This window comes from Gopherus evgoodei, unplaced genomic scaffold, assembly GCF_007399415.2.
Source record: "Gopherus evgoodei ecotype Sinaloan lineage unplaced genomic scaffold, rGopEvg1_v1.p scaffold_57_arrow_ctg1, whole genome shotgun sequence".
NCBI classification, from domain to species: domain Eukaryota; kingdom Metazoa; phylum Chordata; order Testudines; family Testudinidae; genus Gopherus; species Gopherus evgoodei.
The window spans coordinates 98,451-163,839 of NW_022060078.1; the positions used below are offsets into that span (position 1 = coordinate 98,451).

At 67.4% G+C, this 65,389-nt stretch overlaps 4 protein-coding genes across 6 annotated transcripts in view; 3 read left to right on the forward strand and 1 right to left on the reverse strand.

Annotated features, from left to right (window-relative positions):
- Positions 1–2,341, reverse strand: part of LOC115643305 (RNA-binding protein 10-like) — a 10,489-nt gene extending 8,148 nt beyond the window's left edge. Inside the window, exons 1-4 of the mRNA XM_030547184.1 lie at positions 2,071–2,341; positions 725–833; positions 285–468; positions 1–173 (exon numbers count right to left, since the gene is read on the reverse strand). The exon at positions 1–173 is cut by the window's left edge and continues 13 nt beyond it. Of these exons, the coding sequence (XP_030403044.1) occupies positions 1–173; positions 285–468; positions 725–741 (374 nt within the window). The 5' untranslated portion in view covers positions 742–833; positions 2,071–2,341. The remainder of the gene's footprint in view (positions 174–284; positions 469–724; positions 834–2,070) is intronic.
- Positions 2,342–7,199: 4,858 nt separating this feature from the next.
- Positions 7,200–16,686, forward strand: NDUFB11 (NADH:ubiquinone oxidoreductase subunit B11). The gene is made up of 3 exons (XM_030547186.1): positions 7,200–7,385; positions 14,490–14,620; positions 16,505–16,686. Exons 1-3 carry the CDS (start codon positions 7,200–7,202, stop codon positions 16,632–16,634), a joined length of 447 nt encoding a protein of 148 aa, XP_030403046.1. The 3' UTR covers positions 16,635–16,686.
- Positions 16,687–19,470: 2,784 nt separating this feature from the next.
- Positions 19,471–35,409, forward strand: LOC115643343 (caM kinase-like vesicle-associated protein). 2 transcript variants are annotated; one of them, XM_030547260.1, is made up of 12 exons: positions 19,471–19,595; positions 28,853–28,948; positions 29,565–29,696; positions 30,297–30,371; positions 30,720–30,858; positions 31,432–31,552; positions 33,333–33,408; positions 33,565–33,688; positions 33,748–33,760; positions 34,037–34,115; positions 34,600–34,687; positions 34,925–35,409. In XM_030547260.1, the coding sequence occupies exons 2-12, from the start codon at positions 28,854–28,856 to the stop codon at positions 35,093–35,095; spliced, it is 1,113 nt and encodes a 370-aa protein (XP_030403120.1). In that variant the 5' UTR covers positions 19,471–19,595; position 28,853; the 3' UTR covers positions 35,096–35,409. The 2 variants fall into 2 exon arrangements, with proteins under 2 accessions (XP_030403120.1, XP_030403119.1); XM_030547259.1 differs by lacking the exon at positions 33,748–33,760 and having other exon boundaries at positions 19,473–19,595; positions 33,565–33,701; positions 34,925–35,406.
- Positions 35,410–46,922: 11,513 nt separating this feature from the next.
- On the forward strand, positions 46,923–64,555 carry UBA1 (ubiquitin like modifier activating enzyme 1). Of its 2 annotated transcripts, XM_030547230.1 has the most exons (25): positions 46,923–47,039; positions 47,425–47,483; positions 47,653–47,821; positions 47,984–48,118; positions 49,182–49,288; positions 49,610–49,700; positions 49,887–50,019; positions 52,135–52,232; positions 52,771–52,917; positions 53,251–53,427; positions 53,805–53,912; positions 55,542–55,622; positions 55,942–56,097; positions 56,206–56,371; positions 56,586–56,782; positions 57,674–57,738; positions 57,844–58,039; positions 58,121–58,195; positions 59,155–59,344; positions 59,510–59,598; positions 59,918–60,010; positions 60,109–60,300; positions 60,669–60,770; positions 64,045–64,145; positions 64,348–64,555. In XM_030547230.1, the coding sequence occupies exons 1-25, from the start codon at positions 46,923–46,925 to the stop codon at positions 64,481–64,483; spliced, it is 3,180 nt and encodes a 1,059-aa protein (XP_030403090.1). In that variant the 3' UTR covers positions 64,484–64,555. The 2 variants fall into 2 exon arrangements, with proteins under 2 accessions (XP_030403090.1, XP_030403091.1); XM_030547231.1 differs by lacking the exons at positions 64,045–64,145; positions 64,348–64,555 and adding an exon at positions 61,364–61,655.
- The last annotated feature ends 834 nt before the right edge of the window (positions 64,556–65,389 follow it).

Consider the following 65,389-nt stretch of genomic DNA (forward strand, 5'->3'; position numbering starts at 1 on the left):
GCAGACTGGGGCAGCATCCTCAGCATGATGATGCTGCTGGCCTTCTGCTCCTCCTCTGGCTCGGGCCGGTAATCCTGGTCGCGGTAGTCCCCGTCGCCGGGGTAGCCCAGGGGCTCGGTGGGGCTGTCCCGCTTGCGTTGAGTCTCCGATCCCGAGGAGGCCTCGTAGGAATCCTGGCGGGAGAGGACGGGGTCAGGGCAGCCCGGCACTAGTGTTCCGTCCCCACCCCTGGCAGAGGGCCCACCCAGCCCCACAAGTCTACAGCCCCCGGGGCCATAGCCCACCTCAGCGCTCTGCTCCTCGGATGAGTCGTACTCATTAGCGGTCTCATGGCTGCTGAAGTCGCGGGGGTACGAGCGGTAATCCATGTCCCGGTAGTCGTGGTCTCGCTGGGTCCGCCCATCCACGCCGTCGTCCTGGGACCGGTCAGCAGCACCATATCGGCCCGTCCGGTCCCCACGGCCACCTCTAGGGGGAACGAGGAGTGTAGGTTCAGCCCCACGGGCTGCCAGGGCAGAGCACTGCCTGCTGAGCCCCCACCCTGCTCCGTGCCCTCTAGCGCCCAGCCCTGCCTGCTAGGGGAGAGCCCCCCGACCTGCAGCACAGCCCCCACCCCACCCAACAGCACCCCTTGCCCTGCCTGCTAGGAGAGAGCACTCCCCTCAGCAGCCCCAGCCCTCCCAGTACAGGGCTGCATGGGCCCACTGGCGTGGGGAGATGGTACCTCCGTTCGTACTCCATTTCCTCCTGCAGCGGGCCAGTGCTTCGGAACAGGCTGGGCTCTTCGGTGGGCACTCACCACACAGCACTGCCACCGGCCGTGTCCACGAGCCCTGCGGGCAGAGAGAGCAGACGGGGCCTCAGCATGGCCGTTCACGGAGCAGGGGGAACGAGACCTTGAAATCAACCGAGCAGTGCCAGACAGAGAGCACCAGGGGCTCAGCGAGGATCCTGACACAGCCCCTGCTAGCCCAGCCCTGGGGTTCCTCCCAGCCCTGCCAGTGCCCCTCACTCCCGACCTGCAGCCCCCTCCTAGCTTAGCCCTGGGCTCCCCCCAGCCCTGCCAGTGCCCCTCACTCCCGACCTGCAGCCATGTCAACCCTGGTCTCCCTTATATACATCATGGGAAGGAAGAGACTCTAGGGTTTTTTTGTGGGGGAGGGCACACTGGGAGCCCAGATTCCTGGGTTTTCTCTGCAGCTCTGGGAGGGGAGCAGGGTCTAGTGGGTCAGAGATGGAGGGAGTGGGGCTTGGGGCCAGGAATTAAGGCTCCAGTCCCAGCTCTGTCACCCACTTTCCCTTTGGTTCTCAGCACGTCCCTACTGGCGGAGGCAGGAGCTCTAGGTTTCCATGCTCTAGTGACCCCCCCGGGAGCCGGCCTCGCTGCAGCGAGAGCAGCCCAACCGCCGCTGGCTCGGCGCACACCGCACTGACTCCCGAGGGGGCTAAGGCGTGTGGGACACGCCTGGTTCTCCGAGCTGGGCCCGTGGGAGAACCTGTCTGGCCACGCTGGGGGAACCGTGAGACGGTGCTGAAGGCCCAGAGGTCCAGCCCAGGGAGAGAAGTTTGGGGCCATGGTACCATTTTACCCCAGTTACAGACAGTTTGGAGCTTGGGGCCCCATCCCCACTGTCCCCTCTTTCTCCCACTCTCATCAGCCCTGCTAGCGGTGTCGACCTGCGTCCGCTACTGCACAACGGCCGGGTTAGCAGCTGGCGAGAGGTGCTCAAGTTTTTGTCCAGACCCCCCCGGGGACCAGCCAGCCCCAGTTCAAAGCCCCGGCGCACCGGAGCGAGGGACGGGACTGGAATTCGCAGCCTCTGCCTCACTGTGACCGCGGAGGGGCCCTGTGAGCTGTCCTCTCCGAAGCATCGTGACTCTGTACCCAAACCACGTCTCTCACAGAGGTCACCGGGGACCAAGTGAAGGGCTGCTCCAAACCTCTCCTCTCCAGGCGCTTCTCTGACCCAACACCCTGCAGCATTATTGATCCCTCCAGGTTCCCTGCCCAGAGGTGTCGCCCAGCCACAGCAAACCGCTCCCCCAGAGGAGACAGAGAACAATTCTCACAGCACAGACGTTCACCCAGCGCTGACAAATAGGGATCCTCATTGGAGGAACTTCCTGGTCTGCCTTTCTCCGCTGTATCCGAGCCCTTCGGTACCCAGAGTTTCCTTAGACCCCTCTCAATCTTTCTGAGATGCTAACGATCCCATTTGCACTTTTGGCCATGGCACTGCTGTGGGAACTTCGGCTCAGCTGCCTGTCCACTCCGAGGCCCAGACCCTTCAGGGATCCCTTCCCACGGGTAGGGCCTGCAGATCAGGCTCCTGGAAGTATTCCTAGAGGCCTCTGGCTGGATTAATGCAGGAACGGTCCTTGAACACCCCCCCACCATCACCACCACCAGATTTAGCAGCTCAGAATGCATCCCTCAGTCTGGCTCCATCCAGGGGACTGGTCCAAAACCAATCAGGCAATTGACCAGTCACATCCCAGGCAAGTATTTCAAAGCACTAATTTCTCACAGTAGTAGTGCCAGGAAGAAAACAGAATAAGGCTTTCTGATTTCTGCGAGGCTTCAGCTTACAGAGTTCCCTGATCAGAGAGGTAGCCGTGTTAGTCTGGATCTGTAAAAGCAGCAAAGAATCCTGTGGCACCTTATAGACTAACAGATGTTTTGGAATATGAGCTTTCGTGGGTAAACACCCACTTCGTCAGATGCATGTAGTGGAAATTTCTCTCATTATCTCTAGCTTGCCTGCATATATATACCTGACCCTGAAATTTCCACTACATGCATCTGAGGAAGTGGGTATTCACCCACGAAAGCTCATGCTCCAAAACGTCTGTTAGTCTATAAGGTGCCACAGGATTCTTTGCTGCTTTTAGAGTTCCCTGAGTTATTTTAACTTTAAACAGCATGACACACCAAAATGAAGCGCTAAAAAAAACCAACAGCGGTACCACAATGCAATCAAAGAGGTAGGACACCAGTTACATCCCGGGTTTCTCGCTGGACAATCGAACCAGATCAGATCGTGTTCTAACAGGTGGCCAGCTGACCGACTTCCCAAACAATGCATGCAATCCCCAGAGTAACACACACAATTCTCCCCTTAACAGCAGGTAACATAAGGGTAGCAGCCAGCCAGTCCCACTGCCCTGGGGCTGGATCGGAGCTGGTGCCCCCTAGAGGGGAAAGGCCCCAGGTCCCATTTCCGATCCCAACCCCACCCCGAGCCAGCCAGCTTTGCAAGCATGCTGCCCCATACAACATAGGCTGCCATTTATTTAGTTCATCCCAGCAAATAACAGTAGCAAGCTCTGAACAGCAGGCTACAGATCCTCCCTTCACTGGGGGGGGGGTTGCTACCCAAGCTCCACCTTAACCCCAGAGCATCCCCCCACGCAGACTGATTCCTCCAGGCCCCTGGGTTGCTTTGCCCCAAGCTCCCTGCAACGCATGCAGGGGCTGGTCTCTCCATGTGCTAATCACCATTACTGATTATTTCTATTGCAGGAGCCCTGAGACGATGCCCACATCCCTCTGCAACTAGCCGGAAGGCCAGGCATCACTGCCACGCCATGGCCAGTGCACACAGCCCCTCTGCTCAGCACCCTCCCTCCCACCCCCTGGGGTACCCGGCTCTCTGCACCCCACTAGCCAATACAACAGTGCAACTGGAGGCCTCTGTCGCAAGAGACAAAGCCCGCCTGTCTATCCAAGATCAACTCTCTTCCACCGAGGCTGTGAAGCGGTCACAACTGACACCGAGAGGGCAGGAGCCTACAGAACTGGCTCCGAACCCCGCCAAGCACTTCGCGGTTTGATTCCCCGCACAGATTTCTGCAAGCTCGCCGCACCTCCTCCCAAATGAGCCACGCTTTCCAGGGCTGACCGCAGGCTGCGAGGGATGAAGCCGGATGGAAATGGGGAATCTCTCTCCCTCTCAGCTCCAAGCCTGCAACACCGACCCCCTTTGCCACCGAGATCACGCTGACAGGATACTCCCGTAAAGGAGCCTCTCAGTTGTGCTCTGGGTGAGGCTGCCTGCGAGCACCTCTGGACTCCAGGTCCCTAGTCTCTCTGGGGCTCAGCTCCACCTTTGCCAAACAAGCTGTTGAACCTCGCAGCAGCCAGGAGAGGATAAAGCCAAAGCCGTGGGCGCTTCCCAGATCTGAGCCAGCATGGGGCAGAGGACAACGGAAACCCCACCAAACCAGGTGTTACAAAGCAGGAATTTTCTGCAATCGTTTCCCAATGCTTATGCGTGCCTCAGTTTCTCTCTGTACTTTGCACTCTACCCAGTGGGGGTGGAAGGGTTAACAGGTTGCTCTTGGATCAAAGCTAGAGACACATGTCATGTAAGAACCTGAGGTGAAATGAAAAGATCTTGACTCGCCAAAACGGACCCCTGGGGGCGCCAGCCCACTGTCTAAAAGCTGAGGTGTAGCACCCATCCCGGGGCTCCTGACACCAGGCCCTTCTGCCGATAGATAGATGAAGCAAACAGGCCGGAGTCACGCAGGGAAACAAACGCTGAGCCTGTGAAACTCACTGCCACAAGGTGACACTGAGGCAGGGTAAAAATCAAGGGTGGGGCAATTCTAACAACAAGGCTTCAAAACCACAAAGCAAGGCCCCTGCACAAGCCGGCCTCTCACAAACGGAGGCTCGGAGGAGACACGGCATCCCATCACAATTCCTTGCCCCTTTCCTCAGCAAAATCTGGTCCTGGCCCCTGGCCAAAACAGGATATAGGGGAGCTGGCGGGGAGGGAACATGGTGTAGGGAGCATCCTCTCCTAGGCACCGGTCTCTGCTCCCCGTCCAGGCCTGGCTGCACCCAGGCTCTGCGCTGACCTGCCACATAACCTCAACCAAGCCAACTCCCCACCTCAGGGCCTCCACAGCCCAGCATGGTGGGGGACCCCCGATCCCAGCCAGGGTCTTCCCAGCGCCTGGCACAATGGGGGGAGGGAGCCCCCAACCACAGTCTAGATAGACTCCACCCTCTGCTGGCCCTATACTGACTAGACCAGGGTATGTTTATCCAGAGTCCAGCTGTCTGGCCACCCCCACACCAGGGTGCTCCCACACCGCCTCCTCCCTCACCTCACCGGCCTCACCCACCAGCCACCTTCCCCCACTTCGAGACTCCCCCCAACCCCTTCGCTCCTTCCCCCACAACCTCCAGCCCAGGACACCTCCCCATTCCCAGACTCTCCCCTCAACCCCACGCTCCCCCACAACCTCCAGCCCAGGACCGCCCCCCGTTCCCAGACTCCCCCCTCAACCCCCTCGCTCCACCCCCAACCTCCAGCCCAGGACCCCCCCGTTCCCAGACTCTCCCCTCAACCCCACGCTCCCCCACAACCTCCAGCCCAGGACCGCCCCCCGTTCCCAGACTCTCCCCTCAACCCCACGCTCCCCCACAACCTCCAGCCCAGGACCACCCCCCCCCCCGTTCCCAGACTCTCCCCTCAACCCCCTCGCTCCCCCCCAACCTCCAGCCCAGGACCCCCCTCCGTTCACAGACTCTCCCCTCAACCCCCTCACTCCCCCCCCAACCTCCAGCCCAGGACCCCCCCCCGTTCCCAGACTCTCCCCTCAACCCCCTCGCTCCCCCCCCAACCTCCAGCCCAGGACCACCCCACCATTCCCTGACTCTCCCCTCAACCCCCTCGCTCCCCCCCCAACCTCCAGCCCAGGACCCCCCCCCCGTTCCCAGACTCTCCCCTCAACCCCACGCTCCCCCCAACCTCCAGCCCAGGACCCCCCCCCAGTTCCCTGACTCTCCCCTCAACCCCCTCGCTCCCCCCCAACCTCCAGCCCAGGACCCCCCCCCCAGTTCCCAGACTCTCCCCTCAACCCCCTCGCTCCCCCCCAACCTCCAGCCCAGGACCCCCCTCCGTTCACAGACTCTCCCCTCAACCCCCTCACTCCCCCCCCAACCGCCAGCCCAGGACCCCTCCCCGCCCCAACTCGGGCCCCCCCACGCCAGGCTCCCCCGCCACAGCCTCCCCCTCCCCCCGGCTCCTCCCCCCTCTGCCAGCTCACCAGGCCCCGCCTCCACCCCAAGCTCCTCCCCCTCCCCGGGCCCCCAGGCCGCGCGCCCCCACCCGGCCCCCTCCAGGCGGCGCTGACCTGGGTCGCGGGAGGCCGCCGGGCCGGGCCGGGCCGGGCCGGACACCCCGCTCGCTCCTCGCGCGCGCGCACCCGCCGCCCGCCCGACACGCAAGATGGCGGCGGCGCCAGCGGCCGAGTCCTGCCGACTCCCGGCGGCCGAGAACGTGGCCACGCCCCCCGCGCGCCGGCTCCCCCCCCACACACAGACGCCGCGCGCCCATTGGCCAGGGTGCCCTGATCTCATTGGACTGGAAACCTGCCGCTCCGCGCGCGCCGGAGGGGGTGGGGCCGCGTCAAGTCGCTCCCACACGCGCGCTCGGCACCATCCGGAGCCTCTTGAGGACCCGCCTCCACTGGAAGGGGATTGGTTGGACAGGGAGCCGGTTCGCTTTTGCTGGCAGGGGAATGGTGAAGCGTGAACACGCCCCTCCGCTGATCGTTGATGATTGGTGGAAGCGTCACAGGGCCCGCCTCTTCTCGCAAGGGATTGGTGCAGCCTCCCACGGGTCCTGCCTCTCAATAGATCATTGAGTTTGTGTCGTCAGTGTAAGCAATAGTCAGATGACGTCACCGAATCCAGTTGTGATGTCATCGTCTGGGGGCGCCCCTTCTTCGGGGGGCCAGCGCTGCCCCCAGCTCCAGGACACGTCATCCACACGCGACAGGCTCCACTCCGCGCCCATGCGTGGGGCCGCACACTGAGCAGGGGCCCTGGGAAAACATGAGGGGGCGGGACGAGTATTGCCCAGGGGAAATATGGTAGCGCTGAGAGAGCTCTGTATAGGGGTGAATATGGTACAGTCCAGAGGTGCTGAGGCGGGGCCCTGCGGGGCAACATATGGTTCGGTCCAGAAGTGGGGCAACATGGTACAGTCCAGGAGGGGCGGGGGGAGGGCTATGGTACAGTCCGCGAAGACCGGTATTTAACCCCGCCCAGTTCAGCCCTGCTCCCTTTGTGGCGCGAGATCCCGCTTTGGACGCCCACTTCCTCCTTCCCCGCGGCGGCGCAGGGCGGGGTTTCCGGTTCCGCGCGCCGCTGTTGCCCGGGTGCCCCCCCCCGGGGTATGATGGCGGCGCTGGGGCGGTGCGCGCGGCGCTTGCTGCTGCTGCGGGGCTTCCCGGCGCGCGGGGCTCGCGCGGGCTCGGGCCCGGGGGGCGGGGCCGCGGCTGCCGTTGTGACCCCGCCCCCCGCCGCGGCGGCCCCGCGCCAGCAGCACGAGGAGGAGGAGGACATGGTGGCGGCGCTGCGCAAGGTCAGGGGGCGGGGCCGTGCGCTGGGGGGGCGGGGGAGCTGCCGGGGGGCGGGGGCGGGGCCGTGCGCTGGGGGAGCTGGCGGGGGGCGGGGCCGTGCCCTGGGGGGTGGGGGAGCTGGCGGGGGGCGGGGGCGGGGCCGTGCGCTGGGGGAGCTGCCGGGGGGCGGGGGCGGGGCCGGGCGCTGGGGGAGCTGCCGGGGGGCGGGGGCGGGGCCGTGCGCTGGGGGAGCTGCCGGGGGGCGGGGGCGGGGCCGTGCGCTGGGGGAGCTGGCGGGGGGCGGGGCCGTGCCCTGGGGGGTGGGGGAGCTGGCGGGGGGCGGGGGCGGGGCCGTGCGCTGGGGGGTGGGGGAGCTGCCGGGGGGCGGGGGCGGGGCCGTGCGCTGGGGGAGCTGCCGGGGGGCGGGGCCGTGCCCTGGGGGGGTGGGGGAGCTGCCGGGGGGCGGGGCCGTGCCCTGGGGGGTGGGGGAGCTGCCGGGGGGCGGGGCCGTGCCCTGGGGGGTGGGGGAGCTGCCGGGGGGCGGGGGCGGGGCCATGCCCTGGGGGGTGGGGGAGCAGCCGGGGGGCGGGGGTGGGGCCATGCCCTGGGGGGGTGGGGGAGCTGCGGGGGGCGGGGGCGGGGCCGTGCCCGGTGGGGGGTTGGGCAGGGTGATGAGGAGGGAGGAGGGATTGGGGGAGCTGAGGGGGCAGGGGCAGGGCCGTGCACTGGGGGGTGGGGGGTTGTGCAGGGAGGTGCAGAGGGAGGTGGGATGGGGGAGCTGAGGGGGCAGGGCCGTGCACTGGAAGGTGGGGGGTTGTGCAGGGAGGTGCAGAGGGAGGTGGGGTGGGGGAGCTGGTGGGGGCGGGGCCATGCACTGGGAGGTGGGGGTCTGGGGTGGAGGGCATGGGGAGCTTGGGGGAGGGAGTGCTGAGGGGTACCTAGGGGGAGAGGTGCAGGGTTGTGGGGCGGGGAGGTGGGGTTGGGAAGTGACAGAGCGGGGGGTGCAGAGGGGCCTGGGGGCCAGGGGCAGGGGGAACTGAGGGTGCCGAGTGCATGGGGTGGGAGTGGATTTGCTGTGGGCAGGTGGGATGCGGGGAGGAATAGGCAGGTGGGGAGAGCATTGGAGGGGCTGGGGAAGTGTGGGGCAGGTGGGATCTTGAGGGGGGGCATAGTTTGGGTTCCAGCCTGGGAGACCCCATGATTCAATTCTGGTTAGCAGCATCCTCCTAGCATGACCTTGGGCCTGTTCCTGGGCCTGTCTGTGCCTCGGTTTCCTGTCTGTACGGTTGTAGGGGCAAGGACTGTGAGGTGCGAGGATACTGTGCGGGGAACCAGATAAATACCGTGCATCTGAGGAGCCAGTAGAGGCTGATGGGGGGGGGGGGCAGGCTGGGGAAGGAGCTGTGGGGTGGACCGGGGGTACAGGTGGGAAGGAACAGGACTAGGTGGGTTGGGGGGGAGCTGGTCACCTGTGGGTGCCATGGGGCTGACAGTGGGGGATTTAATATTGGGGTTATGGGGTGAAGTCAGCATATCCAGGGAGCCCAAAAGGTGCATCATTCCCTTAGTCACTTCCCTGAGCATCAGCCGTGCTGGGTGGTCCCGGGCTGAGGCCCCACGCGCTCGGGGCATCAGACCCAGGGCAATAGGTGCCCCATACTGCTGCAGCCTGGGGCTCGAGGCCTCGAGCAGGGGAGGCCGGGATTCAGGACTCCTGGGTTCTCTCCCCAGCTCTGACTCTTCAGAGGGGCTTAGACAAGGTCACGTGGGTGACGCTGCCTCTGAAAGGGGACACACGTGGATCTGCCTGGCACCTGCCGTGCAGTACTGTGACCCCTAGTGCCCGGCCCTGACTGCCAAGGGAGAGCGCCCCCTGCCCAGCCCCCCACAGCATAGCACCCCCCAGCACCTGGCCCTGACTGCCAGGGGAGAGCACCCCCTACCCAGCTCCCTGCAGCACCATGTCCCCCAGTGCCTGGCCCCCACTGCCAGGGGAGCATGCCCCCTTCCCAGCCCCTCGCAGCACAGCACCCCCCAGTCCCATACTGGGGCCAGCACTCAGTCATAGCCTCGTGAGAGTCCCCAGGAGCTTGGTCTGTGTGAGCAGCCCCTGGCTCCCAGCCATGCCTGGCTCAGACAGCTGCGCCTGCTGCCTGGCCCCTCGGGCCTGGCCTCGCATTCTCCTGCCAGCCCCCGTTCCCGCCCAGGAGTTCGGTGTCTCTGCACCTACCCCTGGGGCTGCTGTTCCTAGCCTGGCCGCAGGGGGAGCTCGGTGCCTGGGCTTTGATTCTGGGAGGGGAGTGGGGTGTAGTGGTTAGAAGAGTGGGGGCTGGGAGCCAGGACGCCTGGGTTCTCACTGCAGCTCTTGAGAACAAAGAGATCCTGAGTCCTCGTTCTCTCCTTTGGCCTCTAGCCCCTTTCTCCCTGGCCCATGGACGGGCTGGGCTCAGCCCCCTCCCCCCGACCCAGTTCCTCTGTTTAGATTCCCACCGCCAACCCATAATCCCTGTGTGGCTGGCACTATTTGGGTCACAGGCAGTGCCTGGTTGGGGGTGGGGGGTCAGCTACCAACCAGCCCTGTCCAGGGGAGCTGCACCCAAGGGCCTTCGTCTGCTGGCATCAGGGCAAGGGAGAGAATCTCCCCCTCTTCCTTGCCATTCACCTGGGATCTGCCGGCCCTGTCCCAGGGCTCCTGTCTCTGCCTGGGAGCCAGGACTCCTGGGTTGTCTCCCCAGCTCTGGGAGGAAAAAGGGGTTTAGTGAGTTGGAGCAGGAGGGTGGGGAGCTGCTGAGGCCTGTGCCTCTCCCCTTGTCGGCGCAGGCTGGTGCATGGGCAGGGGCCGATCTTCAGCTTCCACAGGGGTTGGGGGGGCTTCAGCTCCACAGGTCGTGCCCCCAATCCTTTCCCTAAAATGGCAGGTCCATGCCATCTGCCGCCCTGGAGCTTGGGGGATTTGTCCCGGTCCCAGCGTGTTAAACTCTAGGCAGAGAGGCTGCCTGCCTCTGCACACGGCCTCCCCTGCAGGGGCATGTCTGGGGTGGGGGCTGAAGACAATCCCCTACCTCCCCAGCAGGGGGTGCAGCGTGATGCTTGGCGGGCTGTCCCCTGTGTGATGGTCTGCGTGGCTGTTCCCCAGCTGCCCCACCCCAGAGGTGGCTGCCTCCCAGCACCAGCGAACAAGTGCACTGGAGGAGAGAGGAAGGCAGCCGTGGTGACTCTTTTGCTGGGTGGCTGCTGCAGCTGTGAATCAGGCTGTCCTCAATCCCAGGCTGTCTTTGCACCTCCAAGCTCCCACTCCTGGGGGGGGGGGCAGGCTCCCTCCCACCCTGGCTGGGTTATTTTATCTCTGCCGGGCGCCTCCCAATCCAGCTGGCACCTTCCAAGCCTTACAGGGAGATCAGACCCCTGAGACAATGGTATTGACCTTATGGCTTCCCTGGGCCAGGGGAGAACCCAGGAGTCCTGGCTCCTAGCTCTAACCACTAGCCCCCACTCTCCTCCCAGCATCATGGCCCTGTCCTGCTGGAGCTGTGGGTTTGTGCCTCTGCTTCTTTTCCCCAGTTTGGGTGTTAATCCACTTGCCAGTGGCGGGGAATCCAGCTGCTGCCTGCAGAGAAGGGGGAGGGGACAGTGGGGAGGGCTGGCAGGAGCAGTGGGGGGGCCTAGGGTGACCCCGCTGGCTCAGCACTGGGCCGGCCCCCTAGGAGGAACAACACGGCTGCACCAGCATGGAGGGGGGCCAGCAAGGCAGTGAGGACTGTTAGCTAGGGGCTGAGCGCCGGGACAGAGGGACTGGTTGGCTTAGTTCCTGCTCAGCGCTGACATGCAGCCAGCTCTGGGGCAGGTCAGCTGGGAAATAACCACACATAACACAGCCCCGGGAGAGAGGAAATGGATCCCCCTCTGGGGTGGGGCAGGGCAGCCAGGCCCCATGGCACAGGGTGGCTTGATCTCTCTCCCTGCAGTGTGGCTGGAATCTCGGTTACAGCCCTGGGGGTGCAGCCCTGCTTCCTTGCCATAGAGCCGAGAGGGATGGGGGGGGGGTTGGCAGGCCGCCCCCTCCCCAGCAAGGGGTGGGGCGGTGTCATGGGGGATGGCTGACAACAATGGGGATAATTAGCTCCTGCTCCCGGTATGTCAAGAATGCCTCCCCCGCGTGCCCAGTGCTGCCTGCCACCCTTCGCCCCACCCCCGACACACAACCCCCCCACCAGGTTTGGGGGGGGCAGCCCTCTGCAGAGGTAGAGCTGGCCTGTGGTGAGGGGCTCACTGGGGTGGCGCTCTCCCCTGGCACTCACAGCTGGGGGGCTGCGGCGCTGCAGGGAGTGGGGCAGGGGGCGCTCTCCCCTGGCACTCACAGCTGGGGGGCTGCGGCGCTGCAGGGAGTGGGGCAAGGGGCGCTCTCCCCTGGCACTCACAGCTGGGGGGCTGCGGCGCTGCAGGGAGTGGGGCAAGGGGCGCTCTCCCCTGGCACTCACAGCTGGGGGGCTGCGGCGCTGCAGGGAGTGGGGCAAGGGGCGCTCTCCCCTGGCACTCACAGCTGGGCACTGGGGGGCTGTGGCACTGCAGGGAGTGGGGCAGGGGGCGCTCTCCCTTGGCGCTCTGAGCTGGGCGCTGGGGGGCTGTGGTGCCGCAGGGAGTGGGGCAGGGTGTGCTCTCCCCTGGCACTCACAGCTGGGCGCTGGGGGGCTGTGGCACTGCGGGGAGTGGGGCAGGGTGTGCTCTCCCCTGGCACTCACAGCTGGGTGCTGGGGGGCGGTGGTGCTGTAGGGAGTGGGGCAGGGGGGCGCTCTCCCCGGCACTCACAGCTGGGCGCTGGGGGGCGGTGGTGCTGCAGAGAGTGGGGCAGGGGGCGCTCTCCCCTGGCGCTCTCAGCTGGGGGGCGGTGGTGCTGTAGGGAGTGGGGCAGGGGGCGCTCTCCCCGGCACTCACAGCTGGGGGGCTGCTGCGCTGCGGGGAGTGGGGCAGGGGACGCTCTCCCCTGGCGCTCTGAGCCAGGCGCTGGGGGGCTGCAGCGCTGCAGGGAGTGGGGCAGGAGGCTCTCTCAGCTGGGTGCTGCAGCGCTGCAGGGAGTGGGGCAGGGAGCGCTCTCCCCTGGCACTCACAGCAGGGCGCTGGGGGGCTGTGGCACTGCAGTGAGTAGGGCAGGGGGCGCTCTCCCCTGGCACTCGTGGCTGGGCGCTGGGGGGCTGTGGCACTGCGAGCAGTGGGGCAGGGGCCGCTCTCAGCTGGGCGCTGGGGGGCTGTGGCACTGCGGTGAGTGGGGCAGGGTGTGCTCTCCCCTTTCACTCACAGCTGGGCGCTGGGGGGTTGTGGTGCTGCGGGGAGTGGGGCAGGGGGCTCTCTCCCCTGGCACTCGTGGCTGGGTGCTGGGGGGCTGTGGCGCTGCAGGGAGTAGGTCGGGGGGGCGCTCTCCCCGGCACTCACAGCTGAGGGGCTGCGGCGCTGCTGGGAGTGGGGCAGGCGGCGCTCTCCCCTGGCACTCTCAGCTGGGCACTGGGGAGCTGCAGTGCTGTAGGGAGTAGGTCGGGGGGGCTCTCTCCCCTGGCACTCATAGCTGAGGGGCTGTGGCGCTGCAGGGAGTGGGGCAGGGGGCGCTCTCAGCTGGGCACTGGGAGGCTGTGGCACTGCGGGGAGTGGGGCAGGGGGCTCTCTCCCCTGGCACTCGTGGCTGGGCGCTGGGGGGCTGTGGCACTGCAGGGAGTGGGGCAGGGTGTGCTCTCCCCTGGCACTCACAGCTGAGGGGCTGTGGCGCTGCGGGCAGTGGGGCAGGGGGCGCTCTCAGCTGGGCGCTGGGGGGCTGTGGCACTGCGGGGAGTGGGGCAGGGTGTGCTCTCCCCTGGCACTCACAGCTGGGTGCTGGGGGGCTGTAGCGCTGCAGGGAGTGGGGCAGGGTGGGCTCTCAGCTGGGGGGCTGTGGCGCTGCAGGGAGTGGGGCAGGGGGCGCTCTCAGCTGGGCGCTGGGGGGCTGTGGCACTGCGGGGAGTGGGGCAGGGTGTGCTCTCCCCTGGCACTCACAGCTGGGCGCTGGGGGGCTGTGGCGCTGCAGGGAGTGGGGCAGGGGGTGCTCTCCCCTGGCACTCACAGCTGGGCGCTGGGGGGCTGTGGTGCTGCAGGGAGTGGGGCAGGGGGCGCTCTCCCCTGGCTGTCAGGGCCGGGCAGCACCAAGCTGTGGGGAGCAGAGTTCCCATAGCCAGCTGCTCCATTTCCGATCGTCAGTGATTATGCACCGTTATATGTGGCTGTTCCCTGGCTGCCCCGCCCCAGAAGTGGCTGCATCTCAGTGCTGGGTGAGCCATCCCCGTGCGGCTGTTCCCCAGCTGCCCCCCCAGCCCAGTATTCCCTCCCCCTGCTCTTCCCTGGAGCTCTCTCTGCCCATCACTGTCTCTGCTCAGCAGCTGGCTGGCGGGAGGGGGGTGGCAGCTGGCGGGGTGTGAACGGGGAGGGGGCGCAGCGACCCACTTCCTGCCTGACTCATTCCAGCTAGCGAGTGGGCGAGGGAACACGAGGCAAAGCTCTGGCCCTGCAGCACTCCTGTCCCGGGGCTGAGGAGAGAACCCAGGAGTCCTGGCTCCCAGCCCCCCCACACCCACTAGGCCCCATTCCCCTCTCGGGGCTGGGGAGAGAACCCAGGAGTCCTGGCTCCCTAGACTCCCCGCCCCAGCCCTGCTAATGGTTCCAGGCAGGGCTGCCTGGGACATGTGGGGGCTGCTGGCTAAGGGGGTGGGGGCAGGTGCAGGTGGGTACCAGATCATGAGAATTGCCAATGTGGATAGATTGGCGGGGGGGGGAAGCTGTGGCACGAGCAGGGTACTGGAGCTGGGGGGGCAGGGAGTGCAGCCCCAGGCTGGGGTGGGGGCTGTGGGTCACAGACAGAGGCAGCTGAGTGACAGATTGGAGGTCTGGGGGTGGCACAGCTGCTATGGGAGTGTCACAGGCAGACAGTTGAGCGCCAGATTGGAAGGCGGCTGGTCACGGGGAGGCTACATTGGGGGGAAATCGGCGGGGTGGGGGTGTCAGGTCAGGGGGCAGCTGGGGGAGGGCAGGGCGATTCCCCTCGAGAGTTGCGAGCGCTCTGGGTAGTGTGGGGGGGCGGCGTGGGCAGCTGACCCCTCTCTGCCCCCCAGAACCCTGACTACCATGGCTTCGACGCAGACCCCGTGATGGACGTGTGGAACATGCGTCTGGCCTTCTTCTTTGGGATCTCCCTCTGCATCGTGGTGGGGGCCACCTTCCTGCACTACCTGCCGGAACACGGGTGAGTGGGGGGGCACGCGCCCCGCCGTGGGGCAGGACCCCGGGGCCGCACAGCATCGCCCCGAGAGCCGGGGGGCGTCAGACCCAGGCAGCCCATGGGAGAGGGGTCTAGTGGTTAGAGCAGGGGGATCTGGAAGCCAGGACTCCTGGGTTCTCTCCCCAGCTCAGGAGGGGAGTGGGGGCTGGTGGTTAGAGCAGGGGGGCTGGGAGCCAGGACGTCTGGGTTCTCTCCCCAGCTCAGGAGTGGAGTGGGGTCTAGTGGTTAGAGTGGGGGGGCTGGGACCCAGGATGCCTGGGTTCTCTCCCCAGCTCAGGAGGGAAGTGGGAGCTGGTGGGTTAGAGCAGGGGGGCTGGGACCCAGGATGCCTGGGTTCTCTCCCCAGCTCAGGAGGGAAGTGGGGTCTGGTGGTTAGAGCAGGGGGGCTGGGAGCCAGGACTCCTGGGTTCTCTGGGGGGCAGGGCTCATTACGCGGCTGGGCAGCAGGAGCTCAGCTTTGCGAGCAGATGGAGCAGCAGCAGCGTAAGTTGCTTTTCTTCCGCCGGTTCCATGTGCGTCAGCAGCCTCCCCTTCCCCCCACACATCAGAGCGTCTGCCCCCCCGCCTGCCAGCTCCGACGCGGGGCTATCTATATCGCAGGGCTAAATATACCACCTTGGCTGGCAGGCGGGCAAGAGCCGCCCGGCTCCCCTCTGCCCCACACCCTGGCTTGGCCCAGTACCCCACTGTGGCACTAGGGGGCGCTGTGCTGCGGGGCAGGGGCGCTCTCCCCTGGCAGTCAGGGCTGGCGCTGTGGGGTGCAGGGGGCTTGCTAGGGCTGGTGGCCAGAATGATAGGGTTCATGGCTGCATCCCAAAGGGTCTAGTGGGAGATGGGGGCTGGGAGCCAGGACTCCTGGGGTCTCTCCCCGGCTCTGGGAGGGGAGTGGGGTCTGGTGGTTAGAGCAGAGGGGCTGGGGGCCAGGACTCCTGGGTTCTCTCCCCGGTGCTGGGATGGGAGTGGGGTCTGGTGGTTAGAGCAGGGGGGACTGGGGGCCAGGGCTCCTGGGTTCTCTCCCTGGCTTTGGGGGGGGAGTGGGGTCTGGTGGTTAGAGCAGGGGGGACTGGGGGCCAGGACTCCTGGGTTCTCTCCCCGGCTCTGGGAGGGGAGTGGGGTCTGGTGGTTAGAGCAGGGGGGACTGGGGGCCAGCATTGACTCCTCTGCCATCTCCCAGCTGTTCTGATGGCGCATGTCCACACGGGTGGAGGGAGCGGGGAGGGGGAGTCTCCTGTTTCTATGTGGTGGGGGCCAGGAAATCAGCACCACAAATGTCCAGTGCCCCGCCCCGGTGCCCCACAGCCCCCCCAGCTGGGCTGGGAGGAGCCTGGCCTGTGCCCTGGCTGGGACCCACCACCCCTGGGCTGGACCAGTGACGGGCTGAACCAGTGGCTGCCCGGGCTGGGAACTGCGTGTCTCAGGTCTGCCGATTCCTCGCGGGTGAGTTCTCGCCCACTCCCAGCTCCGTGCAGCTCCCAGCGCGGAGAGTGAGCCGCAGCCCAGCTGTGGGCGGGGGGCTCTGCCAGAGCCCCAAGTGCTGACCCTCAGCCCCTGCTGGTGCCCCCACAGCCCCCCCCTTAGTTTCTGTATCTCTGTTCTCGGTGCTGAAGCTGACTTTGTGGGTCTCCCCCAGGCCCTGCTGGGTGTGTGCACCTGCCCCCCCCCCTTGGATGGGGGGCTGCCAGACGGCTCTGCGCTGGGGCCACTGCCAGGTTATTTCAGGTGCTGATCCAGTCCCTTGGCCCTGTCGTCGCCTCTGCCAACCGCCAGCCGGGCTCCAGGGCCTTGGGGTGGGGCTGGGAATGGGGCAGGGGCCGCTGGCCCCCCAGTTCTCACCCCCTCTCTCCCCAGCATGCGGAAGTGGGCACGCCGGGAGGCCGAGCGGATGGTGAAGGAGCGGGAGCGGCTGGGGCTGCCTGTCCTGGACTCCAATTACTTTGACCCCAGCAAGCTGGTGCTGCCGGCGGAGGACGAGGAGTGAGGGGGCTGGGTCGGCCCCCCAGGGCTGTGTGAATAAACTGCTGAGCCACCTCGCCCCGCCTCTGTCTGTCTGTGGGGCAGGGAGGAAGGGACTTCGAGGAGGGAGGGGAGGGCCAGGACTCCTGGGTTCCATCACCAGCCCTCATGCAGGAAGCTCTGAGCTGCGCAGGCTGACACGTTCGGATGCGACCCAGAGCCGCGTGGCCTGAGTTCTGGCTGTGACCCTGTTCCCTCTGCCTCGGGGGCAGTTGTGGGGTTTTTCCTCAGCCGCCCTGCCCCAGAGGTGGCTGCATCTTGGTGCTGGGTGAGCTGTCCCTGGGAGCACCCGTCTGGGGGCGCAGGAGGTGGCTGTGGCTGAGGGGAACGGCCCTTTGGAACTGCAGGTGAGGCCAAGGTAGGACCTACAGCAACCACCCAGCTGCTGGTCTGTGCCCCCCCGCCCCATAGCCAGCCCTGCACCTCTGCTGCTGGCTGTGTCCCCCCCCACCCTCGCATCCCCCCCACAGCTACCTATCTCTATACCCCTGCCTGGTCTCTGTGACCTCCTCCTCCCCCTGGCTTGGCCAGCTGACATCACTCTCCCAATTTGGGAAACTGAGTCATGAAGAGCAGCTGAGAGTCAACTGCACAAGAGTCCTGCCTCCCCGGCCACTAGCCCCCCCTCCCCTCGCAGAGCTGTGGGGAGAGCCCAGGACTCCTGGCTTCTCTGCTGGGCTTCAGGAGAGGCTCTGCCGTTTCTCTGAGACGTGGCTGCGTGCGTCACCGCGGGCTCTGCCCTTGTTCAGTGCCGGCGGCGGCTGCTGCTGCTGCCTGTTCGCTGCGCCAGAAATAGCATCTCAGCCTGGGGCCAGCAGCCCTCCACCGGAATTATAGGGGGCTGTGCCCCCTTGCCCTGCCCCAGAGGTGGCTGCATGTCAGGGCTGGGTGAGCCCCCTCCCCCCCAATGCAGTGTTGTGTGTGGCTGTTCTCAGCTGCTCTGCCCCAGAGATGGCTGCATCTCAGGGTTGGGTGAGCCCCCCCGCCCCGGGCAGTGTTGTGTGTGGCTGTTCTCAGCTGCTCTGCCCCAGAGATGGCTGCATCTCAGGGTTGGGTGAGCCCCCTCCCCCCAATGCAGTGTTGTGTGTGGCTGTTCTCAGCTGCTCTGCCCCAGAAATGGCTGCATGTCAGGGCTGGGTGAGCCCCTGGTGCAGTGTTGTATGGGGTTGTTCTCTGCTGTTCTGCCACACACACACACACCCGGGGCAGCGTTGTGTATGGCTGTTCCCAGCTGCTTTTCTCCCCCCTCCCCCAAGGTGGCTGCATGTCAGGGCTGGGTGAGCCTCCCTGTGCAGCGTTGTATGTGGCTGTTCCCAGCTGCTCTGCCCCAGCGGTGGCTGCACGTCAGGATTGGGTGAGCCACCCCTGGGCAGCATGGTATGTGGCTGTTCCCAGCTGCTGTGCCCCAGAACCACCTCCAATCTGCCCAGGGTCGGGGCCTTGCCCTCGCCAATGGGGGTAGCGGGGGGGAGTCAGCCTGGGATGGGGCATGTGGGAATCGGTGCCAGGGGGGTGGGTAGAGATTTTCCCTGTTAACTCCAGGGTGGGGGGCCTGCGGGACAGGTGCCCCATGGGGATTCCAGGTGCCCTGTGCCCCTGATCCAGGTCAGCACAGCTGTGGGGGGGGGGGGAGCAGGGCTGGGCTGGCAGGGGCTGTGGGTCGGGAGTGAGGGGCACCGGCTGGGCTGGCAGGGGCTGCGGGTCGGGAGTGAGGGGCACTGGCAGCGCTGGGGGGCGGGTCCGTGGGAGACTCAAGTCCGCAGCGAGATGTTTCCTTCCCCCGGGGTCTGCGGCAGACGCTGAAATATTCATGGGGAACCGACCCTCCCGAGGGGCGACTAGGCCACATCATGGCAGCCCTCCCACAACCTGCCCCCAAAGTCCCCCCCGACATTGCCCCCCACTCCTGACCCACAGACCCCCATAACCTAGCTCTGCCGGTGCCCCCCAATCCCATCTGCAGTGCCCCATAACCCAGCCCTGGGCTCCCCAGCTCTGCCGGTGCCCCCTAGTCCCAAATGCAGCCCCCCATAATCCAGCCCTGGGCTCCCCAGGTCTGCTGGTGCCCCTCATTCCTGACTGCAGCCCCCCATAACCCAGCCCTGGCATCCTAGAGTTCTGAAAGTTCCCCCCACTTCCAACCACAGCCCCCCATAACCCAGCTGTGGGCTCCCCGCAGCTCTGCCAGTACCCCCCATCCCAACTGCAGACCCCCACAACCCAGCCCTGGTGTCCCCCAATCTCAACCCACAGCCCCCCATAACCCAGCCCTGTGTCCCCTAGCTCTGACAGTGCCCCCACATCCCAACTGCAGACCTCCATAACCCAGCCCTCGTGTCCCCCAATCTCAACCCACAGCCCCCCATAACCCAGCCCTGTGTCCCCTAGCTCTGCCAGTAACCCCCCATCCCAACTGCAGACCCCCATAACCCAGCCCTCGTGTCCCCCAATCTCAACCCACAGCCCCCCATAACCCCGCCCTATGTCCCCTAGCTCTGACAGTGCCCCTCAATCCCAACTGCAGACCTCCATAACCCAGCCCTCGTGTCCCCCAATCTCAACCCACAGCCCCCCATAACCCCGCCCTGTGTCCCCTAGCTCTGACAGTGCCCCCCAATCTCAACCCCCATAACCCAGCCCTGGGCTCCCCCCAGCTCTGCCGGTGCCCCCCACTCCCAATCCACAGCCTCCTGCCCTGGGCTCAGATCCCCCTCCCCTCTCAGGGGAGCGAACCCAGGAGTCCTGGCTCCCCCCCGCCCTCCTGTTGCCGATCTATTTCTCTCTCGCTCTCTCCCGTGCGCTCCGCCCCGCGCGGCTCCGGGCTGGGCTCAGAGTCCCCGGCGGATCCGGGCAGGCAGGAGCCGGAGCCGGGCTCCGGACATGGCCTGCTGCGTCCGAGGGCGGCAGTGACCGGACCCAGCCTCAGGTGAGGGTGAGGGGGGGGAGCCAGGACTCCTGGGTTCTCTCCCCGTCTCTGGGAGGGGAGTGGGGGCTGGTGGGTTAGAGCAGGGGGGGCTGGGAGCCAGGACTCCTGGGTTCCCTCCCTGGCCCTGGGAGAGAAGTGGGGTCTGGTGGTTAGAGCAGGGGGGGCTGGGAGCCAGGACTCCTGGGTTCTCTCCCCGTCTCTGGGAGGGGAGTGGGGGCTGGTGGTTACACGGGGGGGACAGGTTGCAGTTGTCTCTGGGGGGTAGGGGGGTGGCAGCTCTAGGCACATTCTGCTTGTACGGGAACCAGCGGGTGAAGTTCGGCAAAGTTAGAAGGCGCTGGAGATTGGCCCCTAGCTCAGGGTCGGGCACTGGGGAGCAGGGCGAGGGCTGGGCTGAAGCCAGGCTCTGGGGAGCGGGATGTGGGGCGCTCTCCCCTGGCAGTCAGGGCCAGGCACTGGGGAGGCGTGCTGTGGGGAGCGGGACGGGGGGCTGGGCAGGGGGCCTTCTCCCCTGGCCAGGGGCTGTGGGCGAGCGGCGTTCTCCCCTGGCCAGGGGCCGTGGGGAGCAGGGCAGGGGGCTGGGCGTGGGGCGTTCTCCCCTGGCCAGGGGCTGTGGGGAGCAGGGCAGGGGGCTGGGCGGGGGGCGTTCTTGCCTAGCCAGGGGCTGTGGGCGGGGGGCGTTCTCCCCTAGCCAGGGGCCGTGGGGAGCAGGGCAGGGGGCTGTGGGCGGGGGGCGTTCTCCCCTGCCCAGGGGATGTGGGGAGCAGGGCAGGGGCTGTGGGCGGGGGGCGTTCTCCCCTGGCCAGGGGCCGTGGGGAGCAGGGCAGGGGGCTGGGCGGGGGGCGTTCTCCCCTAGCCAGGCGCTGTGGGGAGCAGGGCGGGGGGCTGGGCGGGAGGTGTTCTCCCCTGGCCAGGGGCTGTGGGGAGCAGGGCAGGGGGCTGTGGGCGGGGGGCGTTCTCCCCTGCCCAGGGGATTTGGGGAGCAGGGCGGGGGGCTGGGCGGGAGGTGTTCTCCCCTAGCCAGGCGCTGTGGGGAGCAGGGCGGGGGGCTGGGCGGGAGGTGTTCTCCCCTGGCCAGGGGCTGTGGGGAGCAGGGCAGGGGGCTGTGGGCGGGGGGCGTTCTCCCCTGCCCAGGGGATTTGGGGAGCAGGGCGGGGGGCTGGGCGGGAGGTGTTCTCCCCTGGCCAGGGGCTGTGGGGAGCAGGGCGGGGGGCTGGGCGGGAGGTGTTCTCCCCTGCCCAGGGGCTGTGGGGAGCAGGGCAGGGGGCTGTGGGCGGGGGGCGTTCTCCCCTGGCCAGGGGCCGTGGGGAGCAGGGCAGGGGGCTGGGCGGGAGGTGTTCTCCCCTGGCCAGGGGCTGTGGGGAGCAGGGCGGGGGGCTGTGGGCGGGGGGCGTTCTCCCCTGCCCAGGGGATTTGGGGAGCAGGGCGGGGGGCTGGGCGGGAGGTGTTCTCCCCTGGCCAGGGGCCGTGGGGAGCAGGGCAGGGGGCTGGGCGGGGGGCGTTCTCCCCTAGCCAGGCGCTGTGGGGAGCAGGGCGGGGGGCTGGGCGGGAGGTGTTCTCCCCTGGCCAGGGGCTGTGGGGAGCAGGGCAGGGGGCTGTGGGCGGGGGGCGTTCTCCCCTGCCCAGGGGCTGTGGGGAGCAGGGCGGGGGGCTGGGCGGGAGGTGTTCTCCCCTGGCCAGGGGCTGTGGGGAGCAGGGCGGGGGGCTGGGCGGGAGGTGTTCTCCCCTGGCCAGGGGCTGTGGGCGGGGGGCGTTCTCCCCTGGCCAGGGGCTGTGGGGAGCAGGGCGGGGGCTGTGGGCGGGGGGCGTTCTCCCCTGGCCAGGGGCCGTGGGGAGCAGGGCAGGGGGCTGGGTGGGAGGTGTTCTCCCCTGGCCAGGGGATGTGGGGAGCAGGGCGGGGGGCTGGGTGGGAGGTGTTCTCCCCTGCCCAGGGGATGTGGGGAGCAGGGCGGGGGGCTGGGCGGGGTCGTTCTCCCCTGGCTGGTCAGGGCCGAGTGGTGCTGGTGGGGGATTTGGGGGGGGGCTCCCCGATTTACTCAGTGACCCAAGCGGCTCGCACTTGCCAACGGGTGTTCTGAGCATTTTCAGTTCTCAGCCTCTCCCCGGACGCCTTTGCCCTGCTCTGTGTGTGTGTGTGTGTGTGTGTGTGTGAGTGTGTAGGTGCCCTCAGCTGGAGGGACCAGGTCCTGCACTGTGTTGGGGTGCGCAGCTGTAGTGTGGTGTTTCTGTTTGTGGTGATTGTTGTGTGTGGCTTCGTGTTTGTGCACTTGCACTACGTGTCCCAGCTGCGTTGTGTGTCTGTTCTGTGTGTATGGTTGCGGTGTTGTGTCTGAGCACTGGGTGCAGTCGTGGTGTTTGTGTGATTACGTGTGTTTCACAGGTAGTGTTGTGTGGTGTGGGTTTTTTCACGTTGTGTGTATGTCTGTGCATGGATGGGGTCTGCTGTATGTATTGCAGTGTGTGTGTGCATCTGTGTTGTGTGTGTCGCAGCATGTGTGTGTGGTTGTAATTTGTGTGTCACAGTATGTGTATGTGCTTGTCTTTGCATGGTGCATATGTCACAGCATGTGTGTGTGCGGTTGTTTTGTGTGCATTGATGTGTGTGTACAGTTGTGATGCATTTGTGCAGTTATGGTGTGTGTCTGTATGAGGTTGTGGGGTGTGTGTCAGTGGGTGTGCATGGGATGTGTGTACGGTTGTGTGGTGTGCATGGTGTGTGTGTGCAGTTGTGGTGCGTGTGTGTGGTAGTGGTGCATGTGCCGCAGTGTGTGTGTGCAATTCTGATATGTGTGCAAGTATGGTTGTGGTGTGTGTGGTTGTGTGTGAAGTTGTGGGGTGTGTGCGATTGTGGGGTGTATGTGGCATATGTGTGTGGTCATGGTGTGTGTGTGCTGCGTATCTGCTGTTGTGTGGTGTGTGTCAGTATGTGTGCAGTTGTGGGGGGTGTTGCAATGTGTGTGCAGTTGTGGATGTGTGTCGGGTCTGTGTTGCAGTGTGAGTGTGTGTGTGTAGTTGTGGGGTGTCACAGTGTGTGGTGTGGGGGGGGGTGTTGTGGTGTGTGTGTGCAGTTGTAGGATGTGTGAGGGGTTGTATGTTGCAGTGTGTGTGTAGTTGTGGGGTGTGCGGGGTATGTGTGTCACAGTGTGTATGTGGTTGTGTGGTGCTTGTGTCAGTGTGTGCACGGTTGTGTGGTGTGTGTCTCATAGTGTGTGCGCAGTTGTGTGGTTTGTGTATCACTGTGTGTGTGTAGTTGTGTGTGTGTTGCAGTGTGTGTGTGGTTCTGCGGTGCATTTCACAGTATGAGTGCAGTTGTGGGGTTTGTTGTAGTGTGTGTAGGGTGTGTGGTGTGTCTATCACAGTGTGTGTCTGGTTGTGGGCTGCATGTGTCAGTGTGTGCATGGTTGTGGGGTGTGTGTATTGCAGTGTGGACGTGTGTCACAGTGTGTGTGCAGTTGTGTGGTGTGTGCATGCGGTGCATGTGTCACAGTGTGCGTGCGGTTGTGTAGTGCATGTGTGTCACAGAGTGCATGCGGTTGTGCGCGGTGTGTTGCAATCTGTGTGCAGTTGTGTGGTGTGTGCATGCAGTTGTGCGCTGTGTGATGCAGTCTATGTGTGGTTGTGCGGTGTGTGTCACAGTGTGTGCATGGTTGTGCGCTGTGTGATGCAGTCTGTGTGTGGTTGTGTGGTGTGTGTGTCACAGTGTGTGTGCGGTTGTGTGCTGTGTGATGCATGCTGTGTGTGGTTGTGCGGTGTGTATCACCGTGTGCGTGCAGTTGTATGGTGTGTGTCACAGTGTGCATGTGGTTGTGCACGGTGTGATGCAGTCTGCATGTGGTTGTGTGGTGTCTGTGTCACAGTGTGTGTGTGGTTGTGCGTGGTGTGATACAGTCTGCGTGTGGTTGTGTGGTGTGTGTGTCAGTGTGTGTGTGGTTGAGTGTGGTTGTGCGGTGTGTGTGTGTCACAGTGTGCGTGCGGTTGTGCACGGTGTGATGCAGTCTGCGTGTGGTTGTGCGGTGTGTGTCACAGTGTGTGTGCGGTTGTGCGCTGTGTGATGCAGTCTGCGTGTGGTTGTGTGGTGTGTGTGTCACAGTGTGCGTGCGGTTGTGCACTGTGTGATGCAGTCTGCGTGTGGTTGTGCGGTGTGTGTCACCGTGTGCGTGCGGTTGTGCGCTGTGTGATGCAGTCTGCGTGTGGTTGTGTGGTGTGTGTGTCACAGTGTGCATGCGGTTGTGCACTGTGTGATGCAGTCTGTGTGTGGTTGTGCGGTGTGTGTCACAGTGTGTGTGCGGTTGTGCGCTGTGTGATGCAGTCTGCGTGTGGTTGTGCGGTGTGTGTCACAGTGTGTGTGCGGTTGTGCACTGTGTGATGCAGTCTGCGTGTGGTTGTGCGGTGTGTGTCACAGTGTGTGTGCGGTTGTGCACTGTGTGATGCAGTCTGTGTGCGGTTGTGTGGTGCACATGTCGGTACCTGTCTGGGTTGCGGTTGTTGGTGCCCCTCCCCCTGCCAGGTTACACCAGTTTCCAGCTCCTGTTGCCTTCAAGCTGCTGTAGCCGGGTTGCCATGGCGACAGAGGGGGTTCTCGGGGTTACCGTGGCGATAGGAGGGTTCTGGGACCATCTGTCCGGTTGTCACTACTCAGTGCCCGGGCCGGGGGGGGTGTCCCTGCTCGCCCAGCCCTGCCCTGCCCCCCGCCCTGCTGGTGCCCCTCACTCCCGACCCGCAGCCCAGCGCTGGATCCCGCCCTTTGGGTCACTGGCTCTGCCAGCCGGGCCCGGCTTCGCCAGTGTCAGAACCCAGGAGGCAGCTGCTGCCCTGGGCTGGGAACTGGCTCTGGGCCGAGAGCGGGGTCTAGTGGCGAGAGCTGGGTGGGGGTTGGGAACAGGACTCCTGGGTTCTCTCCCTGGCTCTGGGCCGACAGCGGGGTCTAGTGGTGAGAGCTGGGTGGGGGTTGGGAACAGGACTCCTGGGTTCTCTCCCTGGCTCTGGGCCGACAGCGGGGTCTAGTGGTGAGAACTGGGTGGGGGCTGGGAACAGGACTCCTGGGTTCTCTCCCGGGCTCTGGGAGGGGAGTGGGGCTGGTGGTGAGAACTGGGTGGGGGTTAGGAACAGGACTCCTGGGTTCTCTCCCCGGCTCTGGGAGGGGAGTGGGGCTGGTGGTGGAGCTGGGTGGGGGCTGGGAACAGGACTCCTGGGTTCTCCCCCGGGCTCTGGGAGGGGAGTGGGGCTGGTGGTGGAGCTGGGTGGGGGCTGGAAACAGGACTCCTGGGTTCTCTCCCTGGCTCTGGGAGGGGAGTGGGGCTGGTGGTTAGAGCTGGGTGGGGGTTGGAAACAGGACTCCTGGGTTCTCCCCCGGGCTCTGGGAGGGGAGTGGGGCTGGTGGTTAGAGCTGGGTGGGGGTTGGAAACAGGACTCCTGGGTTCTCCCCCGGGCTCTGGGAGGGGAGTGGGGCTGGTGTTGGAGCTGGGTGGGGGCTGGAAACAGGACTCCTGGGTTCTCTCCCTGGCTCTGGGAGGGGAGTGGGGCTGGTGGTGAGAACTGGGAGGGGTTGGGAACAGGACTCCTGGGTTCTCCCCCGGGCTCTGGGAGGGGAGTGGGGCTGGTGGTGGAGCTGGGTGGGGGCTGGAAACAGGACTCCTGGGTTCTCTCCCTGGCTCTGGGCCGACAGCGGGGTCTAGTGGTGAGAACTGGGTGGGGGCTGGGAACAGGACTCCTGGGTTCTCTCCCTGGCTCTGGGAGGGGAGTGGGGCTGGTGGTGAGAACTGGGTGGGGGTTAGGAACAGGACTCCTGGGTTCTCTCCCCGGCTCTGGGAGGGGAGTGAGGCTGGTGGTGGAGCTGGGTGGGGGCTGGAAACAGGACTCCTGGGTTCTCTCCCGGGCTCTGGGAGGGGAGTGGGGCTGGTGGTGAGAACTGGGTGGGGGCTGGGAACAGGACTCCTGGGTTCTCCCCCGGGCTCTGGGAGGGGAGTGGGGCTGGTGGTGAGAGCTGGGTGGGGGCTGGGAACAGGACTCCTGGGTTCTCTCCCCAGCTCTGGGAGGGGAGTGGGGCTGGTGGTGAGAGCTGGGTGGGGGTTGGGAACAGGACTCCTGGGTTCTCTCCCTGGCTCTGGGCCGACAGCGGGGTCTAGTGGTGAGAGCTGGGTGGGGGCTGGGAACAGGACTCCTGGGTTCTCTCCCGGGCTCTGGGAGGGGAGTGGGGCTGGTGGTGAGAACTGGGTGGGGGCTGGGAACAGGACTCCTGGGTTCTCTCCCCGGCTCTGGGAGGGGAGTGGGGCTGGTGGTGAGAGCTGGGTGGGGGCTGGGAACAGGACTCCTGGGTTCTCTCCCCGGCTCTGGGAGGGGAGTGGGGCTGGTGGTGAGAGCTGGGTGGGGGCTGGGAACAGGACTCCTGGGTTCTCTCCCCAGCTCTGGGAGGGGGACTCCCAAGTCTCTGCCGAGAGGTGATGGCAGCCTGGTTCTAACTGGGCATGAGGGGAAATTCGAGGGGAGCCGAGGTTCCGAATCCCACGGCCCCATCCCTGACCCCAGCCAGGTCCCATAAGGAGCCTTCTCTGTCATGTGACTTCCAGCCCCTGGATGGAGGGTCTGACTGGCTCAGCGGGGGGCCCCGGGATGCAGGGAGAGGTGGGGGACTCACGGGAGGGGGCACCAGGCTGCAGGGGGCAGGGGGGGAGCTCAAGGGGGGCACTGGGCTACAGGGGGCAGGTGGGGGGCTTGGGGGGGCACCGGGCTGCAGGGAGAGGTGGGGGGCTTGGAGGGGGCACTGGGCTGCAGGGGGCAGGTGGGGGCTCACAGGGGAGCACTGGGCTTCAGGGACAGGTGGGGGGGTCGGGGGGGCACTGGGCTGCAGGGGGCAGGGGGGAGCTCAAGGGGGGCACTGGGCTACAGGGGGCAGGTGGGGGGCTTGGGGGGGCACTGGGCTACAGGGGGCAGGTGGGGGGCTTGGGGGGGCACCGGGCTGCAGGGAGAAGTGGGGGGTTCGGAGGGGGCACTGGGCTGCAGGGGGCAGGTGGGGGCTCACGGGGGAGCACTGGGCTTCAGGGACAGGTAGGGGGCTCAGTGTGAGGTGCCCAGCTGCAGGGACAGGTGGGGGGCTCAGCGGGGGGCACCAGGCTGCAGGGACAGGTGGGGGGCTCAGCGGGGGGCACCAGGCTGCAGGGGGCAGGTGGGGGGCTCAGCGGGGGGCACCAGGCTGCAGGGACAGGTGGGGGTCTCAGCGGGGGGCACCAGGCTGCAGGGAACAGGTGGGGGGCTCAGCGGGGGGCACCAGGCTGCAGGGACAGGTGGGGGGCTCAGCGGGGGGCACCGGGCTGCAGGGGACAGGTGGGGGGCTCAGCGGGGGGCACCGGGCTGCAGGGACAGGTGGGGGTCTCAGCGGGGGGCACCGGGCTGCAGGGGCAGGTGGGGGGCTCAGCGGGGGGCACCAGGCTGCAGGGGGCAGGTGGGGGGCTCAGCGGGGGGCACCGGGCTGCAGGGGACAGGTGGGGGGCTCAGCGGGGGGCACCAGGGCTGCAGGGGGCAGGTGGGGGGCTCAGCGGGGGGCACCAGGCTGCAGGGGCAGGTGGGGGGCTCAGCGGGGGGCACCGGGCTGCAGGGGGCAGGTGGGGGGCTCAGCGGGGGGCACCGGGCTGCAGGGGCAGGTGGGGGGCTCAGTGGGGGGCACCGGGCTGCAGGGGCAGGCGGGGGGCTCAGCGGGGGGCACCAGGCTGCAGGGGCAGGCGGGGGGCTCAGTGGGGGGCACCGGGCTGCAGGGGACAGGTGGGGATCTCAGCGGGGGGCACCGGGCTGCAGGGGGCAGGTGGGGGCTCAGCGGGGGGCACCAGGCTGCAGGGACAGGTGGGGGGCTCAGTGGGGGGCACCAGGCTGCAGGAATAGGTGGGGGGCTCAGCGGGGGGCACCAGGCTGCAGGGGACAGGTGGGGGGCTCAGCGGGGGGCACCGGGCTGCAGGGGGCAGGTGGGGATCTCAGCGGGGGGCACTGGGCTGCAGGGACAGGTGGGGGGCTCAGCGGGGGGGCACCGGCTTACAGGGGGCAGGTGGGGGTCTCAGCGGGGGGCACAGGGCTGCAGGGGCAGGTGGGGGGCTCAGCGGGGGGGCACCAGGCTGCAGGGGCAGGTGGGGGGCTCAGTGGGGGGCTACCAGGCTGCAGGGGCAGGTGGGGGTCTCAGTGGGGGGCACCAGGCTGCAGGGACAGGTGGGGGGTCTCAGCGGGGGGCACCGGGCTGCAGGGGCAGGTGGGGGGCTCAGCGGGGGGCACCGGTTTACAGGGGGCAGGTGGGGATCTCAGCGGGGGGCACCGGGCTGCAGGGGGCAGGTGGGGATCTCAGCGGGGGGCACCGGGCTGCAGGGACAGGTGGGGGGCTCAGCGGGGGGCACCGGGCTGCAGGGGGAAGGTGGGGGTCTCAGCGGGGGGCACCGGGCTGCAGGGACAGGTGGGGGTCTCAGCGGGGGGCACCGGGCTGCAGGGGGCAGGTGGGGGGCTCAGCGGGGGGCACCGGGCTGCAGGGGGCAGGTGGGGGTCTCAGCGGGGGGCACCGGGCTGCAGGGGGCAGGTGGGGGTCTCAGCGGGGGGCACCAGGCTGCAGGGACAGGTGGGGGGCTCAGCGGGGGGCACCGGGCTGCAGGGGGCAGGTGGGGGTCTCAGCGGGGGGCACCGGGCTGCAGGGACAGGTGGGGGTCTCAGCGGGGGGCACCGGGCTGCAGGGGGCAGGCGGGGGGCTCAGCGGGGGGCACCGGGCTGCAGGGGGCAGGCGGGGGGCTCAGCGGGGGGCACCGGGCTGCAGGGGGCAGGCGGGGGGCTCAGCGGGGGGCACCGGGCTGCAGGGACAGGTGGGGGGCTCAGCGGGGGGCACCAGGCTGCAGGGGGCAGGCGGGGGGCTCAGCGGGGGGCACCAGGCTGCAGGGGGCAGGCGGGGGGCTCAGCGGGGGGCACCGGGCTGCAGGGGGCAGGTGGGGGGCTCAGCGGGGGGCACCGGGCTGCAGGGGGCAGGTGGGGGGCACCGGGCTGCAGGGGGCAGGCGGGGGGCTCAGCGGGGGGCACCGGGCTGCAGGGGGCAGGTGGGGGGCACCGGGCTGCAGGGGGCAGGTGGGGGGCTCAGCGGGGGGCACCGGGCTGCAGGGGGCAGGCGGGGGGCTCAGCGGGGGGCACCAGGTTGCAGGGGGCAGGTGGGGGGCTCAGCGGGGGGCACCAGGCTGCAGGGGGCAGGGAGGGGGGCACCGTGGGGCATGCAGACTCTGTCTCACTCCCCCGACTCCCGCCAGGATGCCTTGGGGGTGTCTCCGGCTGCGGGAGGAGAAAAGCTACAGCTCCATGGGCGACATCACGGACAAGTACGAGATCGGGGAGCTGCTGAGCACGTGAGTATCGGAGGGGGCTGCTCCCCACAGCCCGGCCCACAAAGACTCCTCCCACAGCAACCGGCTCCCTGGCTTGCTCACGTGCCTCAGTTTCCCTGTCTGCCAGGCAGAGGAGGGAAGGGGATAATTTGACCAGACTCCAAGGGAGCCCCTCCCAGGACATCTGGTGCTGGGACGACCGGGGTGGAGGTGGGGAAAAGGGGCAGGGTGGGGCCCCTCAGTTCTCCCGGTAGGTGGGGAACCCGGGAGAGGGGGCATGAAACCCTTGGCTGGGGACAGGGAAGGGTGTGAGCACGGAGCTAGGCCCTGGCGTCGCCCATCGGGGGGGGCGCGTGGCTGCCCCAGCCACCCGCTCAGCCTTCCCCTCCATTTGTGGGTTGATCTGGTTCTTTCCCGGGGTAGGGACGAGTCCAACTGGGCCAGGCTGTGCTGTGCAGAACGCTGGCCAGGATGGGGAAACTGAGGCACACCCTGTGCTGGGAAGGGTAGTCCCAGTAATTCACGGTGGTGGAAGGGTGCTGTGGGGCTACTGGGGAGTTACAAAGGGGGTGGGATGTGGGGCAGCTGGGGGGGTGATCCATGGGGGGAGAGTGACATCTCCCCCCGCCCCCGCCAGGAAGGAGTTCTGTGAGCTGTGCCTGGCCCGCGAGCGCCGGACCGACCGGCTTGTTGTCTGCAAGCGGTTCCGGAAGAAGGATGGCAGGAAAGTTCGCCAGGCCGCCCGGAACGAGATCCTCATCCTGAAGATGTAGGTACTGGAGCCGGACCCCCCCTCGCAGCCGGGCCAGGAGTACTGGCAAAGGGGGGGCCTGTTGGCCCGAGACTCGACGGGCCCTGAGAGCCTTCAGCATCCAGCTCCCGAGTCTCCTTCCTCCAGTCACCCTCCCCTCTTGCACCCGCTGGGCAACACCACAACATACAGGGGGAAACTGAGGCAGGCTTGGCCTTCAGAAAATCCTCACATGGTTGCACATTTCTGGCCTTGCTGCATCTCTCTGTCGCTCTCCCACCCCCTGACCCCTGGCACTGTTCCCCTTTGCTCAGCAGCTCAGGGGGGTCCTTGCCCCGCTGCCCTGCCCAGGGGCGATGAGGTGGGGGTGTCCTGGTATCTGGGGTTCCTGTTGTGAATGACTCTGGCCTCTGGCCAGTCCCTCCCCTTTATGCTCAGTGCCCGGTGGAGGGAAACTGAGGCAGCTCTGGGCCCAGAATTGCCATGTGGGAGTCAGGATGCCTCTTTCGTCAACAGCCCATGTGTATCTGCTGTGCTGGGGGGGTATCGCTCTGCAGTGGGAGGGGAGCAGGAAGGAAGCTGTGCCAATTGCTCGCCCCCCAATTCCTCCCCCCCCAGGGTGAGTCACCCCAACATCCTCCAGCTGATCGACACCTTTGAGACCCGCAGGGAATTTTACATCATCCAGGAGCTGTGAGTGCCAGGGCCTGGTGGGGTGGGGGGAGATCTCGGGGCAGGGAATGAGGGGGTCCCATGGTTGGGGGGGATGCCAGGGTTTGGGGCGGATTGGCTGGGAGATGATCCCACCCTGGGAACAGAAGGGAGTGGGGGAGCGAGGGGATATGTGTTGGGGGACTCCCGAGGCTGAGAGCAGGGGGGAGGAGCGGACTCCAGGGCTGGGAGCAGGGGGGAGGGGAGGGGACCCCAGGGCTGGGAGGAGGCAGGGGGGAGGGGACCCCAGGGCAGGGAACATGGCGCTCCAGGCTCAGAGGGGGCTCAGGGGTGCCCCAGGGCTGAGCCAGCCGGTGCTGCCCACTGCAGGGCGACAGGCGGGGACGTGTTCGACTGGATTTTAGACCTGGGCTGCTACACGGAGCGAGATGCCAGCAGCCTGATCCGGCAGGTGCTCGAGGCCCTGGCCTATCTGCACAGCCTGCACATCGTGCACCGCAACCTCAAGGTCAGGGACCCAGGCATCCGGGCTGCCCCCACCCCCACTCTACCCACCAGGCCCCAGTGCTCTCCCAGAGCTGGGGAGAGAACCCAGGCGTCCTGGCTCCCAGCCCCCCTGCTCTAACCACTAGATCCCACTCTCCTCCCAGAGCTGAGAAGGAACCCAGGAGTCCTGGGTCCCAGGCCTCCAGGTTTCAGCGAGACTCGCTGGCTGGTTTCTTTAGCTCACGTCCCCCCACTGTGGCCACTTCTGTGCCGTGCAGGTGGTCTTAGGGGTGGGGGCAAGCTGAGATGGGGGAAAGGGGTGGAGTGGTGTGGGGCAGGCTGGTAGGAAGGGAGGGGAGTGTGGGGCCGGGAAGGGAGGGGGCAGTGTGGGTCTGGTGGGGGAGTGGGTGGTGTGGGGCTGGCACTGTGGGTCTGGTGGGGGAGTGGCTGGTGTGGGGCTGGCACTGTGGGGCAGGCTGGTGGGAAGGGCGGGGGCAGTGTGGGGCTGGCAGTGTGGGGCTGGCGGGGGAGGGGGTGGTGTGGGGCTGGTGCTGAGGGGCTGGTGGGGGGGTCTGACGCCCGACGTGCCCCCCAGCTGGAGAACCTGGTCTATCACACCCAGCAAAGCCGCGCCAAGGTCGTGCTCCGGGATTTCTACCTGTCGCGCTTTGAGAACGGAGCCATCACTGAGCCCTGCGGGACACCCGAGTACCTGGGTATGTGCCCCCCGAGTACCTGGGTACGGCCCCCCATCCCTCAGAGTACCTGGGTATGTGCCCCCAAGTACCTGGGTACAGCCCCCCATCCCTCAGAGTACCTGGGTATGTGCCCCCCAAGTACCTGGGTACGGCCCCCCATCCCTCAGAGTACCTGGGTATGTGCCCCCCAAGTACCTGGGTACGGCCCCCCATCCCTCAGAGTACCTGGGTATGTGCCCCCCAAGTACCTGGGTACGGCCCCCCATCCCTCAGAGTACCTGGGTATGTGCCCCCAAGTACCTGGGTACGGCCCCCCATCCCTCAGAGTACCTGGGTATGGCCAAAGACGAGTACCTGGGCACGCCCCCCCATCCCTCCGAGTACCTGGGCACGCCCCCCGAGTACCTGGGTACGTCCCCCCCCGTACCTGGGTACAGCCCCCCATCCCTCCGAGTACCTGGGTATGCCTCCCAGTACCTGGGCACGCCCCCCCAAGTACTTGGGTATGTCCCCCCCCCATACCTGGGTACAGTGCCCAATCCCTCCGAGTACCTGGGCACGCCCCCCGAGTACCTGGGTATGTGCCCCCCAAGTACCTGGGTACGGCCCCCCATCCCTCAGAGTACCTGGGTATGGCCACAGATGAGTACCTGGGCACGCCCCCCCATCCCCCCGAGTACCTGGGCACGCCCCCCGAGTACCTGGGTATGCCCCCCCAGTACCTGGGTGCGCCCCCCAAGTACCTGTGTACGCCCCCCCCCCGTACCTGGGTACAGCCCCCCATCCCTCCGAGTACCTGGGTATGCCTCCCAGTACCTGGGCGCGCCCCCCAAGTACCTGGGTACGTCCCCCCCAGTACCTGGGTACAGCCCCCCATCCCTCAGAGTACCTGGGTATGGCCAAAGACGAGTACCTGGGCACGCCCCCCGATCCCCCCGAGTACCTGGGCACGCCCCCCGAGTACCTGGGTATGCCCCCCCGTACCTGGGCGCGCCCCCCAAGTACCTGGGTACATCCCCCCCGTACCTGGGTACAGCCCCCCATCCCTCCGAGTACCTGGGTATGGCCAAAGACGAGTACCTGGGCACGCCCCCCCATCCCCCCGAGTACCTGGGCACGCCCCCAAGTACCTGGGTATGTCCCCCCCCAGTACCTGGGTACAGCGCCCCATCCCTCTGAGTACCTGGGCATGCCCCCCAAGTACCTGGGTACGCCCCCCCGTACCTGGGTACAGCGCCCCATCCCTCCGAGTACCTGGGTATGCCCAAAGACGAGTACCTGGGTACGGCCCCCTATCCCTCTGAATACCTGGGTATGCCCAAAGACTAGTACCTGGGTACGGCCCCCTATCCCTCTGAATACCTGGGTATGCTCCCCAGTACCTTGGCACGCCCCCAAGTACTTGGGTATGTCCCCCCCCTACCTGGGTACAGTGCCCCATCCCTCCGAGTACCTGGGTATGCCCAAAGACAAGTACCTGGGTACGCCCCCCCATCTCTCTGAGTACCTGGGCACGTCCCTCCCCCGAGTACCTGGGTATGTCTCCCCCCGAGTACCTGGGTACGGCCCCATATCTCCCCGAGTACCTGGGTATGTCCCCCCCCAGTACCTGGGTATGACCCCTTCACTCCAAATACCTGGGTACAAACTCCTGCCCCTCCCCTGAGTACCTAAGTATGGGACCCTCCCCTGAGGACCCGCCCCCTTCCCCCACCCTGAGTACCACTGCCCCACCCCACCTTTGTCCTCACCCCCCCGTTATATCTGGGGGTCTCACCCCATCTCTGTCTGCCCCCAGCCCCCGAGGTCATCGCCCGCCAGCGCTATGGCCGCCCCGTGGACTGCTGGGCCGTGGGGGTCATTCTCTTCATCCTGTGAGTGGGGGCGGAGGACCCCGGGGGGTCGGGAGGCGAGGAGGCTGGGGGGGTCGGATCTGGGGTTGCAGCTAGGGGTCAGGAGGGTGGCATTAGACTGTCCTGGGGGGGCGTGTCTGGGCCCCGCGACCCCCCTGACTGCCCCTCCCCCCGCAGGCTGTCGGGGAACCCCCCGTTCTATGCCGACACGGAGCAGGAGTCTGGCCGGGGGCAGGATCGGCAGCTTTTCCGTCAGATCCTAGCCGGGGAATACAGCTTCGACCCCCCCTACTGGGACGAGATCTCCCCTGCCGGTGAGCCCCCCATACCCCACAGCCCCGACCCCCCTACTGGGATGAGATCTCCCCCGCCGGTCAGCCCCCCGTGCCCCACAGCCCCCCACTGCCCCGACCCCCCTACTGGGACGGGATCTCCCCTGCCAGTGAGTCCCCTTGTGCCCCACAGCCTCTCATGGCCCCCACAGCGCTGACCCGCCCTGCTGGGACAAGCTGTCTCCCGCTGATGAGACACTCCCCCACCCTGCCATCCCCCAACTCCCTAGAGCCTGCCTCACTCGTCTCCCCCCATGTCCCTGCCACTCTGGGATGGGGGGGCCTTCACCCCTGACTGACCCTCCCCCCCATTGCAGCCAAGAAGCTGGTGTCGCAGCTGCTGGAGGTGGATCAGGACCAGAGGATCACGGCACAGGAGGCCCTGGGACACGTCTGGTATGGGGGGGGGCGGCTGGGGGGCAGGGCAGCGGAGTGGGGGAAGGGCATTGTGGGGGAATGGGGGAGTACGAGAGGGGCAAGGTGTGGGGGTGGGTCAGAGTGAGTGAGCGGGTAAGGGGCAGGTGGGCATGGGACAGTATAGAGGTTGATGGGGGGGTCACTCACTCTCAGTTGGGGGGCAGGAAGGTACATGGGGCCGTCTGGCCAGGCTGGGGGGTGGGTTTCTGCTCCAGGGCCTTCCCCTGACACCCCCAACCTGCTCCTCAGTGCCCAGGCTAATGGCTACCAATGTTTCATTCCCCCTCCCACGGCTGGGTCTTCCTGTGCCCCCCACCCCCACGATCACTCATGTCCCCCCATCTCCCCCACACATCCTTCCAATCTCCCCTCCCCCCATCTCACCTGCATCCGCCACCCCAACCCGGCCCCCGCGCTGCATCCTCCCCCTACCCCTGGACACCTCTCGACACCGGCCCCCCAGGATCGCGGGCAACGTGGCTTTGGAAAAGAACCTCAAGGAGGGGGTCTGTGCCCAGATCGAGAAGAATTTTGCCAAAGCCAAATGGCGGGTGAGTTTCCCCAGGGGCATTGGAGGGCGCCATGGGATGGGGGCTGGGCAGGGGGCGCTCTCCCCTGGCAGGCAGGGCTGAGCCCTGGGGGGTGCTGTGGGGTGAGGTCTGCCTAGGGGGTGCTCTCCCCTGGCAGGCAGAGCCGGGGCCAGGGAGTGCCGTGCTGCAGGGAGTGGGGTGGGGGGACAGTGGGGGGACTATTGTGGGGCTCTCTGACCCGCTCCCCTCTCCCCACAGAAGGCCATTCGCGTCACCACCTTCATGCAACGCCTTCGCGCCCTGGAGCCTGGTGCCCACCCCCCTGCATCGCTCCCCGAGGTGACGATGGGGGAGCCCTGCCCCACAGAACCCCCCACCACAGAGCGACCGAGGGAGCCAGTGGGGCCAACGGAAGAAAAGACACAATAACCCCTTTGTACAGCACCGTGCACCCTGATCGGACCCAGTGTCCCCTAGAGGGAAAAGGCCCCGGGGCCCATTCCCAACCTGGCTCTGTCCCCACCCCTGCCCCCAGGTCAGGACCAGCCCATGGGACTGGGATGTGCATGTCCATCCATCCAGGCCAGCTGCATGTTTTATGAAGATGCTATTTTAATACAGAAATCCCAGGCTGCCCCCCACCCCCTTTGTACCCCGGGCATCTCCAGGGAGCCTGGATATAACAAAATAAACAGAGATTCTGTCTCTGGCAGCTTTTACAGTCACTTCTTCCTCTGTTGGTCCTCCAAGGGAGGTAGGGTGGGAGAGAAGGATCTAACTGCTAGATCCCACTCCCCTCCTGGTGCCGAGAATAGAACCTAGGAGTCCTGGTTCCCAGCCCCGCTCTGCTCTGTGCCACCAGACCCCCCTCCCCTCCCAGAGCCAGGGTGAACCCAGGAGTCCGGGCTCCCAGCCCCCCAGTCTAACCCAATAGACCCCACCCGCCTGCCAGAGCTGGGGAGAGAAGCCAGGAGTCCTGGCTCCCAGCCCCCCCTCCTCTAACCACCAGACCTCACTCACCTCCCAGAGCCAGGGATAAAACCGAAGGAAATTCCATGCAAAAAATGTTTGTTAAAAGACGACAACTGAGGCAGCCAAGCAAAGTCTGAAGGGTTCGAAGACCCCAGGATTAATGGCAGCAGAAGCAGCACGCCTGGTAAATTCGCTTCAGGTGACCGCTGTCGCCTTCTCCTTCCCATTGACTCTGTAAGGCCACCCCTGCATGGCGCATGGGATCCTCGCAAACGGCTGGGGGAATTGACATGGTAGAGTGGGGAAACTGAGGCAGAGCCGTGTCTGCTTCTCTCACCGCACGCCTGCCAACTTCTGGAGCATCCTACAGAGCCAGACCCCTTCCTTGCACAGTCCTGCAGTCAGCCCTGGGGCACGGCCCACCCTGGGCACGGCAGGAGGCGGGAAGCAGGTGCCAACCTCCCTCTATGATGGAGTGGGGCCCAAAGGGGCAGAGTTAAGGGGATGGGCACTGAGGACCCATCCAGCCGGGTACCCCAGCGTCCCCCTGTCTGTCTGTCCCTGTTCTCGGGTGATCTGTCCCCCCTACCATGTCGCTGTTCTTATGTCTGTCCATCCGTCCCCGTGTCTCTGTCCCTCCCTGCGCCCCCAGGACTACAGCCCCCAGTAGGCCCCGCGCGGCCGGCCCGGACCATCCCGCCGGCGGGAGAGGGGGGGGCCGCGGGCTCGGAGCGGATGCGGGCAGGGGGCGGGCACCCCCCCGCCCGGGATGGTTCGGCCCCGCGCCCCCGCGCGGCGCGTGGTTCAGCCCGAGCCCGGAGGGTCCATCAGCGGCGGGAGCGGCGCGAGGGGGAGAGAGAGAGAGAGGGGTGAGCGGGGGGGCGGGGCGCGGGGAGCACGAGGGGGCGGGGCTCTGGGGTGCGGGGAGAACGGGGGGGCCCGGGGCAGCGGGGCCTGGGCAAGGGGGCGGGGCGGGTAAGTGAAGAAGGCTGGGGGCACGGGGAGGGGTGGTTGTGGGGGCTGGGGGCACGGGGGGGGAGCTGGGGACACGGGGAGGGGTGATTGGGGGAGCTGGGGGCACGGGGGGGGAGCTGGGGGGCATGGGGAGGGGTGGCTGGGGGCCCAGGGGGGAGCTGGGGGCACGGGGAGCTGAGGGCCCAGGGGGGAGCTGGGGGCACGGGGAGGGGTGGTTGGGGGAGCTGGGGGCATAGGGAGGGGTGGTGAGGGGAGCTGGGGGCACGGGGGGAGCTGGGGGCACGGGGAGGGGTGGTTGGGGGAGCTGGGGGCATAGGGAGGGGTGGTGAGGGGAGCTGGGGGCACGGGGGGAGCTGGGGACACGGGGAGGGGTGATTGGGGGAGCTGGGGGCATGGGGGGAGCTGGGGGCACGGGGAGGGGTGGTTGGGGGGGCTGGGGGCACGGGGGGAGCTGGGGGGCACGGGGAGGGGTGGTTGGGGGAGCTGGGGGCCCAGGGGGGAGCTGGGGGGCACGGGGAGCTGAGGGCCCATGGGGGAGCTGGGGGCTCAGGGGGGAGCTGGGGGCACGGGGAGGGGTGGTGAGGGGAGCTGGGGGCACGGGGGGAGCTGGGGGCACGGGGAGGGGTGGTTGGGGGAGCTGGGGGCCCGGGGGGAGCTGGGGGCACGGGGAGGGGTGGTTGGGAGAGCTGGGGGCACGGGGGGGAGCTGGGGCACGGGGAGGGGTGGTTGGGGGAGCTGGGGGCCCAGGGGGGAGCTGGGGGCATGGGGAGGGGTGGTGAGGGGAGCTGGGGGCACGGGGGGAGCTGGGGGCACGGGGAGGGGTGGTTGGGGGAGCTGGGGGCCCGGGGGGGAGCTGGGGGCATGGGGAGGGGTGGTTGGGGGAGCTGGGGGCATAGGGAGGGGTGGTGAGGGGAGCTGGGGGCACGGGGGGAGCTGGGGGCATGGGGAGGGGTGTTTGGGGGAGCTGGGGGCATAGGGAGGGGTGGTGAGGGGAGCTGGGGGCACGGGGGGAGCTGGGGACACGGGGAGGGGTGGTTGGGGGAGCTGGGGGCACGGGGGGAGCTGGGGGCACGGGGAGGGGTGGTTGGGGGAGCTGGGGGCATGGGGGGGAGCTGGGGGCATGGGGAGGGGTGGTGAGGGGAGCTGGGGGCACGGGGGGAGCTGGGGGCACGGGGAGGGGTGGTTGGGGGAGCTGGGGGCCCGGGGGGGAGCTGGGGGCATGGGGAGGGGTGGTTGGGGGAGCTGGGGGCATAGGGAGGGGTGGTGAGGGGAGCTGGGGGCACGGGGGGAGCTGGGGGCACGGGGAGGGGTGGTTGGGGGAGCTGGGGGCATAGGGAGGGGTGGTGAGGGGAGCTGGGGGCACGGGGGGAGCTGGGGACACGGGGAGGGGTGGTTGGGGGAGCTGGGGGCACGGGGGGGAGCTGGGGGCACGGGGAGGGGTGGTTGGGGGAGCTGGGGACATGGGAGAGGGATGGGGAAGGAGCTAGGGGGCACAGGTGGATGGCCAGGAGACCCTCCAAGATAGCCAGGGAGGGATGTGGGGGGATGGGCAGGGGTGCCCTTATGGGGGGACCCCCTGGAGGCAGGTTGGGTGGGGAGTGGGGTGGGGGAACCCTGGAGAGCAGGGGGTAGGAGGGAAGGGAGTCTTGGGGGGCGGATGTTGGGGAGTGTAAGGAGGAAGGTGGGGGTCAGGAGGAGGAGGGGGGCTGGGGGGTGGTGACTGAGGTAGGACACTGGGATTTCCCAGCCAGTGGGGCGAGGAGTATGGGGGGCACCAGGGTGTGGCTGGGAGGAGGGAGATGGGGGCAGCACTAGGAGGGAGCGGGGTGTGGGGGGCACTGCCCTCGTGTGTGGTTGGGGGAGTGGGGCAAGGAGGGAGAATTCACTGAGTGACCTTGATGTTTTGTTGTTAGTGGTGTGAGTGGAGACCCCCTTTTCTGTGCTGCCCCCCAAAAACTGTGGTTTGCTTCTCTCTGTCTAGACAATCCTTTGTACCCCCATTGCATGGGGAGGGCTGCTTTGGCTGCCCCCCGAAATGTCCGATCCTTTGCTGAGAGTCAGCGATGCTCAACATATATCTAGCCCCCCACTCCCTGCCCCACGCTTGTGTGTGCTGTACTGGTTGGGGGCATGCTGGGAGCCAGGACTCCTGGGTTCTCTCCCTGGCTCTGAGAGGGGAGTGGGGGCTAGTGGTTAGAGCAGGGGGGCTGGAAGCCAGGACTCCTGGGTTCTCTCCCTGGCTCTGAGAGGGGAGTGGGGGCTAGTGGTTAGAGCAGGGGGGGGCTGGAAGCCAGGACTCCTGCATCTTGGCTCTCCCATATGCTGCGTGTTCTTGTGCAAATAACTTCCCTTCTCCATGCCTCAGTTTCCCCACCTCAGTGCCCAGGGGAGACACTCTGGCGGGGGAGTCCAGAGGGCCCCAGGGTTGGAAGCTGTGTCACTCGTTTGGACCTTCCCCAAACTGGCTTTTTGTTGGCCTGGTTTGGGGCTGATGGGAGCGAAATGGCTTCATTTGCTGTTGCTTTGCGTGTGCGTCTCATTTCGTCGCACCCCCCGCAGTCGGGTTTCCTCTGGCTCCTCCCACTCGCTTGCACTCTGAAAGGGGACAGCTTAGAGAGTCGGGGGACAAATATGGTCCCTGAAGGAAGTTCCCGCGGGGAAGTCGGGGTTTGAGCTGGCTGAGGTAGGAAGGGTCCCGCCAAGCCAGTTATCACTGAGAGCCCTGCCCTGCCCTGTGTGTGTAGTTGTGTTTTACGCTCCAAGATGCGACGCTCTCGACACTGGTGTGAGGGAACACGGGTGAGATGGTCACGGGGAGGATCCTGGGCTGCTCTGGGGCGATCGAGACAATTAGCCAAAGGGCCTTTGACGAAAACAACAAATTAGTTCCTTGCAGCCAACAAGCAAAGAAAAAGAAACCAGAGCTGGGAAATTCTACATGGAAAAACTTAGTTGAGAGTCAAAAAAATCCACCTAGGGAAAGTCAGACTGAAACCTGGGTTAATGGGACCAAAACCCCAGCGACTGCTGGGAAATCGCACCAGCAAAACGTAGACTAGGTTTGTGATCGTTTGGGGTATGGCCAAGCAGAGCCGTGGCAGACCGGGCGCCGTGCAAGCCACGTGAGTAAGATCAGGGCCCTGTCGTGCCGGGCGCCGCCCAGACCCCGACGGACATCGGGCCCCCTGTCGTGCCGGGTGCCGCCCAGACCCTGACGGAGATCGGGCCCCCTGTCGTGCCGGGCGCTGCCTAGACCCCGACAGAGATCGAGGCCCCCCGTTGGGCCGGGTGCTGCCCAGACCCAGAATATTCAGACTGCAGAGCTTTGCTGAGAGGGTGCTATGGGTCATGGGGTCAGAGCATGCCAGATATCTGCCAGTGTGTTCAGTCCTGCTCTGGCTCCTGGTGGGAACGAGGAGCCCTTCGATGCCATGGAAAGGGGTTGAACTCGAAGGCAATGGGAGATGTTAGCCAGTGTGACTCCCTGCCACTGGCTGTCATCGACGCCAAGAACCCAGCCGCTCCCAGGGCGACGCTGTGGCCAGGAGGGCTAATGCGGGGGAGTTCTCCAGCCTGTGCCATGCAGGAGACTGGACGGGGTAACAGACCCTGCAGCCCTGGGTGTGCAGCTCGAGCTGGATCCCCCCAGGTGGGGCATCTCCCCCCATCCGCTGAGGAGCTGGGGTTGTTCTCATCCAGGCTGACGTGTTCTGGAAGTGACAGGGAGCTTCTCCCCTCGGGGATTAAACCCAACTTGAGTTATTACTGGGGCTCTGAGCTAAAGTGGGGGACAGATACCCCCCCCGGGTAATTCCTCCTTCCTGTGTAGCTGGCCAGGGCTGGAGCCAGGATACCAGGCTAGATGGGCCCTTCGGCTCCTGCGTATGCACCTCTCTGGGCCCCATTGTGCTACCCCAGAGTTTGAGGGCAGAAGAGGTCCCTAGACCACCCAGGCTGACCTCCCGGGTAGGCCAGAGTGGGTCTGGGGGCTCTTTGTCCCCTCGGCCATGACCACCCCCCCCCCCGAACTGGGCGCAGGGCTCCGGGATCAGTCCCAATGGGAGGAAAAAGAGGCCTTGCCCCCTCCAGCAGGGACAGGACGCACACATGGCAGGGCTCAGAGTCCTGCTGTGGGAATGCCTCCCTGTCACCCCCTTGCCATAGCAGGGTCCTTGATCTCCCCCCTGCTTGGGGCTCTGTGTGCCCCCCATTCCTGGGCCCCCCAATCTTCCCCTCACTGTTATTTTTCCTCCTTTCTGTCTAGGAGGGAAGTTAGTTCTAGGAGTTAGAACAGGGGGCCTGGGTTCCAGGACTCCGGGGTTCTCTCCCTGACTCTGCTATGGGGCTAAAAGCAGCCATGCTGCCGTTCCCACTGGGCCTCTCAGCCTCACCCCACACGCTAGGACCCAGAGCCCCAGTGGGCTCCGCATGTGTTTGAACCATGCCGGCCCGAGTCATGGAAGCCAGGCTCTGAGGCTCCCGGCCGTTGGGCTGGGTTTGCAGTGCGGCCGTGGCTTCCCCAGCACGTACGGGGGGTGCTGGCCCCGCTTGCAATGGGGTAGGGGCCAGGCCGCCTTGCTGAGCGAGGCCTGTGCCACTGGGGCATGTGTGGTTGGCTGTGTGCAGGCATGTGCGGGCGGGCGTGTGCTGGCGTGTTTGGACGTGTGCATGCGGGTTCTGGATTTGCTTCATCCTGTGCAGCCCACTGTGTGTCCAAACTTAATGAATGTCTCTGTGGTTATCTGGTGGGAGGGTGAGGGCCACTGCACTGCCCCACAGCTGCCCCTTCCCACTCCTGCCCCCAGCCCTGCCCCATCCCCGCCCCTTCCCTCTCCTGCCCCCCAACCCTGCCCCTTTCCTCTCCTGCTCCACAGCCCCGCCCCTTCCCTCTCCTGCCCCCCAACCCTGCCCCATCCCCTGCCCCTTCAAACTCCTGTCCCACAGCCCTGCCCCATGCCCTGCCCCTTCCCTCTCCTGCCCCACAACCCTGCCCCATCCCCTGCCCCTTCCCACTCCTGCCCCCAGCCCTGCCCCATCCCCTGCCCCTTCCCACTCCTGCACCCAGCCCTGCCCCATTCCCCGCCCCTTCCCTCTCCTGCCCCCCAACCCTGCCCCTTTCCTCTCCTGCTCCACAGCCCCGCCCCTTCCCTCTCCTGCCCCACAACCCTGCCCCATCCCCTGCCCCTTCCCACTCCTGCCCCACAGCCCTGCCCCATCCTCTGCCCCTTCCCTCTCCTGCCCCCCAGCCCCGCCCCTTCCCTCTCCTGCCCCCCAACCCCGCCCCACCCCGCCCCGCCCCTAGGCCTGCTTGTCCCACTCCCTGTGGGAGACCTAAGGGGGCGTGGCCAATTATATGCATTATTCATGAGGTGGGCGGGGCACTGTCCCATCCGGGTCCCGCCGGTTCCTCTCCCCACATCCGGGTGTCCGCGCCGGCAGGGGGCGAGTCCCGGGTCACGGGGCGGGTCGCCCTCCCTTGCAGCCAATGGGCGGGCGGCGTAAGCGTCCAGTGGCGCGTCGGTCGGGCCGCGCAGCCAATGGGCGGCGGGGGGCGGGGCCTGGCGTGCGCCTCGAGCGGGGGTTTTTGTTCCGGGCCCGGCAGCCGCCATCTTGTGAGAGGAGCCGAGCGGGGAAGCGAGCGGGGCCGGGCGGGGCCAGCCTCATTGGTAACTGGGAACCGGGCCCCGGGCCGGACCCCCGCCCCCCCCCTCAGGAACCGGCCACCCCCCCCCAGACCGGACCCCCCCCCGCGCCGGGCTCCTCAGGAACCGGCCCCCCCCCCTCGCCGAGCTCCTCAGGAACCGGACCCCCCCCAGACCGCCCCCCCCCTCGCCGGGCTGCCTGGACCGGACCCCCCATACCGGACCCCGCCCCCCCCCTGCCCCGGGCTCCTCAGGAACCGGACCCCCCCCAGACCGGACCCCGCCCCCCTCTGCCCCGGGCTCCTCAGGAACCGGACCCCACCCCGCGCCGGGCTCCCCAGGAACCGGACCCCCCCAGACCGGACCCCCCCTCGCCGGGCTGCCTGGACCGGACCCACCCACCAGACCGGACCCCGCCCCCCCCCGCGCCGGGCTCCCCAGGAACCGGACCCCCCCCAGACCGGGCCAGGCTGCCCGGGAACCGAATGGGGCCCGCGTCCCCATGGGCCGGGCTCACTGGCTCCCTGATCCCGGGCCGAAACCCGCGTCCCTGATTCTCCTTGGACTTGAGAAGTGCCTGGGACCCGGACCCCCCCTGGGACGGACCCGACCGTAACCCTCCCCCGACCAGTGTCCCCTTGTCTCCCCTGGCCCTTCACCCCCTCAACCTGACTGGGGTCCCTCCCCTGGTCCCGGCTTCTCAGACCCGATCTGGGTCCCAAACCCCACGGGGGATCCCCTGACCCGTCCACGGCCCCCCATACCTAGCTGGGGTTCCTCCCCTGGCTTCTCAGACCTGACCTGGGTCCCAAACCCCACGGGGGATCCCCTGACCCGTCCACGGCCCCCCATACCTAGCTGGGGTTCCTCCCCTGGCTTCTCAGACCCGATCTGGGTCCCAAACCCCACGGGGGATCCCCTGACCCGTCCACGGCCCCCCATACCTAGCTGGGGTTCCTCTCCTGGCTTCTCAGACCTGACTTGGGTCCCAAACCCCACGGGGGATCCCCTGACCCGTCCACGGCCCCCCATACCTAGCTGGGGTTCCTCTCCTGGCTTCTCAGACCTGACTTGGGTCCCAAACCCCACGGGGGATCCCCTGACCCGTCCACGGCCCCCCATACCTAGCTGGGGTTCCTCCCCTGGCTTCTCAGACCCGATCTGGGTCCCAAACCCCACGGGGGGATCCCCTGACCCGTCCACGGCCCCCCATACCTAGCTGGGGTTCCTCTCCTGGCTTCTCAGACCTGACCTGGGTCCCAAACCCCACGGGGGATCCCCTGACCCGTCCACGGCCCCCCATACCTAGCTGGGGTTCCTCTCCTGGCTTCTCAGACCTGACCTGGGTCCCAAACCCCACGGGGGGATCCCCTGACCCGTCCACGGCCCCCCATACCTAGCTGGGGTTCCTCTCCTGGCTTCTCAGACCTGACCTGGGTCCCCCCACCCAGCATCCCTGATCCAACAGGGACCCTTTTCTGCCTGGGCACTGGGGGGCCTCCCAAGGGAGGGATCTGGGAGGCCTGGTGCTGGGGGACTTGAGGGAACCCCTGCATTATTGCCCCCTCTGTGGGGCGCAGCTTCATGGTGTCCTCATGGGACCTGCACCAGCTCCTGGGGATGGGTCTGAGCCCAGCCAACTACTCCGCCCTATGGAGGGGACTGGCCCTCTTACACCCCCCACCCCGCTCAGTGTGGGGCAGGGGGTGCTTGGGAAGCAGAGCCCTGGCTCGGGCCCTTCTCTGCTGAGCTGAGGTGGGGGGGGGGGCGGGGCGTGGGAGCTATGCCGACTGTGGGACCATGCTGGCCTTGGGTAGGGGGGCTTGGGGTCAGGACTCCTGGGTTCTCTCCCCAGCTCTGGGAGGGGAGTGGGGTCTAGGAGGTGAGAACACTTCCCTGGAGAGCTGGGGATAGGACCCAGGAGTCCTGGTTCCCAGCCCCTAGACTCACTCTCCTCCCAGCCCTGGGAGGGTTCATTTCAGCTGCTATCTGGCTGGCCCAGCCCACTTTTCCTGTTGGGGGGGGTCTCTGGGGATGGCAGTTTCTATAGGAGGAAACATGATTCCAGGTAGTGACAGAGCCGCCCAGCAGTCTGAGGCCTGCTGGGGCTGTCACCCCCCCAACCCCATCTGCCTGCCTTGGCTTGGAGGATTCTCCAGAAGAGCCCCTGACTTCCCAGAGGAGAAGCCGCTGGGGGATGCTGAGCTTAGCCCCTGGTGTGACTGACAGGCAGCTGCTGTCCCGCTCCCTGCCACCTTGTGCCCTCTGAGCCTTCGGGCACCGGGGGCATCACTGCATGGCTTGGTGTCGCTCATCTCCACACTTGGCGCAGCCACTGCCCGACCTCTAACCCAGCCGCGGAGATGAGACCCGTTTGCCCTTCTGGTGCCCGCGAGGGACAGGCTGGGATCCCGCCCTGTGCCACAGGGCACCATTAGGCACAGGGGTCACAGCAAGAATGATTGTTGGAGGGGCAGGGGGGTTAAAACCCTGCGGGTTGAGTCAGCCTTGCCTTCGGGCCTGCGACCCAGTGAGGTGGGGGGCGCACGAGACACTGGCTTCTCCTTCGGATTTATCCGCTCCCCTTCCACTCGGTTTCATCCAGCCTGATGGGCTGTGACCTGCCTGGTGGCTTTTTCTGGCCCTGAATGGCCTCTCGGCTCAGTGAGGGGACGCACGTGCCCTGTGAGCGCGCTGCCACTGAGAGGCGGTGGGTTATCGGCAGCTTGCGAACGCTGCGGCTTTCCAGGGGCTGAGGCCTGGCGCGTCCCTCTCTGGAGTCTGCTGTCACGCAGCTGCCGGGTCGGTGCTCCTGCCCAGCTGTGAAACTATCCCTTGGAGCAACAGTGTCAGCGGGCCGGCCCCCTGCCGGGTCCCACTCTGCTTAGACCCTGAGCTCTGCCCAGCCGAGCCAGACACCTGGTCTGAGACGTGTAGCCTCTGCAGGGACGCAGTCACCCCCACCAGGATGTGCAGGGACACCCACCTGTCTTTCCAGACCGAGCGGGGAAACGCCTTTAACCTGCTGCCATCCCCTCGGTGCCCGAACAGTCCCAATTTCTGTCGTGCTGCCTGTGTCTCGTTCCTCTCTTCTGCTCTCAGCCACTGCTTGCTCTCTGTGTGTGTGTGGGGGGGGAGATTGCTTAGGATCCACGCAAAAGGGAATCTTAATGCAGCCCCTTCGGGGGCAGTCCTAGGACAGTGTGGATGGGGGCGTGTTTCTGTTTTGGGTAAACGTGGCTTAGGGACAGTTTTCTGTCCAGCCCAGTGTCCTGTCTACTGTGTAGACCTCTCCTGCCCCTCCGTTACGGGACAGCCTGCAGGCAGCCCCTTCAGGAAAACAAAACGAGCTCGGGCCCCCAGCGGGGAGCCTATGGCCTGCTTGCCGTAGTTGGGATGCTGTCTCGAGCCCTGCCTCTGGGAATCCTCCCTGCCCTTGGGGTCCGTCACATGCACCAAGGAGTGAGATAGTCCCAGTGTTGAAATGGAGTGACTCACCCATAGAGCGAATGGGGCGCTGGCTCAGAGCTGTGGGTTCGGGCAGCAATGGGCTCAGGATCTCTGCACACTCAGGTGGTGTTGCTGTCGCTTGACGCCGGTTTTTCTCCACCCTTAGGCTAGAGACTGTCTGCTTCTTTTCAGAAGGAAAGCGAGACCGTGGGAGATCTGCCCATCCTCCCCTCGGCTGGGGCAGAGTAGTAATTGCAGGATAATTCCAGATGAGCCTGTAGTCAGTTAAACCTGATGGGGAAGATGAGATGAGATTTTTAATGGATGTACTTGGGGGAGATTGTTCTCATTGGGCCCTGAAATGTGGCTGCCTCTGGGGTGGGGTGTGCCGGTCGCAGAGCAATGCTACGAAGGAAGCTCTATATGAGCATTGAAATGTGGCTGCCTCGGGGTACAAGCGAAGGTGTGAATTTAAGCCCCGGGTGTCATTCGTGCTACTTAGGAAGAGGTTTCAGTTTAAACAGGAAAAAGCCTGGGTTATCCTGGGATAAAGGCGTCCGCTCCCGAGGTTACACCGGTCTGACTTCCCTGGGGGATATGGGACTGAGCAGTCGATGTGGCTGGGTTGTCTGTGCTGCTCTCTCCCGGGCGCTGGGGCTGGTGGGTTGTTCGAGTCCGCCTGGAATTTCCATGTTTCTCCGCCCTGGGCTGGCTCTGCTGCAGGGCTCGGCCGTTTAAAGTCGGCTGCCCGACGATGACTTTCGAAGAACTCTGGTCTTCGATGTTGTGTGAAATTAGCAGAGGAGATGCCCGGGAGCCCCAGATTGGGGTTAGCTCAGCCCTCAGCGGCAAGTGGGGGTGGGGTTAATTACCCAGGGCTGGGCTCGGAGGGGGCTGAGCAGTGACCTGGACCCTGCCTGGGCTATGAAATGAGTCACTGTCCCCGCTGAGGCACCGCAAGGCCCTGCACATGGCTTTGTAGACAGGCTCCCGAATCCAGTACGGCCACTGCTGCGGCCACCTCTGGGGTGGGGGCAGTTGGGTAGCAGCTGCTTGGGGATACCTGCCTGCCGGGGAGAATGACCCCTGCCCAGCTCCCTCCCAGCAACCACCGCCCTGCGTTGATTCTGCTGTAGCCATGTGGGTACCCTGGTGTCCCCCCTGGTTGGGGGATGGGGGCTTTGCTCTGACCACCCCATCCTCCCCCCCGACCCCAGATGTCCAGCTCGCCGTTGTCCAAGAAGCGCCGCGTGTCTGGATCTGAGCCGAAGACGGGTTCGAACTGCTCCTCTGGCAACTCCGTACAGAGTGACCCGCGCGCAGCGCCCGCCAACGTAAGTCTGCGGGTCTCCTGGTGCCCCCCCCGCCCCTCCCCCCCAGTGAGATCCCTTGCAGCTGTGGCTGGTGGGTTCCTGAGGTGCTGCTAACCCTGCAGTCAGAGGCTGCCCAGCGGGTCTCGGGCGGGTGGAGTCCTGCCAGCCTGGAACCAGAACCAGTCTTGGGCGGATCTGCCCCCAGGGGTGTCCCTCCCCCGCAGTGAGCCCCTTCTCCCCCAGATGGGACCCCAGGGTATCCACTGGTCCCCCGGATCAGACTGAGGGCCCTCTCTCCAATTCAGACCTGTCCCAGCAGCGAGCACCGCAGGTTGGGGGCGGGTCCCGGCCACAGTGAGCTCCCCCCTCCCAGGGCCCTGCTGACCTCTGACCCCTCTGCTCACAGGGCATGGCTAAGAATGGCAGTGACGTCGACATCGACGAGAGCCTGTACTCCAGGCAGCTGTAAGTACCAGCAGTGGGTGGTGCCCACCCCGGAACAAAGGAACTCGAGGCCAGGGGGCGCGGTGCTGGGCGGTGGGTCACGCGTGGCGTCCGTGGCGAAGCTGGGAATGGGCCCTGGCTGGCTGGGGTGCCCTGTGCCACGCCCGGCCTCACTGCGCCCTCCCCGCAGGTACGTGCTGGGCCACGAGGCCATGAAGCGGATGCAGAACGCCAGCGTCCTGGTGTCGGGGCTGCGGGGGCTGGGTGTGGAGATTGCCAAGAACATCATCCTGGGCGGCGTCAAGTCGGTCACCCTGCACGACACCGAGCCCGCCCAGTGGGCAGACCTGGCCTCCCAGGTAGGTGCCCAGCGCGGGAACGCCCTCCGTGCCCATCGGAGCCCACCCCTCCCCTCCCCTCTCCAGCCTTGTGTGTCCCCTGGCCTCCCAGGGCTCCGGCCCCTCCCCTCTGCACCCCACCTCGCTCCAGGGTCCCCCTCACCTGCCCCCCTTGCCCTCTAGTTCTACCTGCGGGAGGAGGACTTGGGGAAGAACCGGGCCGAGGTCTCCCAGCCGCGCCTGGCCGAGCTCAACTCCTACGTGCCCGTCAGCGTCCACAACGGGGCCCTTACCGAGGAAGTTCTGAGCCTGTTCCAGGTACCCGGACACCTGGGTTCTCCCCCTGGTGCTGGGAGGGGAGTGGGGTCTGGTGGTTAGAATGGTGGGAGGAGGGAGTCTGGGGGCCAGGACTCCTGGGCCTGTGGGGGGAGGAGGGGTTGGGGTGCAGGCCGGTGCTGATTGAAGGCGGCGGAGGCCACAGACAGGTGCTGGCAGGGCTGAGGAAGGTGCAGGCTGGAAGATGGGGGCAGGAGATGGGATGGGGATGCAAGCTGGGGGGCTCTGGGTGGGGGGTGCACACAGGCTGGATGGAGGGGGCAGGGGGGTGCCGGCTGCTTAGGGACACCAGCTGAGGGTTGTGTGGGTGGAGTGGAGTGGAGGTGCTGGTTGGTGCTGGAGGAGGGACTGGGGGTGCAGGCCAGTGCGCTGGGGAGTGGGGGCGGTGGGGTGTAGGCTGGCACTTGTGGGGCATGGGGGTGCATGGGGCAGTGCTGATGGGGCTCTGTGTGCTAGGTGGGTTGGGGGCTGCCCCGGGGGTGTGGGCCAGCGCAGACGGGCTCTGTGCCAGGCGGGGGGCTCTGTGGGCGTGGGCCAGCACTGACAGACTCTGTCTGTGGGGTGGGCACTGACAGGGTCCGTGTGCCCAGTGGGGCCGGCGCTGACGGGCTCTGTCGGTGGGGCGGGCTCCGGGGGCCCGGGCCGGCGCTGACGGGCTCTGTCGGTGGGGCGGGCTCCGGGGGCCCGGGCCGGCGTTGGCGGGCTCTGTCCGTGGGGCAGGCTCCGGGGGCCCGGGCCAGCGCTGGCGGGCTCTGTCGGTGGGGCGGGCTCCGGGGGCCCAGGCCGGCGCTGGCGGGCTCTGTCGGTGGGGCGGGCTCCGGGGGCCCGGGCCGGCGCTGGCGGGCTCTGTCCGTGGGGCGGGCTCCGGGGGCCCGGGCCGGCGCTGGCGGGCTCTGTCCGTGGGGCGGGCTCCGGGGGCCCGGGCCGGCGCTGGCGGGCTCTGTCCGTGGGGCGGGCTCCGGGGGCCCGGGCCGGCGCTGGCGGGCTCTGTCCGTGGGGCGGGCTCCGGGGGCCCGGGCCGGCGCTGACGGGCTCTGTGTGGCAGGTCGTGGTTCTCACCAACGCGCCTCTGGAGGAGCAGCTGCGAGTCGGGGGAGTCTGCCACAGCAAGGGCATTAAGATGGTGGTAGCCGACACCAGGGGGCTCTTTGGGTGAGTGCCAGGCTGGGGACCCCTCCCTTAGCCGCCTCGTCCCTGCTGCTGGGCGGGGGGGCAGCAGCCTGACTCCCCTTGCTGGCTTGGGCGGGGAGGCGGAACCGGAGCCTGGGCTGGGACAGGCGTCCTCAGGGAGATGGGGCTGGTGGGTGGCCGGGGCCCTGGGGACAGCGCTGCCTGGGTGGGGAAGAGGCTGGAGCCTTGGGGGGTGGGTGGTGGAGGACCTTGGGGGAAGGGGGCTGGATCCCTGGCAGGGGGGTGGTGGAGGGAATCTTGGGCGTGGGGTTGGCTGCCCCGTGCTCACCCCTCTCCCCACAGCCAGCTCTTCTGTGACTTCGGGGACGAGATGGTCGTGACCGACACTAACGGGGAGCAGCCGCTCAGCGCCATGATCTCCATGATCACCAAGGTAATGCTGGCCTGGACGCCTGGGTTCTCCCCTGGCTCTGGGAGGGGAGTGGGGTCTAGGGTGGGGGGGCTGGGAGCCAGAAAGCCTGGGTTCTCTGGAATGGGGTCTAGGGGTGGCGGGGCTGGAAGCCGGGGCGCCTGGGTTCTGTCCCTGGCACTGCTGGGCTCACCACCTCCGCGTCGGCAGGGCTGCCCGGGGGAGGTGACCTGCCTGGACGAGGCTCGGCACGGCTTTGAGAGCGGGGACTTCGTCTCCTTCACTGAGGTGGACGGCATGGAGGAGCTCAACCGCTGCCCCCCCATGGAGATCAAAGTGCTGGGTGAGATGCTGGGGAGCAGGACTGGGAGCTGGGCAGGGGGTGATCTCCCTGGGCAGTTGGGGCCAGGTGCGGGGGGGGTGCCATGCTGTGGGGGGCTGGGCAGGGGGCACTCTCCCAGGGCAGTCGGGGCCAGGTGCTGGGTGGGTGCCATGCCGTGCTGCGGGGGGCTGGGCAGGGGGCGCTCTCCCTGGGCAGTCGGGGCCAGGTGCTGTGGGGGGCTGGGCAGGGGGCGCTCTCCCAGGCCAGTTGGGGCCAGGTGCTGCGGGGGGCTGGGCAGGGGGCGCTCTCCCTGGGCAGTCGGGGCCAGGTGCCGTGGGGGGCTGGGCAGGGGGCACTCTCCCAGGGCAGTCAGGGCCAGGTGCTGGGTGGGTGCCGTGCCGTGCTGCGTGGGGCTGGGCAGGGGGCGCTCTCCCTGGGCAGTTGGGTCCAGGTGCTGTGGGGGGCTGGGCAGGGGGCGCTCTCCCAGGGCAGTCAGGGCCAGGTGCTGGGTGGGTGCCGTGCCGTGCCGTGCTGCGTGGGGCTGGGCAGGGGGCACTCTCCCAGGGCAGTCGGGGCCAGGTGCTGGGTGGGTGCCATGCCGTGCCGTGCTGCGGGGGGCTGGGCAGGGGGTGCTCTCCCAGGGCAGTCAGGGCCAGGTGCTGGGTGGGTGCCATGCCGTGCCGTGCTGTGGGGGGCTGGGCAGGGGGCGCTCTCCCAGGGCAGTCGGGGCCAGGTGCTGGGTGGGTGCCGTGCCGTGCTGCGGGGGGCTGGGCAGGGGGCGCTCTCCCTGGGCAGTCGGGGCCAGGTGCTGTGGGGGGCTGGGCAGGGGGCGCTCTCCCAGGGCAGTCAGGGCCAGGTGCTGGGTGGGTGCCGTGCCGTGCTGCGGGGGGCTGGGCAGGGGGCGCTCTCCCAGGGCAGTTGGGGCCAGGTGCTGCGGGGGGCTGGGCAGGGGGCGCTCTCCCAGGGCAGTCGGGGCCAGGTGCTGGGTGGGTGCCATGCCGTGCCGTGCTGCGGGGGGCTGGGCAGGGGGCGCTCTCCCAGGGCAGTCGGGGCCAGGTGCTGGGTGGGTGCCGTGCCGTGCTGCGGGGGGCTGGGCAGGGGGCACTCTCCCAGGGCAGTCGGGGCCAGGTGCTGGGTGGGTGCCATGCCGTGCCGTGCTGCGTGGGGCTGGGCAGGGGGCGCTCTCCCAGGGCAGTCGGGGCCAGGTGCTGGGTGGGTGCCGTGCCGTGCTGCGTGGGGCTGGGCAGGGGGCACTCTCCCAGGGCAGTCAGGGCCAGGTGCTGGGTGGGTGCCATGCCGTGCCGTGCTGCGGGGGGCTGGGCAGGGGGCGCTCTCCCAGGGCAGTTGGGGCCAGGTGCTGTGGGGGGCTGGGCAGGGGGCGCTCTCCCAGGGCAGTCGGGGACAGGTGCTGGGTGGGTGCCATGCCGTGCCGTGCTGCGGGGGGCTGGGCAGGGGGTGCTCTCCCAGGGCAGTCGGGGCCAGGTGCTGGGTGGGTGCCGTGCCGTGCTGCGGGGGGCTGGGCAGGGGGCACTCTCCCAGGGCAGTCGGGGCCAGGTGCTGGGTGGGTGCCGTGCCGTGCTGCGGGGGGCTGGGCAGGGGGCGCTCTCCCAGGGCAGTCGGGGCCAGGTGCTGGGTGGGTGCCGTGCCGTGCTGCGTGGGGCTGGGCAGGGGGCACTCTCCCAGGGCAGTCAGGGCCAGGTGCTGGGTGGGTGCCATGCCGTGCCGTGCTGCGTGGGGCTGGGCAGGGGGCGCTCTCCCAGGGCAGTTGGGGCCAGGTGCTGCGTGGGGCTGGGCAGGGGGCGCTCTCCCAGGGCAGTCGGGGCCAGGTGCTGGGTGGGTGCCATGCCGTGCCGTGCTGCGGGGGGCTGGGCAGGGGGCGCTCTCCCAGGGCAGTCGGGGCCAGGTGCTGGGTGGGTGCCGTGCCGTGCTGCGGGGGGCTGGGCAGGGGGCACTCTCCCAGGGCAGTCGGGGCCAGGTGCTGGGTGGGTGCCATGCCGTGCCGTGCTGCGGGGGGCTGGGCAGGGGGCGCTCTCCCAGGGCAGTCGGGGCCAGGTGCTGGGTGGGTGCCGTGCTGTGCTGCAGGGGGCTGGGCAGGAGGCGCTCTCCCCCATCGCTGACCCCTGCTCTCCCGTGCAGGGCCCTACACCTTCAGCATCGGCGACACCAGTAGCTTCTCCGAGTACGTGCGGGGTGGCATCGTCTCCCAGGTCAAGATGCCCAAGAAGATGAGCTTTGTGAGTGGTGCCTGGGCCGGGTGGGGCGGCTGGGCATGCCCTGGGCACTAGCTGTCCCCCCACATGGGGGTGGGGACCTCGACTCCCGGGCTCAGGGGCATAAAGAGGGGACAGCTGCTTTCCCAGCTCCTTCCTCACCTGCTGCCACCAGCCTGGGGCCAAGGGGCAGCTCGGCAGCAGGGACAGTGTCCCCTGGCGAGGGCAGAGCGGGGGATTGCAGAGTCCTTTGTGCTCTGGGGATTTAGGCACCCCCCCTTCGCTGCAGAGGGGGAACCGTAGTCACTTGAATTGTGGGGAAAGGGGGGTTCTCTGCTCTCTGAGTGCTGCCAAGCTTGAGTCTGCCATCAGTAGGGTTCAGAGTGAACATCATGCAGCCTTACATGGGCCTGTGTGCGCTCAGGCTGTCGGTCTGTGAGCCGGGCTGGGACTCCTGGTTCCTTCCCCTGTCGGGCACAGCGTGCGTTGGGGGTCAGGTGGGGGGGGGGTAAGCGGACGGGGGATAGTCGGCTGCCCCTCACCCCCACCCCGCTCCCCACAGAAGCCCCTGAGTGTGGCGCTGGCTGAGCCCGACTTCGTGGTGACCGACTTCGGGAAGTTCGACCGCCCGGCCCATCTGCACCTGGCCTTCCAGGCCCTGCATGACTTCCAGCGACAGCACCAGCGCCTGCCGCGGCCCCGCAGCGAGGTAGGGCCTGGATGTGGCGGGCCAGGGACAGGCTGACAGGCGAGGGGGCGTCTGTTACTGTACCCTCCCACCCCGGTCCTGTCCCTACCCCTGCCCCCCCGAGGACCTGCCTCCCCTCCCCCCATCGTGTCCTGTCCCCACCCCCTGGGGCACTGCACGACCTGCCTACCCCCCTGTTTGTGCCCTGTCTTGTGTGACCGCCCCTTGTCTGTGCCCTGTCCCTGCCCCCTGGGGTGCTGTGTGACCGGATCCCCGCCACCCTGGGGCACTGTGTGGACTGGCCCCCGTGTGTGCCCCCACCCCTGGGGTGCTGCTGACCCCTCTCCCCGGCAGGCGGACGCGGTGGAGGTGCTGGCGCTGACCCAGGCGGTGAACCAACGGGCCCCGCCAGCACTGAAGCAGGAGAAGCTGAACGAGGGGCTGATCAAGGAGCTGGCATACCAGGCTGCCGGGGACCTGGCGCCCGTCAACGCTTTCATCGGGGGGCTGGCTGCCCAGGAGGTCATGAAGGTAGCGCCAGGACGCCTGGGTCCCGTCCCTGGAGCAGTCAGGGGAGTGGGGGCTGGGAGCCAGGACTCCGGGGTTCTATCCCCGGCTCTGGGAGGGGAGTGGGGTTGGGATGGGGTGGAGGTCGGGGAGCCAGGACTCCGGGGTTCTATCCCCGGCTCTGGGAGGGGAGTGGGGTTGGGATGGGGTGGAGGTCGGGGAGCCAGGACTCCAGGGTTCTATCCCCGGCTCTGGGAGGGGAGTGGGGCTGGAAAGCTCTGAGGCTCCCGAGTTGGGGGCTGGGCCCCACTGTCGAGTGCTGCTGGGGGTCTGCATCCTCCGCTGGGTCGTGGGGGTGGCTGGCCAGCGTGCCCCTGCCCTGACGCTCCCCCTCGCCCCAGGCCTGCTCCGGGAAGTTCATGCCCATCATGCAGTGGCTCTACTTTGACGCACTGGAGTGTCTGCCGGAGGACAGCAAGGAGGCGCTGACGGAGGAGCAGTGCCGCCCGGTGAGTGACTGCGGGGGGCGAGGCTGGGATAGTGGGGTGGGGCGGCTGCGGGGAGCCCAGACCTGGGATAGCAAGGGGTCAGAGGTGAGGGGGAGGAGCCTGGGGCCGGGTGGCAGCAGGTCGGGATCGGGAGGGGAACCGGCAGAGCTGAGGGGGCAGTGGGTCGGGATCGGGAGGGGAACCGGCAGAGCTGAGGGGGCAGTGGGTCGGGATCGGGAGGGGAACCGGCAGAGCTGCGGGGGGGCAGTGGGTCAGGATCGGGGGGGGAACCGGCAGAGCTGGGGGGGTGGGCAGCGGGTTGGGATCGGGGGGGGAACCGGCAGAGCTGGGGCCGGGGGGCCAGCGGGTCGGGATCAGGAGGGGAACCGGCAGCGGCGGGGGGGGGGCAGCGGGTCGGGATCGGGAGGGGAACCGGCAGAGCTGGGGCGGGGGGGGCAGCGGGTCGGGATCGGGAGGGGGAACCGGCAGAGTTGGGGGGGGCAGCGGGTCGATATCGGGGGGGAACCGGCAGAACTGGGGTGGGGGGGGCAGCGGGTCGATATCGGGGGGGAACCGGCAGAACTGGGGTGGGGGGGGCAGCGGGTCGGGATCGGGAGGAGAACCGGCAGAGCTGGGGCGGGGGGGGCAGCAGGTCCGGATCGGAGGGGAACCGGCAGAGCTGGGGCGGGGGGGGGCAGCGGGTCGGGATCGGGAGGGGGAACCGGCAGAGTTGGGGGGGGCAGCGGGTCGATATCGGGGGGGAACCGGCAGAGCTGGGGTGGGGGGGGCAGCGGGTCGGGATCGGGAGGGGAACCGTTAGAGCTGGGGCGGGGGGGGCAGCGGGTCGGGATCAGGAGGGGGAACCGGCAGAGTTGGGGCGGAGGGCAGCAGGTCCGGATCGGAGGGGAACCGGCAGAGCTGGGGCGGGGGGGGGCAGCAGGTCGGGATCGGGAGGGGGAACCGGCAGAGTTGGGGGGGGCAGCGGGTCGGGATCGGGAGGGGAACCGGCAGCGGCGGGGGGGGCAGCGGGTCGGGATCGGGAGGGGAACCGGCAGAGCTGGGGCGGGGGGGCAGCGGGTCGGGATCGGGAGGGGAACCGGCAGCGGCGGGGGGGGGCAGCGGGTCGATATCGGGGGGGAACCGGCAGAGCTGGGGTGGGGGGGGCAGCGGGTCGGGATTGGGAGGGGAACCGGCAGAGCTGGGGCGGGGGGGGCAGCGGGTCGGGATCGGGAGGGGGAACCGGCAGAGTTGGGGTGGGCAGCGGGTCGATATTGGGGGGGAACCAGCAGAGCTGGGGTGGGGGGGGCAGCGGGTCGGGATCGGGAGGGGAACCGGCAGCGGCGGGGGGGGGGCAGCGGGTCGGGATCGGGAGGGGAACCGGCAGAGCTGGGGCGGGGGGGCAGCGGGTCGGGATCGGGAGGGGGAACCGGCAGAGTTGGGGGGGGCAGCGGGTCGATATCGGGGGGGAACCAGCAGAGCTGGGGTAGGGGGGGCAGCAGGTCGGGATCGGGGGGGAACCGGCAGAGCTGGGGCGGGGGGGGCAGCGGGTCGGGATCGGAGGGGGAACCGGCAGAGTTGGGGCGGAGGGCAGCAGGTTGGGATCGGAGGGGGCACTGGCAGAGCTGAGGTGACTCTCTCCCTTCTCCCCAGAGGAACAGCCGTTACGACGGGCAGATCGCCGTGTTCGGGGCTGACCTGCAGGCCAAGCTAGGGCAGCAGAAGTATTTCCTGGTGAGCGCTGCCGGGTTCCCACCAGACTCCCTGGGCTCTGCAGGGTCCCCCTCTCACTGCGGGGTCCGGCCCCACAGCAAACCCCCTCGGGGGGACGAGCCGGAGCCGCTGGGCGGCCGGAGTCTGATCCCAGCTCCTTGGAGGCACAGGCCGGGGGGAGAAACCCAGCTCCTGGCTCTGGGGCCGACACTCGGTGCTGGGGGTCCCTGGTCTGTGGCGTGTGCCGCAGGTGCTGAGTTTGGACCCCGGTGCAGCCGGCCTGGGCACCTGGAACCTTCCCCCGTCTCGCCCCCTCACCCCCGTCTCGCCCCCTCACCAGGTGGGCGCCGGCGCCATCGGCTGCGAGCTGCTGAAGAACTTCGCCCTGCTGGGGCTGGCATGCGGGGACGGTGGGGAGGTGACTGTGACCGACATGGACACCATCGAGAAATCCAACCTCAACCGCCAGTTCCTCTTCCGGCCCTGGGACGTCACGGTGCGCTGGGGGGGCTGGGGCGGGATCTGTGAGTGGCGGGGGCTGGGAGGCAGGACTCCTGGGTTCCGTTTGTATCTCAGGCGACTAACTCGGGGTCCCTCCCCCCAGAAAATGAAGTCTGACACAGCAGCGGCCGCGGTGCGGCAGATGAACCCCAACATCCACATCACGAGCCACCAGGACCGCGTGGGGCCCGACACGGAACGGGTCTACGACGACGACTTCTTTGAGGGCCTGGACGGCGTGGCCAATGCACTGGACAACGTGGACGCCAGTGAGTGACGCGTGGGTGGGGCCATCCCCCAGCCGCACCTCAGCACCGTGCCAGCCATCCTTGTGTGGTGTTATATGCGGCTGTTCTGCAGCTGCCCCACCCCAGAGGTGGCTGCATCTCGGTGCCGGGCGAGCCGTCCTGGCTCCCCATCGCTGTGGTCCTAGGGTCTCCTGCCCCATTGTGCTGGTGCTAACCCTGTGCACCTGCCCCCCAGGAATGTACATGGACCGCCGGTGCGTCTATTATCGCAAGCCTCTGCTGGAGTCCGGCACGCTGGGCACCAAGGGCAACGTCCAGGTGGTGATCCCCTTCCTGACGGAGTCATACAGCTCCAGCCAGGACCCGCCTGAGAAATCCATCCCCATCTGTACCCTCAAAAACTTCCCCAACGCCATCGAGCACACGCTGCAGGTGAGCGCCCGGACGCCGGGGTTCCCTCCCCGCAGGGGCTGGGAGCCAGGACGCCTGGGTTCTACCTTGCTGCTTGAGCGGGGAGTGGGGTATGGTGGGTCACAGCAGGGGGGCTGGGAGCCAGGACGCCTGGGTTCTACGTCGCTGTTTGGGCGGGGAGTGGGGTGTGGTGAGTCAGAGCAGGGGGGCTGGGAGCCAGGACACCTGGGTTCTACGTCGCTGTTTGGGCGGGGAGTGGGGTGTGGTGGGTCAGAGCAGGGGGGCTGGGAGCCAGGACGCCTGGGTTCTACGTCGCTGTTTGGGCAGGGAGTGGGGTGTGGTGGGTCAGAGCAGGGGGGCTGGGAGCCAGGACACCTGGGTTCTACGTCGCTGTTTGGGCGGGGAGTGGGGTGTGGTGAGTCAGAGCAGGGGGGCTGGGAGCCAGGACGTCTGGGTTCTACGTCGCTGTTTGGGTGGGGAGTGGGGTGTGGTGGGTCAGAGCAGGGGGGCTGGGAGCCAGGACGCCTGGGTTCTACGTCGCTGTTTGGGCGGGGAGTGGGGTGTGGTGGGTCAGAGCAGGGGGGCTGGGAGCCAGGACGCCTGGGTTCTACGTCGCTGTTTGGGCGGGGAGTGGGGTGTGGTGAGTCAGAGCAGGGGGGCTGGGAGCCAGGACGCCTGGGTTCTACGTCGCTGTTTGGGCGGGCAGTGGGGTGTGGTGGGGGCTTGGAGCCAGAACACGGGGGTTTTCTCCCCAGCTCTGGGATAGGAGTGGGGGTTAGTGGTTAGAGTGGGGTGGAGGGGGGCTGGGAGTCAGGACTCCTGGGTTCTTTCCTCGACTCGGGGGCTGGTGTCTAATTCATCTGACTGGCCTGGGGGATCTCCCCACCCCGGTGACTCTGCTCTGTCCCGCAGTGGGCCCGGGACGAGTTCGAAGGCCTCTTCAAGCAGCCGGCGGAGAGCGTCAACCAGTATATCTCGTGAGTGGCGGGTCGGGGGGGGCGCGCGGCCCACTCTGCTGCGGCTCTGCCCTGGGGGCGGAAGGGTCTGGGGGGCTGCCCCCTCTGAGCTGTGTGTCCCCTCAGAGACCCCAAGTTCATGGAGCGCACGCTCAAGCTGCCGGGCACGCAGCCCCTGGAGGTGCTGGAGGCCGTCAACAAGAGCCTGGTGAGCGAGCGGCCCCGGAGCTGGGCCGACTGCGTGGGCTGGGCCTGCCGCCACTGGCACTGCCAGTACAGCAACAACATCCGCCAGCTGCTGCACAACTTCCCACCCCACCAGGTGAGCCCCCCGCGCCGCCCACCCCGGCCCGACCCCCTCCGGGCCCCTGCTCTGACCCCACCCCCCTCTGGTGTATTGCAGAAGACCAACTCCGGCACCCTGTTCTGGTCAGGGCCCAAGAGATGTCCCCACCCCCTCGCCTTCGACGAGAGCAACGTGAGTATAGGGGGTGTCATTAGGGGTCAGGGTTAACGCCCATCCTCCCTCCCTCGCTCCGCCCCCAGCACATGGATTACCAGGTTAGGAACCCATCTGTGCCCCCTCAGCCCCACACATGGATGTGTATGTGTGCCATCTGTGCCCCCTCAGCCCCACACATGGGGGGGTGTGTGTGCCATCTGTGCCCCCTCAGCCCCACACATGGGGGGGTGTGTGTGCCATCTGTGCCCCCTCAGCCCCACACATGGGGGGGTGTGTGTGCGCCATCTGTGCCCCCTCAGCCCCACACATGGGTGTGTGTATGTGTGCCATCTGTGCCCCCTCAGCCCCACACATGGGGGTGTGTGTGTGCGCCATCTGTGCCCCCTCAGCCCCACACATGGGGGTGTGTGTGTGCGCCATCTGTGCCCCCTCAGCCCCACACATGGGGGTGTGTGTGTGTGTGTGTGTGCGCCATCTGTGCCCCCTCAGCCCCACACATGGGTGTGTGTGTGTGCGCCATCTGTGCCCCCTCAGCCCCACACATGGATGTGTGTATGTGTGCCATCTGTGCCCCCTCAGCCCCACACATGGGGGTGTGTGTGTGCGCCATCTGTGCCCCCTCAGCCCCACACATGGGTGTGTGTGTGTGTGTGCGTGCCATCTGTGCCCCCTCAGCCCCACACATGGGTGTGTGTGTGTGCGCCATCTGTGCCCCCTCAGCCCCACACATGGGGGTGTGTGTGTGCGCCATCTGTGCCCCCTCAGCCCCATACATGGGTTACTGTGTGTGTGTGTGTGAGAGAGAGAGATAGTTGGGGTCAGGTTTAATGCCCATCTGTCCCCCACACTTCTGTGCATGGATTACAGGGGGGTGTTGTCAGTAGGGCTCAGGGTAAACACCCCCCTGCACACGGATTACAGGGGGTGGGTCATCGTTAGGGCTCAGGGTTAACACCCGTCTTTCCACCCCCCAGCCCCTGCACATGGATTACATCGTGGCGGCGGCGAATCTCTTTGCCCAGACCTACGGCATCACGGGCACGCGGGACGTGGGCGCTGTGGCCGAGCTGCTGCACCAGGTGCAGGTGCCCGAGTTCACGCCCAAGTCTGGCGTGCGGATCCACATCTCAGACCAGGAGCTGCAGAACGCCAACGCCTCCGTCGGTATGGCGTGGGGGGCCGTCTCCAGTGCACCCTCGGGCACCGCAACTCAGGGGGCGGGGGGGGAGTGTTTGCTGCCAGTTAGGGCTGGCCCTGGCATGGAGCCCGGGGCCCCTTGCGGTCGTGGGTGTCCTTGCCAGGCATTCATGGGCTCTGCTCTGCCCCCAGACGACAGCCGGCTGGAGGAGCTGAAATCCAGCCTGCCCAACCCCGAGGACCTGCAGAGCTTCCGCATGTATCCCATCGACTTTGAGAAGGTGAGCTGGGTGAGGCCAGGCCCGGGAGCCCGTGCCGGGATTGGGGGGGGCGCAGGCCAAGCGTTGGGAGCAAGCGTTGGGCAGGCGGGCATTGCTCTGCATCTGTTCCCTGGCTGCCACCCAGGGGTGGCTGTATCTCGCCACAGGCCGAGCCATCCCTGTGCCGTGTTATATGCGGCTGTTCCCCAGCTGCTCCGCCCCAGAGGTGGCTGCGTCTCAGTGCCAGGCAAACCCTCCCTGTGCAGTGATGTGTGGCAGTTCCCCAGCTGCTCCGCCCCAGAGGTGGCTGCTTTTTCCTCTCACCCTCTCTCTGGTTCAGGACGACGACACTAATTTCCACATGGATTTCATCGTGGCGGCGTCGAACCTGCGGGCTGAGAACTATGACATCCCGCCCGCCGACCGGCACAAGGTGGGCAATGGCCTCGGCTGGTTGGGGGGAGGCAGGGAGCTCACTGCGGTGCTCTGCCTCCCCTCCCGCCCGAGGCTGACATCTCTGCCCCTCCCCAGAGCAAGCTGATCGCTGGGAAGATCATCCCGGCCATCGCCACGACGACGGCGGCGGTGGTGGGGCTGGTGTGTCTGGAGCTGTACAAAGTGGTGCAGGGTCACAAGCGGCTGGAGTCCTACAAGAACGGCTTCCTCAACCTGGCTCTGCCGTTCTTCGGCTTCTCCGAGCCCATCGCCTGCCCCCGCAACAAGGTGGGTGTGTGGTGTCCTGCCCCTGGTCCCTCCACCCTGCCGCCCGCCTCCCCCAGCCCCAGCCCATGTCCTCTGCCCTCTCACAACAAGGTGGGTGCGCGGTGTCCCACCCCCGGGCCTCAGCCCTGGCCCCTCCTCCCTGTCCCCTGCCAGGGCCCCAGCTCCTCCACCCTGCTGCCACCTCCAGGCCCCAGCCCGTATCCTCTGCCCCCTCATAACAAGGTGGGTCCCCCCAAACCTGTGCCCTGCCCTGCGCTCTTCTCCCTGCCCGGACAGATGACAAGTGGCTACGGTAGGGTCTGGTTTGGGCTGGGTGAGGGGGTTCCTCCCCCGCGGCGTCTCTGACCCCTTCTCCCCCCTGCCCCCAGTACTACGACATTGAGTGGACGCTGTGGGACCGGTTCGAGGTGCAGGGGGTGCAGCCCAACGGGGAGGAGATGACGCTGCGCCAGTTCCTGGCCTATTTTAAGGTGATACCCGGGTGGTGGGTGTCAGAGCGAGGGGGGTGTGTGTCTGGGCATTGTCTGATTTGCCCCTCCCCTGCTGAGCGAGCTCTGTGGAGATCATCGCACTAAGGGGGCGGCGGGGGTGTGTGGAATCAGGGTGTCTGACACCCCCCCCGCCTCCTGCAGAGAGACCACTGGCTGGGGAGCCCCATGCTGGGGGACACACGGGGGCTAGTTGCGGGGGTCAGGGAGCTGATGGAGGGGGCTTGGGAGATCTGGGCGCCGTCTGACCGCACATCCCCTCCCCATGCTGGAGGGGTGGGGGGCAGGGAGGTGACGGAGGGGGTTTGAGGGGATCACGGTGCTGTCTGATTCCCCCCCTGCAGAGCGAGCACCGGCTGGAGATCACCATGGTAGGGGGATGTGGGGGGTGCAGGGAGCTGACGGAGGGGTTGGGGGAGGGATCTGGGCACAGTCTGACCCCCTCCCCCCCGCACAAAGTGAGCACTGGCTGGAGATCACCATGCTGGGGGGAAGTGAGAGGGGGCAGGGAGCTGATGGAGGGGCTTGGGGGTCTGGGTGCTGTCTGTCCGCCCCCCCCCATTCCCCCTCGGCAGAGCGAGCACCGGCTGGAGATCACTATGCTGTGGGGGGCAGGGAGCTGACGGAGGGGGTTGGGGGGGAGCTGGGTGCAGTCTGACCCCCCCTCCCACAGAGCGAGCACCGGCTGGAGATCACTATGCTGTGAGGGGCAGGGAGCTGACGGAGGGGGTTGGGGGGGATCTGGGCGCAGTCTGACCCCCCCTGTTCCCCCCTCCCACAGAGCGAGCACCGGCTGGAGATCACAATGCTGGGGGGGCAGGGAGCTGACGGAGGGGGTTGGGGGGGATCTGGGCGCAGTCTGACCCCCCCTGTTCCCCCCTCCCACAGAGCGAGCACCGGCTGGAGATCACTATGCTGGGGGGGCAGGGAGCTGACAGAGGGGGTTGGGGGGGATCTGGGCGCAGTCTGACCCCCCCGTTCCCCCCTCCCACAGAGCGAGCACCGGCTGGAGATCACTATGCTGGGGGGGGCAGGGAGCTGACGGAGGGGGTTGGGGGGATCTGGGCGCAGTCTGACCCCCCCCGTTCCCCCCTCCCACAGAGCGAGCACCGGCTGGAGATCACTATGCTGGGGGGGGCAGGGAGCTGACGGAGGGGGTTGGGGGGGATCTGGGCGCAGTCTGACCCCCCCCGTTCCCCCCTCCCACAGAGCGAGCACCGGCTGGAGATCACTATGCTGGGGAGGGGGGTAGGGAGCTGACAGAGGGGGTTGGGGGGGGATCTGGGCGCAGTCTGACCCCCCCGTTCCCCCCTCCCACAGAGCGAGCACCGGCTGGAGATCACTATGCTGGGGGGGTAGGGAGCTGACGGAGGGGGTTGGGGGGGATCTGGGCGCAGTCTGACCCCCCCCCGTTCCCCCCTCCCACAGAGCGAGCACCGGCTGGAGATCACAATGCTGGGGGGGGCAGGGTGCTGACGGGGGGGGTTGGGGGGGATCTGGGCGCAGTCTGACCCCCCCCGTTCCCCCCTCCCACAGAGCGAGCACCGGCTGGAGATCACTATGCTGGGGGGGGCAGGGAGCTGACGGAGGGGGTTGGGGGGGATCTGGGTGCAGTCTGACCCCCCCCGTTCCCCCCTCCCACAGAGCGGGCACCGGCGGGAGGTCACTATGCTGGGGGGGGCAGGGAGCTGACGGAGGGGGTTGGCGGGGATCTGGGTGCAGTCTGACCCCCCCCGTTCCCCCCTCCCACAGAGCGAGCACCGGCTGGAGATCACTATGCTGGGGGGGCAGGGAGCTGACAGAGGGGGTTGGGGGGGATCTGGGCACAGTCTGACCCCCCCGTTCCCCCCTCCCACAGAGCGAGCACCGGCTGGAGATCACTATGCTGGGGGGGGCAGGGAGCTGACGGAGGGGGTTGGCGGGGATCTGGGTGCAGTCTGACCCCCCCCGTTCCCCCCTCCCACAGAGCGAGCACCGGCTGGAGATCACTATGCTGGGGGGGCAGGGAGCTGACGGAGGGGGTTGGGGGGGATCTGGGCGCAGTCTGACCCCCCCGTTCCCCCCTCCCACAGAGCGAGCACCGGCTGGAGATCACTATGCTGGGGGGGCAGGGAGCTGACGGAGGGGGTTGGGGGGATCTGGGCGCAGTCTGACCCCCCCCGTTCCCCCCTCCCACAGAGCGAGCACCGGCTGGAGATCACTATGCTGGGGGGGGCAGGGAGCTGACGGAGGGGGTTGGGGGGGATCTGGGCGCAGTCTGACCCCCCCCGTTCCCCCCTCCCACAGAGCGAGCACCGGCTGGAGATCACTATGCTGGGGAGGGGGGTAGGGAGCTGACAGAGGGGGTTGGGGGGGGATCTGGGCGCAGTCTGACCCCCCCGTTCCCCCCTCCCACAGAGCGAGCACCGGCTGGAGATCACTATGCTGGGGGGGTAGGGAGCTGACGGAGGGGGTTGGGGGGGATCTGGGCGCAGTCTGACCCCCCCCCGTTCCCCCCTCCCACAGAGCGAGCACCGGCTGGAGATCACTATGCTGGGGGGGGCAGGGAGCTGACAGGGGGGGTTGGGGGGGATCTGGGCGCAGTCTGACCCCCCCCGTTCCCCCCTCCCACAGAGCGAGCACCGGCTGGAGATCACTATGCTGGGGGGGGCAGGGAGCTGACGGAGGGGGTTGGGGGGGATCTGGGCGCAGTCTGACCCCCCCCGTTCCCCCCTCCCACAGAGCGAGCACCGGCTGGAGATCACTATGCTGGGGGGGGCAGGGAGCTGACGGAGGGGGTTGGCGGGGATCTGGGTGCAGTCTGACCCCCCCCGTTCCCCCCACCCACAGAGCGAGCACCGGCTGGAGATCACTATGCTGGGGGGGCAGGGAGCTGACAGAGGGGGTTGGGGGGGATCTGGGCACAGTCTGACCCCCCCGTTCCCCCCTCCCACAGAGCGAGCACCGGCTGGAGATCACTATGCTGGGGGGGGCAGGGAGCTGACGGAGGGGGTTGGCGGGGATCTGGGCGCAGTCTGACCCCCCCGTTCCCCCCTCCCACAGAGCGAGCACCGGCTGGAGATCACTATGCTGGGGGGGCAGGGAGCTGACGGAGGGGGTTGGGGGGGATCTGGGCGCAGTCTGACCCCCCCGTTCCCCCCTCCCACAGAGCGAGCACCGGCTGGAGATCACTATGCTGGGGGGGCAGGGAGCTGACGGAGGGGGTTGGGGGGATCTGGGCGCAGTCTGACCCCCCCCCCGTTCCCCCCTCCCACAGAGCGAGCACCGGCTGGAGATCACTATGCTGTCGCAGGGCGTGTCCATGCTCTACTCCTTCTTCATGCCGCCCGCCAAGCTGCGTGAGCGCCACGACCAGCCGTACGTACCCGGGGTGCCCCGGGGGGTGGGGCAGGGTCCCCGTCCCTCTGGGGCGATTGGGGGCCAGGTTTACCTGGTTAGGGGGGAGTGGGGTGGGGGGGCTATCCTGGTGCTGGGGACCCGCCCATTGGCTGCAGGTCAGGGGTCCCCCCTCTCGGGGGGGGTCCCCACCGGCTCTGCCCTGACCGTGCCCCGCCCCCAGGATGACGGAGATCGTGACCAAGGTGTCGAAGAAGAAGATCGGGCGGCACGTCAAGGCCCTGGTCTTCGAGCTCTGCTGCAACGACGAGAGCGAGTGCGACATCGAGGTGCCCTACGTCCGCTACACCATCCGCTAGGGGCGGGGCCTCCCCACGCCCCGCCCCCAGGGCTCACGGGGCGGGGCCTCCCCACGCCCCGCCCCCAGGGCTCATGGGGCGGGGCCTCCCCACGCCCCGCCCCCCACGGTTAAAGTGAGGCAAAACATGGACTACAGGGCCTCCACCCAGGAACTGGTCTGAGGTTCGGGGATCCTGCCCCCCTCCCCCGCTGGGGACCCCCCCCATTCTCCTGTTCATGTTCTTGAGGCGCTTTAACCCCCCGCCTTACTGTTAGTCGTGTTGTCTTGACTCCACCCCCACACCCCCTCCCCTGCACAGGCTCACTTGCTCACTGATGGGGGACGGGGTGGCTCTTGCCCTGCGGTGCTGGTTCTGGGGGGGCACGGCAGTGGGGGAACCCACCCCCTGCTGCTGGGGCTGGTGTCCATCTGCTGCTTGCCCGTCCAGTGGTGGCGGGCGGGGGGGGAGGGGAGGGTTAGTGCAGAACTGGTGAGAGGAATAACTGAATAAATAGACGTTTGCAAAACCTGCTGGTGCCCCCACGTCTGGTCATTGATGGGACGTGTGTGTTGGGGGGAGATCACTGCCCCATGGTGTTCTGCAGCTGCCCCCCGAGAAGGATCCTGGGCGCTGTGTGTGAGGCAGATGGGCCTAAGGGAGGGAGCCAGGGGAGGGTGCTCAGATCACAGCTCTGTTCCCAGGGTGGGCAGCCTCTTTCCCCAGGTGGTTTATCTCCAAGGGTCTCTGGGGGCTGGTCGATTCCTCGGTGCTGCCCAGCCTGGTTGGGTGCTCTCCTGGGGCCATTTCCTCCCTCTCCAGCTGTGCTCCATCTGCCTGCCCACGTCCTGCTGCTAGGGTGGGATGGTGGCCCGAGCTTCTGTCTCCCACACCTCCGTCCTGCCCTCTCCCTCCGGTGCTGTGAGG

Coding starts and splice junctions, on each gene's coding strand:
- NDUFB11 (XM_030547186.1), top strand. CDS start 7,200: ATGGCGGCGCTGGGGCGGTGCGCGCGGCGCTTGCTGCTGCTGCGGGGC. Junction 7,386..14,489: donor TGGTGGCGGCGCTGCGCAAG/GTCAGGGGGCGG, acceptor TCTGCCCCCCAG/AACCCTGACTACCATGGCTT. Junction 14,621..16,504: donor CACTACCTGCCGGAACACGG/GTGAGTGGGGGG, acceptor CTCTCTCCCCAG/CATGCGGAAGTGGGCACGCC.
- LOC115643343 (XM_030547260.1), top strand. CDS start 28,854: ATGCCTTGGGGGTGTCTCCGGCTGCGGGAGGAGAAAAGCTACAGCTCC. Junction 30,859..31,431: donor TCGTGCACCGCAACCTCAAG/GTCAGGGACCCA, acceptor CGTGCCCCCCAG/CTGGAGAACCTGGTCTATCA. Junction 31,553..33,332: donor CGGGACACCCGAGTACCTGG/GTATGTGCCCCC, acceptor GTCTGCCCCCAG/CCCCCGAGGTCATCGCCCGC.
- UBA1 (XM_030547230.1), top strand. CDS start 46,923: ATGTCCAGCTCGCCGTTGTCCAAGAAGCGCCGCGTGTCTGGATCTGAG. Junction 48,119..49,181: donor AAGTTCTGAGCCTGTTCCAG/GTACCCGGACAC, acceptor TCTGTGTGGCAG/GTCGTGGTTCTCACCAACGC. Junction 56,372..56,585: donor ACTGGACAACGTGGACGCCA/GTGAGTGACGCG, acceptor CCTGCCCCCCAG/GAATGTACATGGACCGCCGG.